The following is a 62328-nucleotide window of genomic DNA, read 5'->3' as shown; positions in this document are numbered from 1 at the left end:
TTTATCGTCTCATTTAGTGCGTGCTGCATACAGTACCCCGAGTTTATTGTCTCATTTAGTGCGTGCTGCATACAGTACCTGGAGTTTATCGTCTCATTTAGTGCGTGCTGCATACAGGGCCCCGAGTTTATCGTCTCATTTAGTGCGTGCTGCATACAGGGCCCCGAGTTTATCGTCTCATTTAGTGCGTGCTGCATACAGGGCCCCGAGTTTATCGTCTCATTTAGTGCGTGCTGCATACAGGGCCCCAAGTTTATCATCTCATCTGAATGACTAGCAGCCAAACCATATCCTGGTCCATGCGACTCCAACCTGATCAGGCGACTGACTACTAGGCCACCACTTCATTCAAATAACAATTATATTGTACACTGAATCTAACAAATGTCAAACGGACAACATGCATACATTTGATTAAACTTGAGTAACGACAGAGTGCTTTCATTTTTTCTTTTCTTTTCTTTCTTTTTATTTTTTAACAACATATTTTTGCATGTGCCCACTGGAAACAGCTCACCCCTCCATACCTCATCCACTTATTTAGTTAGTTATTTTTTGGGGGGGGTCTTCACAATACCCACTTCCAACATATTTTCAAATGGGTGTATTACTCTCTCTGCAAAGGTGATCATGCATCAACTGTAAGTGTTATTATTTAGTTACGACCTATAGTAATGTAAACTTACTACTGTACTCAAGAAGTGTGATTTGCTGTGACTAAATCATTCACTGATTCAATAATATTTCATTTATACTTGAAGGCTTCATCAAGTCACAATGACAGCAGTGACAATAAACTATTTTTAAATGCCACACAAAAATAATAGTCAAGTCCATTGAATTAATGCTATCTATCTGGCTAAAAAAATGAAGCTTACACATTGTATACAAGAAAAGATCAATCATCATGAAAATAAATGACAGCTCACTGTGGGCCGGTTTGATATCTGACAATCATTGTCAGTATGGCAGTTATGTACACTTATATTTCAATAATTTTGTTATGAGAGAACCTTTAAAAAAAAATTCTGCATATTCAGTCTTCAGAAACTGTACATATTTCTCCATTTTGTAAATGTGTGAGGGTCAGAGTTGTAAGGTTTGTTTACCTTGATAATAAGCATCCAAGTTACTGATGTTTTGTTCTTTTGGTAGCCATTGTGTCCCCATATTCCTCATCAACTGAAAAAGAAATCATTGTTGTAAAATTAAATGTCAGACATTATTAATGGGTGTGTCTTTTTCACTGCGTGTGTGCACACTGTGTAAGTATGCCAGAGACTGAGAATGAAAGTGTGTGAGCTGGAATACAACTGCAGTCTATAAAATAAATATTTTGCATTACCAAACATTCCTTATCTCATTAGTAGATGTCCAAATGTATGTTGTGTGTTTAGAAATAACACAATCAGTACCTGCAAGTACACAAATGATTCTTGTTGAACTTTTGGTTCAGTAACACTGAGAGAGCACACTAATTCTATTCTTGTGATACATCAGTATCAATTTGAATTAGATCATACATAGAATTAATCATGGCAATGTCCCAGAGATATGGAATATGTCACTGCCAAGAGCAGCTATATATATATGTGTGTGTGTGTGTGTGTGTGTGTGTGTGTGTGTGTGTGTGTGTCCTTTTTCGATTTTAAATCCAAACATTCCCATTCTCTCAAACAGTGTGATCTACTGTGTACAAGCTGGTCAGGCTCTGTTGTAATGTTTGAACCACCATTCAACTGCACTGTTAAAATAATCATTGGTAATAACTTGTAACAGATGAAATCAGATCCAAATGAAAACAACATGTTTTGCACCAAGATTGCTGTATCCACAAACACACAGTACTAACCAACTCCACTGATGCGGCTGGTGATTTTGCCCATGTCTGTGCAACCTTTTTGGGTTTTTTTAATATTTTATTTTATTTTTTTACATCATGTTGCATGTTGTTCCAGCGTTATGCACTAGATATTCACTCCCTATGTTAAAAAACCTCAGTCATAGTAGGGTTTACACACAAGACCAACCTGACTGTCAGCACTAAAATGGGGTCACCTTAATATACAAAACTGAGACTAAGGTAAACTGAAACCTTTATCTGCATACAGTACATGTCAAGCAACTATGACAACTGAAGTAATATCACATGCACGGACTGTGTTAGTCCTTAAAAATGTCAATGTCGAATTATTTCTCCCTTTCCTCTGATCCATTATTCATTAGTTTGAAAGAAATGTAAAATTTCTGTGCAAGTACATGCTATACTTGGTACTGGATCACCAAAAGCCCAGTCTCAGTTTCAGTTTGTTTTTTTCTCTTTGGCTATACAGTGTCACATAATCAAGCCAAAACCTGTAAAAGCTCAATAATGAGGACTTAGGAAACAAATGATCTAACCACAGTTTTGAAATATAACCAGCTTGTAAAAATGTAGAGCCAGACCAAGGGTATTAATAATTATTCAGTCATAATGAGCAATACATCTTAAACTGAAAAGTTAATGTAGTATTTTGGATAGAGTCAACAGCAATGCAAAGTATTATTAAACACAAATGCAGAAATTGTGCTCTGTTCTATCTTAAAAAGTCACTTTTGTTTTGAGCTGGACGAGTTTATAAATTTTATTTTTTTCCAGCAGGTCCAACACTGTGATTTCCTGTAGATCACTCATGAGGAGTTTATGTGTGTGCAACTGCATGCAGAGTGGTGGTGTGTTTTTTTCACATGGGGAAGGATTACCTTTTCTTATATTCAAACTACCCCTCCTCTCACTGACCCCGCCACAAAGCACCTGACTGTCACATTCATGGTGGTTTCTAAAACAGTCTTCAGTTCAGCTTTCAGTTTCATCAAGTTCAGCTGTTCCAATCAACTGATCCAAGTGATTGTGTCTGATGTTCCGTGTCATTTTAATCCATACTCAATACTAAGTGTCATTCAAAGAACTATGAGAAGCTGTTATCTCCACTGCTGTTGTGAAACAAGCACACATTAATCAGGCTATGGAGGAAGTACTGGCCAACACCGACAGCAGTGGAAGCCAAACTGTACGGCACCCTGGAGGAGCTGCAATGGACGGCAGCCTTCATCGAGGACACCGGGCTGCTCATCTAACGGGAGGCGAACGAGGAAGAAGAAGAAACAGGCTATTTTGAAATCTAATACACATTGTAAACACAACTCATCATTAATTTTGCAAGTTTAACATGACAACTTACCAGTTTTGCTCGTCAACAGCGTTCATGGCAAGCATTATCCTTGCCCATGTTTTTGTCCTCGGGTGTTTGCAGTCTTAGCTGTTCTGTGTTATTCTGTATTCTGTATGCAGCACTTCCAAACATACTGCATTTTAATGAAATAATTTTTTTTCCCTTGTTGATCAGTTTCTTCATCTGCAAGCAGGAAATTACTGGAAAAAAACTATCTGTGCACATGTCTACATGCTGACAGTTTACTGTATTCACATACATAAAAATAGCGCACTAACTTTGTTGCAGCCTTCTTGTACAGTATTAAGGTTTCAAGCATAAGCCCCCAGGACTTACATGCATACAAGAAAATAGAGAGAACCAGTGTATGTAGTAGCTTCAGCTTTGTTCTGAGACTATCTTCTTGTCTCTGTATGGGTTTCAGTCTTGCCAGTGCTGTTACAGTCTGCACTGATCTTGCCTGTATTTTGGCCTAGGACTCTTCTTCATTGATGATGGTACTTGAACTGCCTGACTGTTTCCAGCTGTTGACCGCTCACATTGACACTGGTCTCAATTGGGTCTTTGCTGTTAGTCATGAGTTACGTCTTCTCAGTGCTGGTCTCCATTCTGTACCTGACTGATATTTCATCCAAGTCGTTCACCAGTTCTACTAGTTCTTCCTCACTGCCTGCCAGCCCATCAGTAGCAGCAGTGAATCAGATTTGTGATAGTACGTCCTCCGATGTTGATAGTGCCAGAACGTCCTTCCTGGGCATCAGTGGTTTTACATTCCAGGAAGATGTTGAAGAGTGTAGGAGACAGAAGACAGCCTTGATGGACTCCCAACTGACTTAAGGAACCAGTTGCCAACAGTTCCTTGAACCAGGACTGCACTTTTGGCTTTTGTGTTCAGCCGTTTGATGGTGTTGATCAGCTTGTATTTCTTGTTTGTCCATGGTGGTGCTTTGTGCAGCACCCAGGCAGTGTACAGGGCAAAAGACAGAGGTGTGAGGGAGGAGGTCTGGCCGACACCCACTGCATTACAAGACAAGCCGCACAGGATCCAAGGAAGCACTCCAGAAGACCAACAATAAATTTCAAGGGCGAATCTCGGTGAGAAAACAAAGAAGTTGATGATCATTCTCCTCCATCAGTTCTGCATCAGGCGATGACTGCAGTGCACCAGACTGATGACTAAAATATCCAAAAAATACTTCCCACCACATGACAGATAACTGAAAAGTTAGGAAACAATCACACCAAAACAAAACCAGCCAGTGATGCTTGTTTGCTTTTTTTATTTTATTTTATTTTATTTTTTTCTTCCAATTTCAAGGTGTCAGAGACAGACATATAATGCTATACCACATCTGCTATAAAAAAAAAAAGAAAAAAGAAAAAGAAGTAGCAGATACCTAACTTTTGTATAAACCCAACATGCTGATCAAGTCTTGGAAGCCAGTCCTAAGTCTGTGTAAAACATTCAGATAAAAACAGAATAAAATCATTGGACAAAATAAACAAGTAAATACATTAAAACGCAGTGAAGGGAAACATACACAGAAAGCAACTGAGTGAAATAAAAACAAGAACGAAAACAGGCTATGCTCAGTGAACCCACGCACCGACACATGCGCACACACTAACACAAGAGTGCAAACGCACACACATGAAACACACACACACACACACACACAATGCACATGCAACAATTTACAGTCTCATAGAAACAGTCTCATAGAAACAGACAAAACGAATGTACCCCAGGCCCCATACTACACATAAAAACACACAAATTCACACACACACACACACACAACAATCTGCAGTCTCACAAACATGAAAGCCCAACTCTCAACCAACAAACACAGGTACCCAGGCTCCTCACCATGCATAAAAGCACACTGATTCACACACACACACACTCACACACAAACACAAGCATTCACACACTGTCACACGTATGATGTTGTGTGCAGTTAACAAAAAACAAACTACTGTTGCTTCGTTAGTGAGCTGCAACTCCCGTGTTCACTCGTATTGTACACGAGTGAGCTTTTACATGTATCAGCATTTTTACCCCGCCATGTAAGCAGCCATACTCCTTTTTCAGGGGTGTGCATGCTGGGTATGTTCTTGTTTACCATAACCAAACGAACGCTGACATGGATTACAGGATCTTTAACGTGCGTATTTCATCTTCTGCTTGCACACACACACGAAGGGTGCTCGGGCACTAGCAGGTCTGCACATATATTGAGCTGGGAGATTGGAAAAATCTCCAACCTTTACCCAGCAGTTACCCTTACCAAGAGTCTAACCTGGGACCCTCAGAATAAAAGTCCAACACTTTAACAACTTGGCTATTGCGCCTGTTCACAAAAAAAAAAAAAGAAGAAAAAAACACACCCCCCCCCCCCCCATGCCACCAAAACAACCAAACAAAACAAAACGACAAAAACCCCAAAACATTAAGCGAGTGGTCACAAGCCATAGTATTCCCTGAGCAATGCCAGTGCTGGCCAGACTGTTGAAGACACACAAGCAAACACATGCATTCACACACTGTGACAGTGAACAGAAAAAAAAAAAAAAAAAAAGCAGTCACAAGTGGTCATAGTGTAGCGGTCACAAGTGGTCATAGTGTAGCGGTCACAGTGTAGCACAAGTGGTCATAGTGTAGCAGTCACAAGCGGTCATAGCGTAGTGGTCACAGTGTAGCACAAGTGGTCATAGTGTAGCAGTCACAAGTGGTCATAGTGTAGCGGTCACAAGTGGTCATAGTGTAGCACAAGCGGTCATAGTGTAGCGGTCACAAGTGGTCATAATGTAGCACAAGCGGTCATAGTGTAGCGGTCACAAGTGGTCATAGTGTAGCACAAGCGGTCATAGTGTAGCGGTCACAAGTGGTCGTAGTGTAGCACAAGCGGTCATAGTGTAGCGGTCACAAGTGGTCATAGTGTAGCACAAGCGGTCATAGTGTAGCGGTCACAAGTGGTCATAGTGTAGCACAAGCGGTCATAGTGTAGCGGTCACAAGTGGTCGTAGTGTAGCACAAGCGGTCATAGTGTAGCAGTCACAAGTGGTCATAGTGTAGCACAAGCGGTCATAGTGTAGCGGTCACAAGTGGTCATAGTGTAGCACAAGCGGTCATAGTGTAGCGGTCACAAGTGGTCGTAGTGTAGCAGTCACAATCGGTCATAGTGTAGTGGTCATAGAGTAGCGGTCACAAATGGTAGTATAGTGGTCATAGTGTAGCAGTCATTAGTGGTAGTGTAGTGGTCACAAGCGGTAGTGTAGCGGTCAGTGTAGCAGTCACAAGCGGTAGTGTAGCGGTCACAAGCGGTAGTGTAGCAGTCATAGTGTAGCGGTCATCAGTGGTAGTGTAGCAGTCACAAATGGTAGTGTAGCGGTCATAGTGTAGCGGTCAAAAGCGGTAGTGTAGCGGTCATAAGTGGTAGTGTAGCCATCATTGTGTAGCAGTAATAAGTGGTTGTGTAGCAGTCACAAGCGGTCATAGGGTAGTGGTCATAAATGGTAGTGTAGCGGTCATAGTGTAGCTGTCATAAGTACAAGTGTAGCGGTTACAAGCAGTAGTGTTCCCTGAGGAAGGCCAGGACAGCGGAGGTGCTGGCCAGACTATTGAAGACCCGACGCTCGGCCCGACTCAGGAGCCGGTCCATCATGTAGATCAGGTGGTGGTGGAAACACTGGTACGGGGTGCCTAGCGACAGCGACAGGTCCAGCTGTACACACACACACACACACACACACACACACACACACACACACACACACATCATGTAGATCAGGTGGTGGTGGAAACACTGGTAGGGGGTGCCTAGCGACAGCGACAGATCCAGCTGTACACACACACACACACACACACACACACAGAGCGATATATACAAATACACATACAAACACACACACACACACACACACACACAGTGAGATACACATTAAAACACACACACACACACACACACATACGCATACACTATACACACAAGTACACATGAAAACACACAAAAACACCTTCAGGTGACATTTCAAGGCCTTACTCCACCTCAGCCAATCAGTGCCTTCCCCTCAAATCATATCACACACAGCTAATCAGTGCCTTCCCCTCAAATCATATCACACACAGCTAATCAGTGCCTTCCCCTCAAATCATATCACACACACAGCCAATCAGTGCCTTCCCCTCAAATCAAATCACACACACAGCTAATCAGTGCCTTCCCCTCAAATCATATCACACACACAGCCAATCAGTGCCTTCCCCTCAAATCAAATCACACACACAGCTAATCAGTGCCTTCCCCTCAAATCATATCACACACACAGCCAACCAGTGCCTTCCCCTCAAATCATATCACACACACAGCTAATCAGTGCCTTCCCCTCAAATCATATCACACACAGCTAATCAGTGCCTTCCCCTCAAATCATATCACACACAGCTAATCAGTGCCTTCCCCTCAAATCATATCACACACACAGCCAATCAGTGCCTTCCCCTCAAATCATATCACACACACAGCTAATCAGTGCCTTCCCCTCAAATCATATCACACACACAGCCAATCAGTGCCTTCCCCTCAAATCATATCACACACACAGCTAATCAGTGCCTTCCCCTCAAATCAAATCACACACACAGCCAAGATTTAAATGCTTTCATCTTTGATGACATCCCTGACCTTTTCTGCATCACATAATTCTGGCTTTTTCTGCAGGATAACAATGTAAAGTGTAAAGACCAGGCACCACCCAATTAGGAAGAACACGCTGACAGAACTGCAATTCTATGTTGTGAGGGAAGGCGACAGCAGTATTTAAATATATTGCTCCAAATAATATTCTTGTTCACCATCAGAAACTAGTGTCGGTCCAAATGGAAGCTGTGTGGCATGAAAGAAAACAATACTTGTTAATGTGATTATATTTACTTTGGTTCCTTTTAACTTGCCCGCTTAAGTTTCATGCTCACTTGTTTCTTACTGGGTAGGGCTGTGCTTGACGCCCTTCCCAGGATTTTTTCATGTTCCTATGCGTATGCTGTGTTGTTTCTTTGAATATTTTTTTTTCCCCCTTGCAATGAAAGTTATATTTTCTCAACATCATCACCATGACAATTTTCCTGTAACAAGTTGCATATTACACAATCATGGTAATAATTAGCAAGGGTATTTTCACACACACACACACACACACACACACACACACAAAAAAAAGCCACTTATAATGTGGCACCCTGATTCCCAACTAGCTGCACACATTTGACAGTCAAATGACATAGTTCACAGGAGACATCATAGAGCTACAACTGCCCCATTGTTACCAAGTTAACATATGGTGAGTGTTTTCTAATATTAGTAGACAGAATTCTTCTTTTAACTAATCAATTATGTCAAGTTATCATGATAACAATAGTGCAAATACATATCATTTGTTGGCCACTGCTTCTTTTTGCTAAATAAAATTGAATAAAAAAGTTTAACTCGCTCCGGACGAACAGTTCTCTCCCTTGCTTTTCCCTACAGACGACCCATTTGTTAGGGTTAAGAAAAAAATCACAAAAAATATAAAACATAAAAATAACTGAATGAAACTCACTGTACTTGACCTACTGACCCCTCTCCTCACGTCGTGTGAATGCCCACCCCCCTCCCTCTTCACTGCTCTCAGAAGCTGAGTCACTATCTGTAACTTCTTGCTGGTAGCTTTCTTCACTGCAGATACTTTATTCAATGTCTTCATCATCCTCATCGATGTCGAAACCTTCAGTTTGAAGCATTTCAATCACTTCAGCAGCGGTAAAAGCCACTGTTGTGATCTAGTTTGCTCCAAACATTTTCACTTGTATCGCCTGCGACACCATTTTCGATACGTAAGCAGATTAGCTTGTTGTGTAGGGTCCTGAACTGGCTGGCTCGCTGTGGAGTGTGTTGTTATGAAATCTCATGAAGAAACTTTCCATTCGACCCTTGGCACATTCGCAATGCCCGTTGTAGCTGCGATCGTTATGCTACCCCATGAGGAAAACGGGGAAAAATTTTTAATTTTTAACCGCTATAGCGTTCCATCGTCCAGAACGCTATCTTACGTCAGGAACGCTATAGCGATCCATCGTCCAGAGGTAGTTAAAGCAAAGAAAACAATTCCACCTGAAGCAGTCCACATGTATGACAAGTTCATTGTTTCACAATAGTAATATCAACCTGTCAAAGCTTCAGACGTTCCCAGTCTTCATTAAGACTTTCTGGCTGGGAAAAATCATAGCAAAAAACAACAACTCATTTTGACTTACCCAGTCCTTGATGCACTGCACTGGAGTTTCGTCAAACCCTGCGTACATGGCAGGATTGGCCAGCATTCCTCGTGCCGACATCACACCTGGTGAATGATAGAGGACATCACACCTGGTGAATGATAGGGGACATCACACCTGGTGAATGACAGAGGACATCACACCTGGTAAATGGTAGAGGACAACATCACACCTGGTGAATGACAGAGGACATCACACACCTGGTGAATGACACAGGACATCACACACCTGGTGGATGATAGACATCACACCTGGTGAATGACAGAGGACAACATCACACCTGGTGAATGACAGAGGACAACATCACACCTGGTGAATGACAGAGGACATCACACATGGTGAATGACAGAGGACATCACACCTGGTGAATGACAGAGGATATCACACCTGGTGAATGACAGAGGACAACATCACACCTGGTGAATGACACAGGACATCACACCTGGTGAATCACAGAAAGAGGACATCACACCTGGTGAATGACTGGGGACAAATATCATGAACGAGGAATTCTTCTTCTTCATTTGTGCACTGCGACTCCCACTTTCACTCCTATACACCATTGGGATTTTCAGGAAATTTTCTGTCTAAAATCACGTTTAAGTAAAAATGTCAGACCCCTGCCGGAGTCTGCACTAGTGGGTCATGGTTAAGTATGTGTAATTAAATGTGTTTTTACCCCCACCATATAGGCAGTCATACTCCATTTTTCGGGGAGGCGGGGCAAAGGGGGTGGGGGGGGGGGGGCGGGGGGGGGGGGGGCGTGCATGCTGGATACGTTCTTGTTCCCACAACCCACAAAACACTGACATGGATTACCAGATCTTTAACATGCATGCTTGATATTCTGCATGCGTATACACGTGAAGGGGGTTCAGGCACCAGCGGGTCTGTACATCTGCTGACTTGGGAGATCAGAAAAAATCTCCACTCTTCAACCACCATGAGCAGTGATCAGGAGTGGAACCCAGAACCCAGTCCAACACTTTAACCATTCTGCTACCACACCCGTCTGATCAAGCAGAACGGGACCCCCGTAGACTGGTTTTCCAGTAACAGGCACTGCTGTGTATCAGTCTCCTCCCACTGTCTGTCAAGTTGTTGTCAGCTTCAAAGCAGTCTTCCTCCAAACTTCATTGTACTTGCCTCATTCCCACTATCCACCTCTCTCCTGTCTGTCAAGTTGTTGTCAGCTTCAAAGCAGTCTTCCTCCAAACTTCATTGTACTTGCCTCATTCCCACTATCCACCTCTCTCCTGTCTGTCAAGTTGTTGTCAGCTTCAAAGCAGTCTTCCTCCAAACTTCATTGTACTTGCCTCATTCCCACTATCCACCTCTCTCCTGTCTGTCAAGTTGTTGTCAGCTTCAAAGCAGTCTTCCTCCAAACTTCATTGTACTTGCCTCATTCCCACTATCCACCTCTCTCCTGTCTGTCAAGTTGTTGTCAGCTTCAAAGCAGTCTTCCTCCAAACTTCATTGTACTTGCCTCATTCCCACTATCCACCTCTCTCCTGTCTGTCAAGTTGTTGTCAGCTTCAAAGCAGTCTTCCTCCAAACTTCATTGTACTTGCCTCATTCCCACTATCCACCTCTCTCCTGTCTGTCAAGTTGTTGTCAGCTTCAAAGCAGTCTTCCTCCAAACTTCATTGTACTTGCCTCATTCCCACTATCCACCTCTCTCCTGTCTGTCAAGTTGTTGTCAGCTTCAAAGCAGTCTTCCTCCAAACTTCATTGTACTTGCCTCATTCCCACTATCCACCTCTCTCCTGTCTGTCAAGTTGTTGTCAGCTTCAAAGCAGTCTTCCTCCAAACTTCATTGTACTTGCCTCATTCCCACTGTCCACCTCTCTCCTGTCTGTCAAGTTGTTGTCAGCTTCAAAGCAGTCTTCCTCCAAACTTCATTGTACTTGCCTCATTCCCACTATCCACCTCTCCCCTCAAAGAAGAACAAAGCAGGAGCAGCATGTGCGTGTGTGTGGCTACTTACTGTGTGTGTCTGTATGTGTGCATGTCTATGTATGTGTGTGTGTGTGTACGTACGTATGTGCAAATGTAAATTTGACCCTACATGCATGCGTGTGTGTGTGTGTGTGTGTGTGTGTGTGTGTGTGTGTGTGTGTTTAAGTGTGTGTGTTGGGAGAAGGGGTATGCAAAATCATAAAAAATCCCTTTCAATTAATGAATGATAGAACTTTTGTGAAGTGATCCTATCAGTGTTCATGTACATTCCTTTAAGTACATTCTACTGTGAAATGCTTGACTGATTTTTGATGAAATCTGATCATGTGTTTTAGCAATCTTGATGACTGGATTACATGTGTTTTTCTTGAGAACTATAACCTTCACCGCAAGGAAGAAAAAAGAGATATTGATGTTCAATTTGTTTTGATTTAAATGTGAAGCTGACAAGACATGACGCTGAACCCTAATCAGCTATTCTGCTTTCAGGAATGCAGTCATGTCAGTCTTCCAGAAATTTAATAACAGTCAGTGATCGAAGACCCACTTTCAAACCAATCCATGTGATACCAAAATCTACTGTAATCCAGAAATTTAAGTGGCCAGTGATAGAAGACCCACTCTCAAACCAATCTGTATCATACAATAATCCACCTTAATCATGTACCAAAACCTTTTTTTTTTCCTGCTTACCATCAGCCCCTGTCTTTTCCACGATGGTGGTGACATCAGAGGAGGACTTCACGTCCCCATTCGCCACCACTGGGACACTGACGCTGTCTTTGATGATGCGGATGGCATCGTAGTTGACGGGCTGAGCTCGCTGATCCTTGGTGCGTCCGTGCACCGTGATCCATGACGCCCCACACTTCTCTGCCCTCTGGCACAGCTCCACAGTCTGCCTGTGTGCACAGACACAGATATACACAGACACATACATGCAGACACACACACAGAGGGAAATTAAAATGACTGAAAATTATGCATGCCAAAAATACCCAAATAAAATGTCTCCATGCCGGAAACTGCCCAAAGTCAATGTACTCTGTTCCAGGTTTCTGTCACCTGCAGAATGACTTGCACCGCTACAGATCAATATCAAACATGGCAGGAGGTCCCTGCAAGAGTGTGGCTGTGTTGTAAGAAGCCTTCACATCACTGTCGGAATGGAAAGGATTGTCTGCCTGATCAGGGGAACTAAAATGCTTTTTCTCTATCATTCATCATTCACTGCTCCGAGTGGCTGATATATTTATCATGATCACATTGATTTTAAATAATGCACAATCAAATGAACTGTGTTCAGACATTGGCATCATATTCATACTTTCACAACAGCAAATGGAACTGAATGTATGATATGCGCACTGTAACTAGAATGTATTGACAGACAAAAACCATGATTTTATATATGAGATGCACTCATACATGCCATAGATAATCAGCTCTGGGCTATAAGGCGACCATCAGAATTCAATGCAGCCAGCATCCCAGAAAAGGACTGGGAAAACATTGCCAGGGAAAAAGACAGCAGGAGACCAAGTGCCAAGCAAGGCACCGAGACCACTGAAACTGCAAAAAGGCGAGCAGCAGAGGAAAACGCAGGCAGAGGACAGCACTGGCCGCCCAGAACCCTCCTACCCACAGACTTCACTGCTCTCTGTACAAGAATGTGTTGCTAAAAATCAGCCTGCACGCCCAGAACCCTCCTACCCACAGACTTCACTGCTCTCTCTGTACAAGAATGTGTTGCTAAAAATCAGCCTGCACACCCAGAACCCTCCTACCCACAGACTTCACTGCTCTCTGTGTACAAGAATGTGTTGCTAAAAATCAGCCTGCACACCCAGAACCCTCCTACCCACAGACTTCACTGCTCTCTGTACAAGAATGTGTTGCTAAAAATCAGCCTGCACGCCCAGAACCCTCCTACCCACAGACTTCACTGCTCTCTCTGTACAAGAATGTGTTGCTAAAAATCAGCCTGCACGCCCAGAACCCTCCTACCCACAGACTTCACTGCTCTCTGTGTACAAGAATGTGTTGCTAAAAATCAGCCTGCACACCCAGAACCCTCCTACCCACAGACTTCACTGCTCTCTGTGTACAAGAATGTGTTGCTAAAAATCAGCCTGCACACCCAGAACCCTCCTACCCACAGACTTCACTGCTCTCTGTGTACAAGAATGTGTTGCTAAAAATCAGCCTGCACACCCAGAACCCTCCTACCCACAGACTTCACTGCTCTCTGTGTACAAGAATGTGCTGCTAAAAATCAGCCTGCACACCCAGAACCCTCCTACCCACAGACTTCACTGCTCTCTGTGTACAAGAATGTGTTGCTAAAAATCAGCCTGCACGCCCAGAACCCTCCTACCCACAGACTTCACTGCTCTCTGTGTACAAGAATGTGTTGCTAAAAATCAGCCTGCACACCACAGGGCTTGTCGTCAAGGACCTTTCATTGATCCTTGGCCGATCACATAAGGTGACCATCAGAAAATCCAATGTTCTGAGACAAGCCTGCCTACCTTATGTTGTTATGAATTCTGATCTTGACGGAGACAGTGAAGTCAGGACTGGGCACTCGGTCTCTTGCCTGTCGCACCATGTCCGACAGAAGCTCCGGCTTTCCCAGCAGGCACGCTCCGTAGCCTTCCGCCATGGCCCATCTGGTGAAAAGTACCAGTCGCTTTGTCGCTGACTACATATTCTGTGCAAGTACAACACTGACATTATTCATGAAATAGCTGAAGAAAAAGAAATATGGACAATAACTTGCACAATATCTAAAACAATACCTATCAGAGAAATCAGTTTGTGGAAAAAAGATGTTGCACAATTGAAAAGGAATTATAATCTTTTCTGAGCATTCTACAGACATTAATACCTTAAAACTAACTTCAAAAGTATACATCAGATGCCTTCAATCAAATGCGTAAATTAAAAACAACATCATCAGTTTATTCGGAACTCAACTGTCCTGTGAAAGTAATCCAGATCATGTTATTAACTATCACTTTGAACATGACATGTGTGTCGGTGTGAGCAGAAGTAAAGATAATAATGATAATATTAACATGACATGTGTGTCAGTGTGAGTAGAAGTAAAGATAATAATGATAATATTAACAACAATAATAATAATAATGGCATTTGTATAGAGCATTTCGAATTTAGACTCAATAGTATGAATGTCTTTAACTCTTGGAGTATGTGTGTAAGGTTCAATTTCACGGGCAATTGTTATTATGACAATTACCTCTGAGGACAGCCACAGTTCAGATCCACACCATCAGAATACCTGAGAACAAAGCAATAAACTGATATCAAACAAATGGTTTGGTGCACAACTGAGTGCCATTCTCTTTATTTCACACCTGTTATGATTCCATTGTGTGACTGAATCAATCAGTGAACCAAACATGCAGGGAAGGAAACAGAACAACAGCAGAATACAGAAAACAATCATCTATCAAAAATACTGTATCATAGCAACAAAGCAACAACTACTGCGCACAAGATCAGTAAAAGTGAATATCTATTACCAGCTCACAGTTACAACAAGTATCAATTACCGATTATCAAGGAATATAATCTACATAAAAGAATGTATTCATCACAATATTAGTAAACTTGTATTATGACATTGAAAATCCTCAGCTGACTAATCTAAAGTGATGAGTTAAATCCTTGCATCCAACAAGGGCTGTGCCTCCCCTGCAGTATGTCCTGTTCCTGTCCCCCATTGTGATCCAAGTGTGGTTAATAAAGTCAGGGGGGGGGGGGGAATAATCTGAGTTTGCTGCACAGTTTGCTGCACAGTTTGCTACACAGTTTGCTACACAGTTTGCAGCATTCTGACAGGCTGAATACATTATCAGTCTGCACTGGCAGGACATTCTCTCACATTGCTGGAGCAAGTCAGTTCACGTCTTGAGTAGTTCATCTGGTCTGCCAGCCACACTGGTGAAGCGGTTAGTGTCACAGACTGGTAACTGGGCTGCAGGTTCAAACCTCAGCGAAGGCAAACTTTACTTTGTCATTGTTTTCTAGCCTGTGGTCAGTTACTAATACCCCGAGTTCAGAATGCTTGATAGCAAATGGGAAATACTAGAGGGACAACACAGTTCAGCATCATCCTCTTAACTGACCAACTCTATCTTTTTGGCCTGCCTGGCTGATGCAAGGATTGATTATGAGAGGAAGTGCACAGAACAGCTTGTCATATAATCCCAAACCTAAATCAAAATGGACCTCCACAGCAGCAGCAGTAGCAGCCATTCTTATTCACCATGAAATATAGAATAAATGTAGCAGATTCTGTGGCAGTTCAAGCCTGCTCTCATTGTGACCTTGTTTTTAATCTTCCTTCCATTTTCATGTGCTTGTGTCTTCTGTTGGCACATTAACTAAGACTGTCATCGGAAGGACATGGTGGCAGTCTCCACACCAGAGTTGACACTCACCCAGCTTGGCACTGTAACTAGACAATTATTTTCATCAGTAAGGGGCTCAGCAGGTGGTGAACACTGACTCAGAATAGGTGCTGCTGACCAACCAAAGCGACTTTCAGCAGTGCAGGGTCTACTCTGGTGTGGCTTCCTGTGGAATGCCAGCACTGGGACTGTAACTAATGAACCTGGGTGTAAATATGGAGGCTTGAGGTTGGGAAGCCTGGGCAATGGCTCGGATGATGGGATAGCAAAAAACAACAGGAAAACCTTTGACTATAACATATATATATATATATATATATATATATTGTATGGAGCAACAGTAACTGACGAGGAAATCCAGTTCTCATAGTACTTACGGAGCGACAATCTCTGCAGCATCAGCGAAGTCGTTGGCACAGCCCGCAGCAAACTGCACAATCAGAGGTCTGTCCTCTGATATACAACATCATTATTACTGTGTTTTAAAACACAAATGAATACCATTATTGTATGTGTTTTAAAACTCAAATGAGTACACACATGCATTAACATGTGCATGAGCCAGTGTACATGCTTACAACTAAAAAAATATTGTTCTATATGCTTGTAATGTGCACATGTGTGTATATAATATGCTTATACATTCATACATGTGTATTTCTCTAAGTCTAAGTGTATACAGACGCATGATATGTATGCGCATACATATACATGTATGTATGTGTGAGTGTGGTATGTGCATGACGCACATACAAATACAGCATGCACAAAAAAAAACCCCAAAAACCCCTCTGTGACTGATACAATCATAAGAACATGTATGCATGTCCTGCAATCTTGAAAACTCTGGCCAGTTTTAATCTTTTTTCTTTCATAACCTTTTTTTTTAAGCAGGTCACTCTGTCTCAACTATTTTAGAACTGAATATTACAGTTTATCCTTATCTTGATAAGGTGATAATGAAAACAAAGAACAAATTGAAATACTACAAAGTACAAACCAGCACATGTAGTGAAGTCACTATCCCGAGCCTTCAAAGACTTGACAAAGGAGTCTGAAATGATCATCGGTGTATAAGCCAGGTCACAGTCATATTTTCGCACCAATAAGCGGAATGGCAACCTGAACAAGAAAAATAGACACCTGTGAATCAGAAAGAAGATTCAGCTGAATAAAGGTGTTAATACACAAATAGTTTTAGATATCAATATCATTGGAAGACATAGAAAGAGAAATTATGTGAAATAGCAAGAAATCTGGTGCTATCAGAGAATCTTGCATCATCTATCACTTTGTGTGTGTGTGTGTGTGTGTGTGTGTGTGTGTGTGTGTTGTTGTTGTTGTTGTTGTGATCATAGTGTCAAACTCACAGTACTGTCTGACAGCAGCACACAAAATATATAACTAATGCACACCAATTGATGGTACACATACTTGTGCACATTCAAACAAGACACTGATGCAGGCCCACAAAATTGTGTCTTAACCGTTTAATATGCCAAGACACACAAAAAAAGTATACTTATGACGCAGAATATTACCAGTTCAAAGAATCAGAATAGATGAATACGAAGTTAGTAATTGTGTGAAGTAAAACAGTAACGTGTACCATCATAGGTGTATTTTTGTTCTTCCAAGGTGACGTTGAAAACGAAAACTTTACTCACTTTGAATATCTAACCATTGGAGCGCATACTTTTACAGGTTTCCCTGTATCGAACAGTTCCATGGGTTGGGACCAGTGAAAACTTTCTTTTTGAGCATCAGACATTTATGCGGGTGTCGCTCAGCAAAATATCAACACGATGAAAATTAGACCCAACAGCAGTCCATATCCAGTCGAAGAACGGTCGACCTAAATATTAAGTAGAAATTACCACTGCGTGCCTCTTTTGATCGTATTGTGAAATGTAAGTTTAGTGTACACTATGCTTATTCCAACCAAATGCATCGATGTGCCATGCCTTCTTTGAGCTCTTAAGAGTTATCTCTCTTTCTTCACAAATTTGTTTTTGCTCGGCAAAAGAGTCAAAATGGCAGACGACGACGTGTGGCAACTGATTAACAATGATGGTAAAACGTGTTTTCATTTCCGAAATATATGCTTAGAATGACCATTTCTGTTAGTAATTGCTGTAAGAGGTGCTCATAATTGCATTTAAAGAATGCAACAGCGCTAATGAGACGCTCTTTCCCCGAAAATTGGCTCCCTGTGTCAGTCTTCATCATCCACTGTTTACAATATCGCACGCTTCAGGTTCAGTCATTGTCACAGACGATATATATCCATAAGTCCAGTTCCCTTTTTTCGGACAAATCACCATTTGATGCCTGTCTTTAGTAATTGAAGATGACACCAGCAGTTATGAGTGATTTTGATCAAACTGACTGCAGATCTTAGAGGGGATGGGGTTGGGGGAATGTGAAGATGGGTGTGACCCAGAGTAACATACCGTAAACGAAGGCATTTTGTCAAGTAGTTGAATCTACAGTTTTATGCAGACATTTTCATCTCATAGACAGAAATAGGGGTTTTTGAAATGGGTGCAATATATTGCCGTCACGAACATATCTGCAACTACAAGTACAACCAGATCCACATTCCCCTGGTCATACTTTGGAGTATCACTCAATCAACATCGTCACTTTGCCCAGTATTGTTCTGCTGCTTCTGCAGATTATATTCTGCTAATCTGAAGGCTTATTCCAAAGTATTTCCGATTTTGGTTGTGTTGTTTGGATTTTTTTTTAATGTGCGTTTTATTTAATTTTGTGTGTGTGTGTTATGTTGGTACTGAAAAATGAATAAAAATGTTTGTTTTTTTTAAAAAGAAGAAAAAGTACAACCAGATCCACAAGGGCATGATGATTGTTGATAGGAACAGGCAACACAGGATATGACCAGCCATTCCTTGACTCATAGTGTCACACTCAGTACTCACAGTAAGCACAGATACAGAACAATATGTCAGAATCTGAGAGAGTTCAGACCATATCTCCAGAAGCCTTCGCATAAGTGGTTTGGGAATTACCTGATAAGACACTCTACTGGTCCATCTGTCACTTTTCTTGTGTCTGGTTGAACTGGGATGATAACCTTCTGTTGTTTTTTCAGTAAAAGCCATTGTGACAGCTAGATTTGAGTTTGCATTATGTTCATTTGTGTGCACAGATGTCTTCAAGCAGTTCCTGAGCGAGGACTTTGACGTGAAGGACCATGCCAATAAGGTGATCCAGGGCATGGCCATTGCGGAGCAGCTGGGAAAACTGGCTGAAGGCATCTCCCTTCTGGACAAGGAGATCCATACTCAGGTAATTTGGCCAGTTGGTTTAGTGCACACTATTGTATTAAGCCATTGCAGTATATATATATATATATATATATATATACCATATGGTATTCTTTTATTTATCAAATAGGCTGACAGAATTTTATCACTGGTCTTTAAATCTAAAGTTTTTGTTGTTGATTTTTTAAACTAAGGTTTCTTTGGCAATTTATTTTTCATGGATTTCTTTTCCTTAAAACTGAAACTTTTTGTCATTAAATGACTTTTTTTTTCCACTTCAATTTTCATTTTCACCTTTTAAAAATTTATACATCAGAATGCATTTATAAACTATTAGGTGCATGTTTCTGAACAGATTTATCTAAAGTCTTGAATACTGACAGTTTATGAATGGCGACTTTCGAGTATAGACTGTATAGTGTACACAGTTTTGTGTGGTATACTGAGGAAATTAAAAGTTGACCAGTTTTCAAAGAAATGATCAGTTGGATTTTTGTGTGCTTTATTTATGCCTGCTTTCTTTTTTTTCTTTTTTTTTTCTTCTTTTTTTTTTTAATTTAATTTTTATTATTTCTTTTTTTAGGTTTTGTTGCTGCTGTTAGGCATTAACTTAATTTTTTTCTTTGGAAAGCTATACACAGGTACTGTTACATGATTTGTCAAGTTTAATGTTTTGTAACGGTTTTGCTGATGTTGTATAGCTTTTAATGTCACAGTTTTGTTGATAATGTGTAGCTTTTTATGTTACAGATTGTCAGTCATCATGAAGACTTGTTATCGCAAGCAACCAGTGTGGAAACACTTGAAGGTATCATAATTATGCTCTCTCTCTCTCTCTCACTCTTTCTCTCTCTCTCACTCTCTCTCTCTCACTCTCTCTATTGTTTTACAATTTGCTTTGTCAAATTCACAGAGAATTAAACACTACAAGACATATGCAAGCATACATGTATGTAAAGTCTTGCAGTGTTTGTACAAGCTGTCTTGCAGTGTTTGTACAAGCTTTGGAAGGGAGGAGACTGGTCCAGCTTTACCACCTGAAAATAAAAGTAATTATTAAATATTGTTACATACTTGCCATCAGGTTGTTAAGTTCTTTTTTTGCATGGTGAACTATCTTAGCTTACACTCTGTTGGCATCAATCCCACCATCAGTGACATCAAATCTTCATATGATATATTTGTTTCCTGGCATATTATCTATTTTTTGAAAGAATCTACACAAATAGAAAGTGATGATTTGAAATTTGGGATTTGCAGGACTTCTTTGTTGCTGTTGTTGGTATTCATGTTTTCTTGCTTCCCATTTTGTTTGATTGCTTATTTTTATTGACTTGGTTTATTTTGATATGGTATGTTGATATTTCACTATACAGGAGTATTGCAGATGATGCAGACAAGAATCCAGTCTCTTCTCTCTGCAATGGACAGGTATGTGTTCAGCTGCAAAACTTGTACACTACAGATTTGTTTCCGTTCTAGTTTACAAAGGGATTCTCCTTCTCCTCCTCCTCGTTCCTTCTCCTCCTTTCCTTTTACACAACTAACTTCAGCTTGCTGATTTTTCTTGTCCTGATTGGTGCATGCTGGGTAATTCTGTGTTTCAAGAAACTGTTGAGGATTTTTCTTCTTTCCCCTTAACTCTGACAACTCATCGGGGCAGCACACAGAAGAATTGTTCACCAGATTCGTCCACGTCAGTCTTATTGTGTCAAAGCCTGTATGTCTGCAAATGTTTTTCCGATCCATTCTGCAATCTTGTCAGTGCATCGGTTTCCTGTCTTCCCCTCCATCTCCTTCCAGCAACAGTTCCTTGGAGGATTGGTGTAGGAAGTCCGTTGGATCTTGTTACATAATTATACTTAGGTAGTTTCTTTTCCTAACCCTTTAACCACCAAGCTCGCGTTTATGGACAAGCGTGGTAGAGGACCCATGTCACTGAAAAGTGACCATTCATTGGTCTGTTATCCATGAACCTACTGCTCTTAATGTTTAGTGGTAGGATAGGCCATATTTTCTATACATCGCAGGGGGAATCCTCCACTGTTCTTAGCCACTGTTTTTTCTGTGTTTATACCTCAAGGGAATTTTGTACTCTAAACTGACTGGCAGTGAAAGAGTTAACTGATGTCAGCAGATCTTAATATAATCCAGTGTGCTGCTTGTTCACTGGTGATGTGATCAGTGTATCTGATGTACAGTATCTTATGATAACACCTCATTTCCTTGGTTTACATTCTTTTTCCCTGATCCACCATGATCTTCAATCTTTTCCTTCATGATGTCATGGGCAAGTCAAATCTGGAGGAGTTTAGCCCTCTCCAGGTTTGATTTTCTTGTTGGGTTTACCCTCCACACACGGCAGGTAGTACTGGGTTACATGGTTACCAGTAGCAGAGGAGAACCTCTGACCTGACTTGATGATAGGGATCATATGGTTACCAGTAGCAGAGGAGAACCTCTGACCTGACTTGATGATAGGGATCATATGGTTACCAGTAGCAGAGGAGAACCTCTGACCTGACTTGATGATAGGGATCATATGATCATTTACATGCGTGTTTGATCTTCTGCATGTATATATACACTTTAAGAGGGTTCAGTCACCAGCAAGCCTGAACGCCCAATCATTCTCTTGACCTTGGAGATCACAAAAATCTCCACCTTTAACTCACTTGATGCCAGGACACTAACCACTCACCTGCTGCACCCGACTTTACCTTTATCTATGTTATGGTAAAATCTGTTGTCATTAGTGACAGTGTTTTAGAATTCCTTTCTTTGCATTACAACAGAATGAATGGAAAACTAAGACTAATAAAAAAACCCACCATTATTGGACCTCTGACCCGTAACCAAATCATTATTTATCAGTTGCAATCCACAATAAAAACTATATCATTTTAAACCCTGACCCAGACATGGCTAATAATTTGTTCTGTTGAGTTGGAGGAACCTTAAATCATTGTTTGTAGTTTCTGTGTTTTTTTTATTTGTATACTTTGTGTAGATGTGTAATGTCTGACCTTATTATTGATTAGTACATAATAGAATATTTCTGCTGTTCAGGGTTGGGATTGAGGCGTGGTTACCAAGCAGTAAACCAAATAAACATCTTGGAAGAAATGAAACAGATGATTGACAGAAGAGGTTTTCTCATGAACGATGACTTAAAAGTAAATGTCATTTAGATAGATATATGGTAGTTCTGCGACGGTGATATCATTAAGGCCTTCTTCTTGTTGTTTTTTGAAGGGTTAGTATTGCTGTCTGTCAGTTTACTCTGACTGAAAGATGTTGATTTTATTCCTGGGGCATTTCTGTCTCCATCTTACAGGATCAGAGCAAAAGTATCGGAGCCCTACACCAAAATTCTGGCCAGAACAACACAGCTCCGACATCTGCACGTAGGTTAAGTGTGTGTGTGTGTGTGTGTGTGTGTGTGTGTGTGCATGTGAGATCAAGACTGTAAGTCTGTGTGTGTGTACGCATTTGCACATGCTAATATATGCTTATGTGCATGCATGTGTACCTGTGTGTACGCTTCCATGCATATGTTCATGGTAGCATGCATAAACTTACAATATGTAGATTGGTGTATGTCTCTGTACAGATACATATATATATATGTGTGTGTGTGTGTGTGTGTGTGTGTGTGTACTGTGGTGGAAATGAATCAGGATGGAAAATGACCAGAAAAGTAGACAGAATGACGGTAGTCACAAGGTAGAAGGGGAGGTAGGAAGAAGGCACTGAGCTGGATTTCTTCTTGACTGAAACTTTTGATGAAACATTGAAACAGAATGAGCTGTGTTACATTCGTGTCTGATATCATGGTGATGGTCACTGTCCCCACATCAGGAGACGTGTGACCTGCTGCGCCGGATCATACGAATCATGTACCTGACCAAACGTCTCCGCACGCAGTTACAAGGGGGGGCCAGGGAGATCACAAAAGCCGCTCAGAGTCTGAATGAGCTGGGTGAGCACAGCTTTTTTTTTTTTCACTTCCTGTTTTTTCCGATTATTATTATTATTATTATTATTTTTTTTATAGTTTTTATTTGTTTATTTTTTCTCTAGTGTTTTTTCTCACTGTTAACATTCTGGATATCATGCATACACCATACATGACAAGATACTGTTGTTTCAGACTACTGTAAAAATTGTGCTATTGAGTGCATCATTATATAAGTCTCATCTTCTGAATCTTTAAAAGAATTTGGAATTTATTCACACATAAGCCGCAGTGGTTTATAAGCTGCAAAAGTCACACACACACACACACACACACAGACACACACACACACACACCAAAAAAGTGCAACAATGGCCAGTTCGATCGCCTTCAGTGTGGAAGCTGCATTGTAAGCATTGCATCGTCTTTTTCGTGGGCATAAAGGCCATTTGGAGGGAAAAAACCATGAACAGTTAACACCAGCACACTGTTACAGTGAGTTTTGAATTCACGAAGAGTCAAAACCCGTTTTGAAACCTAATGTGTATTCGTATGTGTCACTGGGGAAAACCCGCAACATCAGAAAAATCCACAAATGAGCCGCATCGTTATTTTAGCCACAGGGGTCATAGGTGAGGGAAAACGTTGTGGCTAATAGTCTGAATTTTACGTTAACATGTGTAGACTTGTTGGGACTGGAGGACACATAATACACCATACATGATGAGATTGTGTCGTTACAGACCACGTGTTTGAAGGAGTATACCTGTCAGGAGTGGAGGTGATTTAGGCCACATACACACCATGCATGATGAGATTGTGTCGTTACAGACAGCGTGTTTGAAGGAGTATACCTGTCAGGAGTGGAGGTGATTTAGGCCACATACACACCATGCATGATGAGATTGTGTCGTTACAGACAGCGTGTTTGAAGGAGTATACCTGTCAGGGGTTGGGGTGATTTAGGCCACATACACACCATGCATGATGAGATTGTGTCGTTACAGACAGCGTGTTTGAAGGAGTATACCTGTCAGGAGTGGAGGTGATTCAGGCCACATACACACCATACATGATGAGATTGTGTCGTTACAGACAGCGTGTTTGAAGGAGTATACCTGTCAGGAGTGGAGGTGATTCAGGCCACATACACACCATGCATGATGAGATTGTGTCGTTACAGACAGCGTGTTTGAAGGAGTATACCTGTCAGGAGTGGAGGTGATTCAGGCCACATACACACCATGCATGATGAGATTGTGTCGTTACAGACAGCGTGTTTGAAGGAGTATACCTGTCAGGAGTGGAGGTGATTCAGGCCACATACACACCATACATGATGAGATTGTGTCGTTACAGACAGCGTGTTTGAAGGAGTATACCTGTCAGGAGTGGAGGTGATTCAGGCCACATACACACCATACATGATGAGATTGTGTCGTTACAGACCACATGTTTGAAGGAGTATACCTGTCAGGAGTGGAGGTGATTCAGGCCACATACACACCATGCATGATGAGATTGTGTCGTTACAGACAGCGTGTTTGAAGGAGTATACCTGTCAGGAGTGGAGGTGATTCAGGCCACATACACACCATACATGATGACATTGTGTCGTTACAGACAGCGTGTTTGAAGGAGTATACCTGTCAGGAGTGGAGGTGATTCAGGCCACATACACACCATACATGATGAGATTGTGTCGTTACAGACCACATGTTTGAAGGAGTATACCTGTCAGGAGTGGAGGTGATTTAGGCCACATACACACCATACATGATGACATTGTGTCGTTACAGACAGCGTGTTTGAAGGAGTATACCTGTCAGGGGTGGAGGTGATTTAGGCCACATACACACCATGCATGATGAGATTGTGTCGTTACAGACAGCGTGTTTGAAGGAGTATACCTGTCAGGGGTTGGGGTGATTTAGGCCACATACACACCATGCATGATGAGATTGTGTCGTTACAGACAGCGTGTTTGAAGGAGTATACCTGTCAGGGGTGGGGGTGATTTAGGCCACATACACACCATGCATGATGAGATTGTGTCGTTACAGACAGCGTGTTTGAAGGAGTATACCTGTCAGGGGTGGGGGTGATTTAGGCCACATACACACCATGCTTGACAAGAATCTGTTGTTTGGGATGATGAGTGTGAAGGAGTGGACCTATAGGGAGTTGAGGTGATTTAGGCCACATGACCAGATTGTGTCGTTGCAGACTACGTGTGTGAAGGAGTGGACCTGTCTGTAACGGAGGCAATAGAGGCCACATATACACCATACATGAGAGATTGTGTCGTTGCAGACTACGTGTGTGAAGGAGTGGACCTGTCTGTAACGGAGGCAATAGAGGCCACATATACACCATACATGGAGAGATTGTGTCGTTGCAGACTACGTGTGTGAAGAAGTGGACCTGTCTGTAACGGAGGCAATAGAGGCCACATATACACCATACATGAGAGATTGTGTCGTTGCAGACTACGTGTGTGAAGAAGTGGACCTGTCTGTAACGGAGGCAATAGAGGCCACATATACACCATACATGGAGAGATTGTGTCGTTGCAGACTACGTGTGTGAAGGAGTGGACCTGTCTGGAGTGGAGGTGATCGAGGCTGACCGCCGCTTCATCAAGCAGGCCCACAAAGATGTGGAGTCCCAGGCACAGAAAATGCTGGAACAGGGCATGGAGACACAGGTCTGTACTGCGGGGATATTTTGATATTTTTTGAGGGAGGAGGGGAGAGAGAGAGAGAGAGAGGGAGGGGGACTGTGTGTGTGTGTGTGTGTGTGTGTGTGAGTGAGTGAGTGTGTGTGTGTGTGAGAGTGTGTGTGTGTGTGTGTGCATTTTACATTGAATGTTTCTCCTGTTGTCTGTTAGGACTTTAGGACAGCTGGAGTCATCCCCCAAAGGCCAACTAGCCCCCAAGGCTGCAGCACAATCATGCCTCCTAGTCTGAGATTTATTAATAGCTCTTGACAAGAGACTTAAGCTGTAAATGAATTCCCATTGCAGTAGAAAAACCATTGATCACACAGCTCTCACATTCCTGTTGACCCAGCCCTAAGTTGATGTCAGTCTGTGTGAAATTTGGGTTGCTCTCCCCAGGAGAGTGTGCCGCAACACTTAGAGCTCTCCCCAGGGAGAGTGTTTCGCAACACTTAGAGCGCCACCCATTTCTTAGTTGTTGTTTTTTTCTGCCTGCAATTTCATTTGTTTTTCCTATCAAAGTGGATTCCTTTACAGAATTTTTTGTTGCCGTGGGTTCTTTTACGTGCACACGAAGCGCAAGCTGCACACGGGACCTCGGTTTTTTTTGTTGTCTCATCTGAATGACTAGCGTCCAGACCACCACTCAAGGTCTGGTGGAGGGGGAGGAGAAAGGACTGGTGACTGTGGGATTTGAACCAGTGCGCTCACATTTCTCTTGCTTCCTGAGCTGACACATTACCACTCGGCGACTGCTCCACATGTTGCAGAACCAGGCCCAGGTGGAATCTCTGATAAGCATAAGCCATGCGGTTTTGAGCCCTGACCCGTCTGTGGTAATGACGATAATGAGAATAGATGGTTTATGGAACGTGTGTGTGTGTGTGTGTGTGTGTGTGTGTATGTGTGTGTATGTGTATGTGTGTGTGTGTGTGTGTGTGTGTATATATGTGTATGTGTGTGTATGTGTGTGTGTGTGTGTGTGTTTGTATGTGTGTGTGTGTGTGTGTGTGTGTGTGTGTGTGTGTGTTGCAGAACCAGACCCAGGTGGCCACCTCCCTACAGGTGTTCCACAACCTGGCGGTGCTGTCCGGAGTGGTGGAGCGGGTGGTCAACACCTGCTACCAGACGCTGCACCGCAACGTGCGCACCTGTCTGGACGTCACCGCTCTGGCACAGCAGCAGGCCTTCACGCCCGCCAGAGGTGAAAGGGGGGATGGGTGGTGGGGGATGGGGGGGCTGGGGGGGGGTGTGTGGGTTGTGTTGGGGGTTGGTGGTGGGTGAAGGGGGATATAGCTATATATATATATATCTCTTTATGTAGATCTCTCTTTCAATATCTCTCGTTATCGTTATTGTTATCCCTATATATCTCTCTGTGTCTCTGTGTATTTTCAGTGGATTTTGATAGTTGATATCTTTCTTGTTAACAGTTCTGTGTTTGTGTGTTCTTCTGATGTAGCCCTAACCCCTACATCCCTCTTTTTTCCTTAAAAAAAAAATTGTTTAATACCCCAGGGTTGGGTGGAAAAAAGCATATCTTTTGCTTATCTCATTACCGTGGTAAAATAAAGTTTGTTTCTTTCGTTCGGTTGTTCGTTCATTCTCTGTCTATCTTTCTGTCAGTCTTTCTTTCTGTCATTCTATCTATATCCCTTCATGTATCTTTCTATCTGTCTATCTATTTATCTATCTATTTCCATTCATATTACTTTATATCTCAATCTCTCTAACTCTCTCTCTTTCTCTCTCATTTTCTCTCCCTTTCTCTCTCCCTTTCTCTCTCTCTCTCTCTATCTATAGAGAGATGTAGATATACATAAATATGTAGATACAGATATACATGAATAGATACATATAGATAGAGATATAGATAGGGAGGTAGAGAGTTAGATAGATAGATAGAGGTACTGGAGGGTTGAAACGGGCTTGCAAGCAAATGGAGTGTGTGTGAGGTGTGCATCGGGGGCTCTGAGTCAGTGAGCGTGTGAGTGTCTCTGTGTCTCTGTGTGTGTGTGTGTGAAGGGGTGTGGCTTATGCATGTGTCTTGAGTATTTGAGTACATGACTTACACAGGTGGTCCTGGCCGAGCGGCCATGCCAGCCCCTGGCAACACGGCGGCCATGAGGGCCAGCCTATGGACCAGCATGGAGAAACTGATGGACAGCATCTACTCTGCCTGTGCCCAGGTCAGACAGAACACTCCACACACATCTCTCCACATGATGCCTGTGCCCAGGTCAGACACAACACTCCACACACATCTCTCCACATGCTGCCTGTGCCCAGGTCAGACACAACACTCCACACACATCTCTCCACATGCTGCCTGTGCCCAGGTCAGACACAACACTCCACACACATCTCTCCACATGCTGCCTGTGCCCAGGTCAGACACAACACTCCACACACAACTCTCCACATGCTGCCTGTGCCCAGGTCAGACACAACATTCCACACACAGCTCTCCACATGCTGCCTGTGCCCAGGTCAGACACAACATTCCACACACAGCTCTCCACATGCTGCCTGTGCCCAGGTCAGACACAACACTCCACACACAGCTCTCCACATGCTGCCTGTGCCCAGGTCAGACACAACACTCCACACACAGCTCTCCACATGCTGCCTGTGCCCAGGTCAGACACAACACTCCACACACAGCTCTCCACATGCTGCCTGTGCCCAGGTCAGACACAACACTCCACACAGCTCTCCCACATGCTGCCTGTGCTCAGGTCAGACACAACACTCCACACACATCTCTCCACATGCTGCCTGTGCCCAGGTCAGACACAACACTCCACACACAGCTCTCCACATGCTGCCTGTGCCCAGGTCAGACACAACACTCCACACACAGCTCTCCACATGCTGCCTGTGCCCAGGTCAGACACAACACTCCACACACAGCTCTCCACATGCTGCCTGTGCCCAGGTCAGACACAACACTCCACACACAGCTCTCCACATGCTGCCTGTGCCCAGGTCAGACACAACACTCCACACACATCTCTCCACATGCTGCCTGTGCCCAGGTCAGACACAACACTCCACACACAGCTCTCCAAATGCTGCCTGTGCCCAGGTCAGACACAACACTCCACACACAGCTCTCCACATGCTGCCTGTGCCCAGGTCAGACACAACACTCCACACACATCTCTCCACATGCTGCCTGTGCCCAGGTCAGACACAACACTCCACACACAGCTGTCCACATGCTGCCTGTGCCCAGGTCAGACAGCACTCCACAGCTCTCCACATGCTGCCTGTGCCCAGGTCAGACACAACACTCCACACACAGCTCTCCACATGCTGCCTGTGCCCAGGTCAGACACAACACTCCACACACAGCTGTCCACATGCTGCCTGTGCCCAGGTCAGACAGCACTCCACAGCTCTCCACATGCTGCCTGTGCCCAGGTCAGACACAACACTCCACACACAGCTCTCCACATGCTGCTGCGATCTTGACCTGTTTTTTGTGTGTACCAATCGAGAATCTGACGGTATACATTACGCCTGTGTGTTAACTCATTCCATTCTACGCATGAGCTTGGGCATGTGTGGCAGAATGGTTAAGACACTTAAGTGTTTAGTCATTCGAGTGAGACGATATACTGAGGTCCCATGTGCGGCACACTTGGTGCACTGAAAAAGAACCCATGGCAAAAAAACAGAAAGAAAGAGTTGTCCTTTGGCAAGATCTGTGAAAGAAATCGACAGTGATAAGTACACAAATATATATACATGCACTCAAGGCCTGACAAGCGTGTTTGGTTATGCTGCTGTCAGGCCTAGCAGATGTGGTGTGGTGCATATGGATTTGTCCGAACGCAGTGACGCCTCCTTGAAAAACTGAAACTGAAACTGAAACTGTGATATGGGCAGGACTATGACTGTATTGGTGCCAAATCTTCATTTCCAGGTGTTCTTTTTTTGTTTTTTTTGTTTCCTTTTTTTTTTTTTTCCTTTTTTTCTTCTCAGGTTCTATGGAATCAATATTTAGTCTTTCAATCCTGATTTGGCACTGTTTGGTCAGCTGGAGTATCAGTATCAGTATCAGTATCAGTAGCTCAAGGAGGCATCACTGTGTTCGGACAAATCCATATACGCTACACCACATCAGTTAAGCAGATGCCTGACCAGCAGTGTAACCCAACGCACTGAGTCAGGCCTTGAGAAAAACAAACAAACAAAAACCCCCAGAAGATAAAGATAGTAGACATCAGACCCTCCTCAGCTGGGGAAGTTGCAAAAGCTGTAGCCGTCACATTACTGAAATGCTTCACCACACAGTTGCCTGACTGAGCAGAACTTTTCATTCATGGAAAGGGAGTTTAACTCTGACAATGAACAAGGAATATATACATGCATTCACAGAGTAAATCTGATAATCAAGGAATATATACATGCATTCACACAGTAAATCTGATAATCAAGGAATATATGCATGCATTCACACAGTAAATCTGATAATCAAGGAATATATGTATGCATGCACTGACACCATCTCACCTCAAATACAGCCAGTTTAGGGGACGGATCACGGAAAAAGAAAAGCCGCTCTTACCAACGTTCATTGGAGTAAGAAATCAAATGGACGACATATGACGTAGACGCACATGTAATGAATTGCAAGGTGTGTGTGAAATTCACAACCAGGTCATTGTGCAACTCCCAGGAAATAGACGCATTTTTCATTTTTTTGACAGGATCAACAAACTTTCAAAAATTGCCCTCATACTTTCCTTTTCAGTGGTTCACTCCTCTCACTCAGTCACTGTGTGCGTGTCTGTGTGCATTTGAGTGCACTGATTTAAAAATAGAACATGTGTGTGTGTGTGTGTGTGTGTGTATCTCTTTCTATCTCTCTTGTGTGTGTGCATGTGTACTCTCTCTCGCTCTCTCAGAGAGATTGTGAGTGAGTGTGTGCATGTGTGTCTATCTCTTTCACTCATTCAGTGTGTTAGTATGTGTGTGTGAACTGATTGTAAGGCAGTGTGTGATGTGTTTGGCAGAAAGAATGGTTTCTTGACCTGCAAACTGGATTTGCTAGAACCACATGAGGGCTCCCTAAAGTGCCTGAGTGGGAGTCCTGTGGGCTCTCTAGGCAAACCAGCTGTAGGAAGCCCTGCACTTACACACACACACACACACACACATGCACACACACACACACACACATGCATACACACACACACACACACACACTCTCTCTCTCTCTCTCTCTCTCTCTCTCTCTCTCTCCGTATCTCTCCTCCAGCCCCCTTTCTTTTCTTTTCTTTTCTTTCCTCTTCCCTGCCCTCCAGCCCCCCAACACCCCCACCCCTTTTCACTGTATTGAGTAAGGGGATGTGACGTTGTGTGTCGCTGACAGGTCCAGCACCTGCAGAAGGTCCTGGCCAAAAAGAGAGACCCCGTCACTCACATCTGCTTCATCGATGAATTGGCCAAGGTGAGACGAGACAAGACAAGGGACAGGACAGGGCAGGGCAGGGCTAGACAAGACAGAACAGGACAGAACTGAACAGAACAGGACTAGACTAGACAAGACAGGACAGGACAGGACAGGACAGGACAGGACAGGACAGGACTAGACTAGACTAGACAAGACAGGACTAGACTAGACAAGACAAGACAGGACTAGACAAGACAAGACAGAGCAGGACAGGACTAGACTAGACCGGACTAGACAAGACAGGACAGAACAGGACAGGACTAGACAAGACAGAACTAGACTAGAGGACAGGACAAGACAGGACAGGACTAGACCGGACATGACTAGACAAGACAAGACAAGACAGGACAAGACAAGACAAGACTAGACTAGACTAGACTAGACTAGACTAGACTATGCTACAATATATGATATTGCTGATGATACTTGGAATAGGTTAGAGGTAACAATTCAGAATGTACTGCTACTGAAGAAGGCTAATGTATGTGATGACCCGCAATAGGGTTGAAATCAAAGGCAATGACTAAGAATACCTGAAGATTACCAGAAGATCCACACTATAAAGAAGAACTCTGATCATTACAGCATCGGCAGGGTAACGTGAACATCGTCCAAGAGTTCTGGGAGAATGTGACCCGGATGCTCACCAGTGAGTTCAGCGATGCAGCAGAAAGTGAGTTGTTATTCCATGAGTTTGGGGTTTCGCCTTCATCAGAATGTTTTTATATGTTGTAGAATGTTTATTTTTTGTTGTTGTTTCGTTTTGGATGTTGTAATCTTTGCTTTTCATAGTTATGGAAACACAAACATACCCAGTATGCACACCCACAAAACAGAATATGGCAGCCTAAATGATAATAGTGAAAAGAGCCATACACACAAAATCCTAATTTTAGATATGAGTGAACGTGTGGGTGCAACCCGTGAAAGGGAAAAACAAAGTCTGTTTTAGTGGAGTGATGGTCTAGGGGTAATGTGAAAGGGAAAAGCAAAGTCTGTTTTAGTGGAGTGATGGTCTAGGGGTAATGTGAAAGGGAAAAACAAAGTCTGTTTTAGTGGAGTGATGGTCTAGGGGTAATGTAAAAAGGAAAAACCAAGTCTGTTTTAGTGGAGTGATGGTCTAGGGGTAACGTGAAAGGGAAAAACAAAGTCTGTTTTAGCGGAGTGATGGTCTAGGGGTAATGTGAAAGGGAAAAACAAAGTCTGTTTTAGTGGAGTGATGGTCTAGGGGTAACGTGAAAGGGAAAAACAAAGTCTGTTTTAGTGGAGTGATGGTCTCGTGGTAACGTGAAAGGGAAAAACAATGTCTGTTTTAGTGGAGTGATGGTCTAGGGGTAACGTGAAAGGGAAAAACAATGTCTGTTTTAGTGGAGTGATGGTCTAGGGGTAACGTGAAAGGGAAAAACCAAGTCTGTTTTAGTGGAGTGATGGTCTAGGGGTAAGGCATCTGCCAAGGAAGCGAGGGAATGTGACGCACAGTTCAAATCACACATTGGGCAGTATTCTCTCCCCCTCCACTGGACCTTGAGTGGTGGTCTGGATGCCAGTCATTTGGATGAGACAATAAATTCAGGTCCTGTGTGTTACTGGCACGCACTTTGAGGTCCTGTGTGTTACTGGCATGCACTTTGAGGTCCTGTGTGTTACTGGCACGCACTTTGAGGTCCTGTGTGTTACTGGCACGCACTTTGAGCACTTTGACGTCCTGTGTGTTACTGGCACGCACTTTGACGTCCTGTGTGTTACTGGCACGCACGTTTAGGTCCTGTGTGTTACTGGCACGCACTTTGAGCACTTTGATTTAAACAAAATTTTTATTCAGTAAATATGTCACACATGTACAGATAGACAGCGGAGCAACAACAAGCTAACAGCTTATATCGTGCTCAGGAATGTGATTAAATACATTTGTTTCGTTTGACGGCTGGTGGACGCTACACAATTGCAATTATGTTAAAATACACATTTTCCAACTGCATATAAGCGACAGTCATTGCAGACATACATTGTTTCCCCCTTTTTTCCCTCTCTTTTTCCTTGAGCCGCCGTGGAGATTAATATATTTAAAGAATTTACAAAGAATATAAACATTTTTAAGACACGTTGTTCACACAACAGAAAGCAGAAAAAGGTAAGAAAAACAAGTTAGTGAATAAGATAAGAAATGAGAGAAGAAAAAGAAAAAGAAAAAAGAAGAAAAAAACAAGAAAAAATATACACATGGAGAGGGAATGACATTACACATAATCGTACTTGATTAGACGGACTAGACAGGAAGTAAGGAAAGATTACATGTCCAATGTAGAAGATATAGTTGGTCACACCTACACACCTAGAACAGTGCATACTTAAAATCTACTGGATTCAGTGATGAATTTGTGTACAGTTTCAAATATCAGCATGTTTATGTTAAGTTGAAAATTAGAATTACCATGCAGGAGAGTATGTATCTGAATATATTCTTGGGGAAGATTTAAGACAGTATTTCTACGAGCCACGCTAAATCGCGGACACGATAGCAAATAGTGCTCAGCTGTTTCTCTACCATTGCCACAATCGCAGAATGGATCATCCACTAAGTGGCGATGAAACATGTCATTTCTAAGATCACTTATCTGAAGACGGAGTCGACAATGAATTATTTGTTCCTTACGTTCACCAAAATAATAATATATAGGTACAATGGAATCGTTAGCAGACAAGTAGCGTTTAAATGCACTTAGAGAGTTACAATTCTTGACATGGTCAGGGAGGGAGTTCCACAGGGTTGTTGTAGAAGGAAAGAAAGATTTCCGATATATTTCAGTATGACATTTTGGAACCGTGCGTTCAAGAGGTCTACGTCTGTGGTATGGGTTCCTTACTGCAACAAGATCAGGTAGAAGGTCTAATAAATAGTCTGGACACATACCACTAATGATTTTATAATATTGTATAAGTTTGTGCCTATCTCTTCTTTCTTTTAGTGTACAAAAGCCAGACTCGTTACGTAAATTTTGGTGATTGGTTCCACGAACAGCTCCAACGTGGTTCTTATTGCTTCCAAATGCAAATCCTCCAGAGAATTTGATAGTGTGGCAGAGCAATTATCCCAGATGATATCAGCGTAATCAAAATGAGGTAATATAAACGATTTATACATTATTTCAAGGGATTTTCTACTAAGTTTATACTTATAACTTTTTAGACAAGAAAGTAACATGGTAACTACGCTAATTATAATTTGAATATGTGCGTCCCATTTGCAGTTGTTCTGGAGTATAATACCAAGATGTTTGTGTTTGTCTGTGCTCAGTAAATGCGAAGAACAAAATGTAAGCGGTAGAACAGCGTTATTGTCTCGTACAAAGTTTAATAATTCTGTTTTCTCTTCGCTGAATTTCACTTTCCAGAGTTTAGCCCATTTGCTTATTTTTTCCAAATCTGAATTCAGTATTTCTGCTCGAGTGTATGGGTTATTCAGTGCTAAAGACATGCTTGTGTCGTCTGCAAAGAGTTTAACTTTAGATTTGATATTGTCTACAATGTCGTTAATGTAAATAAGAAATAAAAGTGGACCCAAAACTGAGCCTTGGGGGACACCTGCACGAATCTTCTTATAATCCGATTTGTCACCTTTAATTATAACAGCTTGATAACGATCTGATAAGTAATCTGTAAACCACTCGAGTAGTTTCCCTCTAATACCATTCACTTTCAGTTTGTAAATAAGTCCTTTGTGCCAAACACGATCAAATGCTTTGGATATATCAAAATATACTGCTTGTGTTGTAACTTTACGATCAAATGAAAGACATAAGTCATCATATATACATAACAGTTGATTCACAGTGGAATCACCAGGGATAAACCCAGACTGTGAGGGGGAAATAATGTTATTTATTACCAGGAAATGGAAAGTATGTTGGTGAATACACCTTTCAAAAACTTTGCCCACACAGCTAAGTAGAGAAATTGGACGATAATTGTTACAAGTATCTTTAGATCCTTTTTTATATAAAGGGTTTACATGAGCAGTTTTCCATACCTGTGCAAACTTAGCTTCGTCAAGACTTCTGTTAAAAAGAGAAGTCAAGGGATCTAAAATAACTGGAAGTGATGCAATCAGTAACATATTATGAATTAGGTCGGGTCCTACTGCTTTATTCTTGTTTAAATTGAGAATAACTTCTTTCACACACATAGTGGTTAATATTATTTCTTTTAGTTCTGGAATGCGGAAAGGTATATTGGGCAGTTCATCATCCTCGCCTTCCAAAGTGGACTGATCAATGAAAAAGTTGTTGAAAACGTCTGCCTTTTCTTTGTTTGTATGATAAATATTACCATTGTATAAAATTGGGGGGATTTCATTCGAGTCTATGCCTTTCTTTTTCAGAAACGATTTAACTAGTTTCCACCATTCCTTCTTACCAAAGTTGGATGAATTTGAAACTTTATGCTCTAATTCTGCAGTATAATTGAGTTTCTGTTGTTTTTCTTTTGCTACGACAAAATTACGAAATCGTCTAAATTCTAGCCAATCTTCTGGTTTATTGCTGTGTTTAGCTATGCTATGGAGATGCTTGTGTTCATCTATTAGAAATCTTATTTCATCTGTCATCCAGGGTACATCGTTAGGGTGGACAGTGATAATTTTAGTTGGCATGCATGTTTTTGCTGTGTCCATTAGAATTTGAGAAAACATCTCAGCACTTTCATCTACAGATCTGTTGTGAATAACATCGTCCCAGTCAACGTGACTCAACAAACTGCAAAATTGTTCCACTTCTAATTTACTGTAATTATAAATTGTTCTTCTAAAAAACTTAAAAACTGGTAAAACTTCAGTAGATTTTATAATGCTGGGACTTTGAGTCATGATCAGATCTAAGCAGGACCTGTGTGCCTCAGTAATTCTTGTTGGTTCACTGATTAGCTGCGTAAGCTGATAACGATTCATGATTGATACTAAGTGAGGTGAAGGTGTACTTAAGATGTCAGTGTTGAAGTCACCCATAATTAAAAATTTTGATGATGTGTTATTGACATTATGTATACTTTCTTCTGTCAAGTCCCAGTAATTTACATTTGAATTGGGTGGTCTATAAAAAGATCCAATTAGCAAACTACATTGGTCCAACTTTGTTTCAACCCAAACAGCTTCTAGATGGTCTATGTGGAGGTCTATCCGTGCTTTACAATATAAGTTGTTTTTAACATAGATGGCGACACCACCATGTGGATCATTAGGTCTGTCACACCTGACCGGTGGATGAAAATTTATCAAGTGAATTGAATCATTATTGTCTGAATCTGCAAGCCACGTTTCCGATATTGTAATAATGTCAAATTTGCTATATTCTGCTTCTAATAGCTCTATTTTGTTTTTAATACTTCTTATGTTGACATGTATGACTAAGAGGTCAGTTTTAGTACTTGGTCCAGGGTTAATCTCCACATCACCTGACAAAAGTAATAGTAAATAGTGAATTATGGTAGTATGGTTAGCCTTTTTCCCGCTGGTTTCAGACATTGCAGGATAACAATCATGGGACAGGATATTCCTATCAAAACGATCTTTAAAGTATTTACACTCGTAACCATGAATGGTAATATGCAACATCAAAGAAACTATGATGTTAAGTGGAGCATGCAGGCATGATAACGCAAGAAATTGCATGATATTAGAATCATTAACAAAAGATAGTTTCCTGTTTGCTGTCGAAGCTCTGACATAATAGCACCCAACCCTAGCGCGGTACGTATTCAGATCAATTGCCATTTAAGTTATTGTACTCTGCAGTACAGAAAACAGGAAGATGGCTAGGGCTGAATCTGGAAGCTCTCCATGTATCTCGAAATAAAAACTAAATAGTTGAAAAAGAGTACAAAAATCCAAAGTTCTACAGTAGCTACGGAAGCTAGAACGACATACAAACACACCAACAGGTAGAATATATAAAGACATGCTTACTGCATGAGCAATGAATATATGTATATAAATGCAAACAACATAACATAACACAAAATTACTCATCATTGAAAAAAGAACAATTTCGACAAAAACAGAGTAAGGTGTACTCCCGAAATATATTAACACAAACCTTCATGGTTTGACACAATCTAGGTAAAATTAACGTAAAAAAACTTGTTTTCACAACATTATTAGAACAGGTGGATGACTGGTGCGAAAGCGCTCTGATTTGTCTCTGCACAAGATTCAGCGCTATATAAATATAATAATCGATTAATTCCCTGGCTGGAAAACGGGTTCACCCTTCTAACGTATCTCCACCACTATTCACCCTTCACCCTCCTTCGCAAACGCACGCACTTCCATCCACGCACGTGCATGAACGAGCACCGCACATACAAATGCAGTACGTACGCTCCGATTCCGCACAAAAGCTTGCGACTGACATGTGAATTAGATAGACCAGTGAACTAATCAAAGAGATTTGCCCCCACACATGGGTCAAACAATCAACAGGTTACATCAGCATGTATTGACAAAAACATTTGGGCGGCGGGAAAAAGCGTATCGATATTAAGTCAGTATCATGACTTACATATGAACACATCTGGACTTCACATTCTATTCCACTCTCAGCTGCGTTACTTTTTATTATATTTTGTATTGTTATTTTGGTTGTTACTATTATTATTATTTTTATTTCTGTATTATATACATACATATACATATATGCATATACATATTTATATATATACATATATACATACATGTATGTATTTTACTTCTTTTCGTCCTGACTTGGTGTATTACATTTGAGGGCAGGCACATGATACGTTACGTACTGCATATCGTAACAAGAATTTGTATATATACATACACCGCAATACATAATTATTACCACAGCATACAAGCATATAAGTACATTAAACACGCACACATGCACTCGCACACACACACACACACACACACACACACACACACACACACCGTGCCCTCCCTCCCCCCCTCCCCCCCCACACACCAACCAAAGGTGATTTTCATAAATACAAAACGAATCACGATTTCCACTCATCTGTTTCATCGCTGATATATTACACAGTTCAATACGCGCACGCGGGCCTTGTTGTGTCTGCAAATGAATCGTGATAATCCATGTTACTGTCTCAATGACGATGACAGGCACAGACTATACTCATGATAATAGACACACTACATATCATATGACACTTGCTGTGAGCAAATATTTCATAAAATCTTTGTTGGTGACTGCATATGCATGTATGTGCTCACATAGGTAGTGCCTATGAGCGTGTTCATTTTTCTGTGTTACACACACACACACACACACACACATATGCGCATGTGTTCCTTTGACTCCCTCCCCCCGCCCCCCCCCCCCCCCCCCCCCCCCCCCCGCCATCCCCCCCCCCTCCACACACACACACGCACACCCCACACCCCGCCCTTTTTCTTTCCTCTGTCACTTAACTGATCTGCTCAAACCAGCTATACAACTGAATTTATGTGACGTCCTGTGTGTTACTGGCACGCACTTTGAGGTCCTGTGTGTTACTGGCACGCACTTTGACGTCCTGTGTGTTACTGGCATGCACTTTGAGCACTTTGACGTCCTGTGTGTTACTGGCATGCACTTTGAGCACTTTGACGTCCTGTGTGTTACTGGCATGCACTTTGAGCACTTTGACGTCCTGTGTGTTACTGGCATGCACTTTGACGTCCTGTGTGTTACTGGCACGCACTTTGACGTCCTGTGTGTTACTGGCATGCACTTTGACGTCCTGTGTGTTACTGGCATGCACTTTGACGTCCTGTGTGTTACTGGCATGCACTTTGAGGTCCTGTGTGTTACTGGCACGCACTTTGAGCACTTTGACGTCCTGTGTGTTACTGGCACGCACTTTGAGGTCCTGTGTGTTACTGGCACGCACTTTGAGCACTTTGAGGTCCTGTGTGTTACTGGCACGCACTTTGACGTCCTGTGTGTTACTGGCACGCACTTTGAGGTCCTGTGTGTTACTGGCACGCACTAAGTGCATGTAAAAGAACCCATGGCAACAAAAGCGTTGTCCTTGGCAAAAATCTGTGGAAAAATCCACTATGGTAGAAAAAGAGATACACCTGAGGGCAGGAGTAAAAGAAGGAGAAAAAGGTGTGCTGAACTGTAGCAACCTGATGTCGCTGGGTGGAGCAACCCGGATTTCACACAGTCTGTTGTGACAAAGGGTAATACACTACTACACCGCACTACACTGCTCTACACTACACTACACTACATTACAATGCATTACAATACATTACAATACAATACAGTACAATACAGTACATTAACAGTATAATGCAAAGCAGTGCAATACAATACAATGCAATGCAATACAATGCAATACAATACAATACAATGCAATGCAGTGCAAAGCAGTGCAATGCGATACAGCACAATAAAGTACAATACAATACAACACACCACAACACAATACGATCTGTATTGCAGCATCATCGTTCCTGAAACAAGCGTTTGAGGGGGAGTACCCCAAGCTTCTGCGGCTGTACAGCGACCTGTGGCGCCGCCTGCAGCAGTTTTCTCTGACCATGTCCGTGTCGGCCAGCGTGGGCACCTCAGATCTGGTGCCTCCAGAAAACATGGAAAAGGATGAGGACATCTTCGGACCAAGCGACAAAGCCAGCGTCACTTATGAGTGAGTTGATATTCCTTCCTTCCTTCCGTATAGTGATGTGATGAGCCTCTCACTGTGAAACACGTGCTCCTTGACTGTTGGGATCTGCATGACGTTAGACGCAGACATTACACAGCGGTTTCTTTGAAGACTTTGTTTCGTGATGTCCCTCCGTGGGCGCTGATGGACTTCTTAAAAGAAGTGAACATTTTTAACCAGATTTGAAGGTTTTAAACTATGGAAGTTTTTTTTTTACTTTGGAGTGGAAAGTTTGAAGTGGTGACTCGTTTTAATTGGGTTTTTTTAAATTTTTTATCCTTGTAGTAGTTATTAACGCAGCGATAGCCTTGAGATGGCCTTAGTGGTCGGCGAGGCTCTAAGCACCATAATTTCATTTCATTTCATTTCCGTATAGTGACCACAATCACATTTGATTATTCTGTCACTGTATGGGGGATCTGCAGGAAAAGGCACTGACTTAAAAAAAATTATTAAAAAAAAGAAGATAAAAAAGCACCTTTATTTTGCAGTATCTAGGCTGGACCACTCCGGCTGGTGAAGCGCTCCCAGGGTATAAAACCCTGACCGGCACAGCTCCAGCCCGTCAGCATGTGTTCTAGAGGCATTGGTCAAGCTCTTGAAACTTAAAAAAAAAAAAAAAAGAAAAGAAAAAAAAAAGAAGAAAGTGTGTAAGATTTTGTGTGTGTGTGTGAGAGAGTTGGGGGGAAACTTGATTGTGCTGTAACACATGAGTTTTGTTGTGTTCATGTTTTGATATTGTTTACCAGCGTAAATTATTGAGAGTGAGCGTTATGTACACGTGCACGTAGGAGAAAACACATGCGTTCACATACATGAGAGTGTTTGTTTTTGGGGGGGGAGGTGGGGGGGGGGGGGGGGGGGGTGTTCCCCTTGGCACAAAATCTTCCAACTAGTTTTCATTGTTGAAATTGAATAGTGTATCTGAACATACATTTTGGGAAAAAAAACCCAAAACAGATGATATGAAACATGTATACCAATATATTTTTTTAAATATATTAAAATCAGAGCAGTACTATTCATAGCATTTACATGCAATGGTAACAAAGATATACATACCAGAACGTTTTACAATTTTTTTATCAGAGTAGTACTGTTTCCAGTATTCACGTACTGTGAAACAAAAGATGCATATCAGTACTTGAAAGAAAAATAATTTATAATCAGAGTAGTACTGTTGCTAGAAATCATTTACTCTGACAAAAAAAGGTATGTGCATAGCAGTACTGGTTTTGTTTTGTTTATCAGAATAGTGGTATTTTTATTAGGATGTCTTGCTGTAGTGCATATTCTTGAAGCTGTGTGCCCTTTACCTGTACTGTTCATAGCATTTACACACTGTGACAACGATGCCGTCAACAACAAAAACAAGACCTTGTTTCAGCTCAGTAGCATTTTTCTTCTTCTTCTTCCTCTGCGTTCGTGGGCTGCAACTCCCATGTTCTCTCGATTGTACACGAATGGGCTTTTTCATGTATGACCTTTTTTTATCCCGCCATGTAGGCAGAGGTAGCTGAATAGCATTGGCACACTGTGACAACACATTGATTTTCAGTTTCCCAAGGAGGTGTGAGTGTTGGGAGAAATCCATTCACGGTGCACCACGTCTGCTTGGTAGCTGGGCAGATACTTGACCAGCAGCATAACTCAGCACGCTTAGTCAGGCCTTGAGTGCATGCATATGTGTAAATGTGTACCTATCAGAGTGTGTACCTATCAGAGCGTGTACCTATCAGAGTGTGTACCTATCAGAGCGTGTACCTATCAGAGCGTGTACCTATCAGAGTGTGTACCTATCAGAGCGTGTACCTATCAGAGTGTGCCATGGGCTCTTTTATGACAACAACAGCAACAAAACAAGACCTTGTTTCAGCTCGGAGAAGGCGCTGCGCGACACGCTGAGCGAGTTTGAGACGGCCTACCTGTCACGGTCCCTGTCGCGGTTGTTTGACCCCATCAACCTGGTGTTCACCTCCAGCACCTGTGACCCCCCGACCCCTGAGGAGGTGGAGAACATTGTCAAGACCATCAGCAGGTCAGCAGTGCAGTGGAGTGGCAGTGGAGTAGGGTATTGTATTGTATTGTGTTGTATTGACAGAACTTGGATTCAAATCCAGGCTGAAGACCCACCTTTTCCCCTCCTGAATAATTCTCAACAGCTCATCCCTTTCCAGTATGAACTAAAATGACCATTAGTGAGTGAGTGACTTTGAGAGTTTCAGAATTTGTTGGTTGTGTTTTTGATTGTGCACGATTTATGATTGTGTGCTATGACTTGTGTGCGTGCATGCGTGTGTGCTTGTGTTTGTTGTGGTTGTGTGTGGGGGGAGGGGATGAATGATTTTTAATAATGATTGGTATTTTTTTTTGTGTTCAATTTTTCCTGTTTGATATTCATGTGTGTGTTCTATATGTAAACGCCTAAGGTTTATTTTCAAGATTAGGCGTAAATGCTCATAATAATAATGATAATAATACTACCTTTTCTAAAATTCATTTGTGTGAACAAAGTGAGCCTATGTTGTAACCTGGTGTTTGGTGTGTGTGTGTGTGTGTGTGTGTGTGTGGTAAACTTTAACATTGTCATTTTCTCTGGAATTACTTTTGTCAGTTGACTCAAAATCTGGCATAAAAATAAGAAAAAATTCATTTCTTTTCACTCGTTTCGATTATGATGACAATGCAGCTCTGGTATGAGCGCAATCAAAAATTTTTTAAAAAGATAAAAAAAAAATAAAAAGAAGCCAAAATATTTGCACCAAAAAAATTACCGTTTATATTTTTGATTTACAAAATCTGGCTGTTATTTTTTTGTGCATCAAACATTGTTCTACGCTTAAGTTATTTATGTTTTGTGTTTTTTTTCCTGCTTGCTGATGTGTGTTATGCCGTTACCACAGTGAACTGAACGTGTCAAGTGTTGACATACTTGTTGATGTGTGTTATGACGTTACCACAGTGAACTGAACGTGTCAAGTGTTGACATACTTGTTGATGTGTGTTATGACGTTGTTACCACAGTGAACTTAACATGTCAAGTGTTGATATACTTGTTGATGTGGTGTGTGATGACGTTGTTACCACAGTGAACTTAACATGTCAAGTGTTGACATACTTGCTGTTGATGTGGTGTGTTATGACGTTGTTACCACAGTGAACTGAACATGTCAAGTGTTGACATACTTGTTGATGTGGTGTGTTATGACGTTGTTACCACAGTGAACTGAACGTGTCAAGTGTTGACATACTTGTTGATGTGTGTTATGACGTTGTTACCACAGTGAACTGAACGTGTCAAGTGTTGACATACTTGTTGATGTGTGTTATGACGTTGTTACCACAGTGAACTGAACGTGTCAAGTGTTGACATGCTTGTTGATGTGGTGTGTTATGACGTTGTTACCACAGTGAACTGAACGTGTCAAGTGTTGACATACTTGTTGATGTGGTGTGTTATGACGTTGTTACCACAGTGAACTGAACGTGTCAAGTGTTGACATACTTGTTGATGTGGTGTGTTATGACATTGTTACCACAGTGAACTGAACGTGTCAAGTGTTGACATACTTGTTGATGTGGTGTGTTATGACGTTGTTAGCACAGTGAACTGAACGTGTCAAGTGTTGACATACTTGTTGATGTGGTGTGTTATGACATTGTTACCACAGTGAACTGAACGTGTCAAGTGTTGACATACTTGTTGATGTGGTGTGTTATGACGTTGTTACCACAGTGAACTGAACGTGTCAAGCATTGACATACTTGTTGATGTGGTGTGTTATGATGTTGTTACCACAGTGAACTGAACGTGTCAAGTGTTGACATACTTGTTGATGTGGTGTGTTATGACGTTGTTAGCACAGTGAACTGAACGTATCAAGTGTTGACATGCTTGTTGATGTGGTGTGTTATGATGTTGTTACCACAGTGAACTGAACGTGTCAAGCATTGACATACTTGTTGATGTGGTGTGTTATGATGTTGTTACCACACTGAACTGAACGTGTCAAGTGTTGACATACTTGTTGATGTGTGTTATGACGTTGTTACCACAGTGAACTGAACGTGTCAAGCATTGACATACTTGTTGATGTGGTGTGTTATGACGTTGTTACGACAGTGAACTGAACGTGTCAAGTGTTGACATGCTTGTTGATGTGGTGTGTTATGACGTTGTTACCACAGTGAACTGAACGTGTCAAGTGTTGACATACTTGTTGATGTGGTGTGTTATGACGTTACCACAGTGAACTGAACGTGTCAAGCATTGACATACTTGTTGATGTGGTGTGTTATGATGTTGTTACCACAGTGAACTGAACGTGTCAAGTGTTGACATACTTGTTGATGTGGTGTGTGATGACGTTGTTAGCACAGTGAACTGAACGTGTCAAGTGTTGACATGCTTGTTGATGTGGTGTGTTATGACGTTGTTACCACAGTGAACTGAACGTGTCAAGTGTTGACATACTTGTTGATGTGGTGTGTTATGATGTTGTTACCACAGTGAACTGAACGTGTCAAGTGTTGACATACTTGTTGATGTGGTGTGTTATGACATTGTTACCACAGTGAACTGAACGTGTCAAGTGTTGACATACTTGTTGATGTGGTGTGTTATGACGTTGTTAGCACAGTGAACTGAACGTGTCAAGTGTTGACATACTTGTTGATGTGGTGTGTTATGACATTGTTACCACAGTGAACTGAACGTGTCAAGTGTTGACATACTTGTTGATGTGGTGTGTTATGACGTTGTTACCACAGTGAACTGAACGTGTCAAGTGTTGACATACTTGTTGATGTGGTGTGTTATGATGTTGTTACCACAGTGAACTGAACGTGTCAAGTGTTGACATACTTGTTGATGTGGTGTGTTATGACGTTGTTAGCACAGTGAACTGAACGTATCAAGTGTTGACATGCTTGTTGATGTGGTGTGTTATGATGTTGTTACCACAGTGAACTGAACGTGTCAAGCATTGACATACTTGTTGATGTGGTGTGTTATGATGTTGTTACCACACTGAACTGAACGTGTCAAGTGTTGACATACTTGTTGATGTGTGTTATGACGTTGTTACCACAGTGAACTGAACGTGTCAAGCATTGACATACTTGTTGATGTGGTGTGTTATGACGTTGTTACGACAGTGAACTGAACGTGTCAAGTGTTGACATGCTTGTTGATGTGGTGTGTTATGACGTTGTTACCACAGTGAACTGAACGTGTCAAGTGTTGACATACTTGTTGATGTGGTGTGTTATGACGTTACCACAGTGAACTGAACGTGTCAAGCATTGACATACTTGTTGATGTGGTGTGTTATGATGTTGTTACCACAGTGAACTGAACGTGTCAAGTGTTGACATACTTGTTGATGTGGTGTGTTACGACGTTGTTAGCACAGTGAACTGAACGTGTCAAGTGTTGACATACTTGTTGATGTGTGTTATGACGTTGTTACCACAGTGAACTGAACGTGTCAAGTGTTGACATGCTTGTTGATGTGGTGTGTTATGACGTTGTTACCACAGTGAACTGAACGTGTCAAGTGTTGACATACTTGTTGATGTGGTGTGTTATGACGTTGTTACCACAGTGAACTGAATGTGTCAAGCGTTGACATACTTGCTGTTGATGTGGTGTGTTATGACGTTGTTACCACAGTGAACTGAACGTGTCAAGTGTTGACATACTTGTTGATGTGGTGTGTTATGACGTTGTTACCACAGTGAACTGAACGTGTCAAGCGTTGACATGAAGCTGAGCATCACAATCGCCAAGAACGTGGCCAAAACCATCCAGCTCTTCTGCGTCAAGAGTGAGCAGTTGGTGAGTCGCTTTGGGGGATCTGCACAGCCAGTGGGTGCTGCTGTGGTGGTGGTGGTGGTTGTGTGTGTGTGTGTATGTGTGTGTGAATACACAGATGTCTGTCCAATGCCTGTGTATTCCGTACATAGCTGTTTTGGCTGTGTCATGTTTGTATAATGTTTTTTTGTTATTGTTGTTGGTGGTTTGTTTCAACCTTAACTGAAATTAAGCCTGTTGACAGGTTCATCCCCTGAAATAATGTTCCTTCCTATAATTGCTCCTGGTTTCAGTTGATGTACTCGGTTTTGTTTTTTTGTTGTTTTTTGTTTTTTTGTGGGAAAATTCTTGAAGTTTTACAAACCCGGACTCTGCTGTCCTCTTCTCAGTGCTTACTGAAAACAAGTTTCGCAAAATTTTTTTCTGGTTTTATGTTCAGCATTATGTGTTTGTCTATGTTCCAAAAATATTTGACACAATAATTACTGACAACATCAAATGATTATATTGTCATATTATATTTCTTTTTATTTGTATTTCTTTTTATCACAGCAGATTTCTCTGTGTGAAATTCGGGCTGCTCTCTCCAGGGAGAGCACGTCACTACACTACAGCGCCACCCATTTTTTTGGTATTTTTTCCTGCTTGCAGTTTTATTTGTTTTCCTATTGAAGTGGATTTTTCTACAGAATTTTGCCAGGAACAACCCTTTAGTTGCCATGGCCATGATGGGTTCTTTTACGTGTGCTAAGTGCATGCTGCACACGGGACCTCAGTTTATCGTCTCAGCCGAATGACCAGCGTCCAGACCACCACTCAAGGTCCAGTGGAGGGGGAGAAAATATCGGCGACTGAGCCGTGATTCGAACCAGTGTGTTCAGATTCTCTTGCTTCCTAGGTGGATGAGTTACCTCTCGGCCATCACTCCACTTAGCCAAAGATGTAAGGAAATCTCAGAGATATTTCCAGTAAACGAATAAGCAGTGAACAGATCTGTGAACCTTGTGTAGATTAAGTGGTGATTAAGATTGAGTGGTGGTCTGGACGCTAGTCATTCAGATGAGACGATAAACCGAGGTCCCGTGTGCAGCATGCACTTAGTGCAAGTAAAAGAACCCACGGCAACAAAAGGGTTACCCCTGGCAAAATTCTGTAGAAAAATCCACATCGATAGGAAAAACAAATGAAACTGCACACAGGAAAAATTACAAAAAAATGGGTGGCGCTCTCAGTGTAGTGACACGCTCTCCCTGCGGAGAGCAGCCCCAATTTCCCACAGAGAAATGTGTTGTGACGAAAACGAGAAATACAATTCCCTTACTGGGAGACAGCAGCCTGACAAGAGGGTCTTGTTTGAGGAGAACAGCCTGAATTTCATACAGAATAATCTGTTGTCAATGTTAGAGTAAAGCAAGTACAGTTGTACAAAGTATATGCTACTTTTTCTTTCTTTTTTTTCTTCTTTTAATCTGCATGTCTTCTGGGCTAAGGAAAGTAACAGTTACATTTAATACTAGCATCTGGACCTGGTTTTGCCTATCGATGATTGAATGCAGGTGACAATTTTCTTGTAATACAATATTGTTTGTTTCAGAGTTCCAACCTTAACCTATGAGTTATGTAATTCGTGATTGGTTGAACTTTACAAGGATTAAACATCACTGCATGTATATGTGTGTGTGTGTGTGTGTGTGTGTGTGTTGAATGCGTCTGTTGGTGCATGCGCATGCTCGCACGTGCGTGTGAGAGTGTGTGTGTGTGTGTGTGTGTGTGTGTGTGTGTATAAACGTGAATGTGTGTGTGTGTGTGTGTATGCATGTGAATGTGTGGGTGTGCGTGTGCATGAGAATGTGTGTCTGCGTGTACATGCGAATGTGCGTGCGTGCGTGCGTGTGTGTGTGCATGTCCACAGCTGTGTACAGACGGGGAAGCCAGCCAGGTGATAGGACCAGCCTCTGCCGGCCAGAACCGCAACTCGGCCGCTGTCAACACGCTCTTCCACTTCCACCAGGCTGTCGTCAAGGTATGACACATGTTCTCTCTGCTGTCTTCTTGTCACTGTCTGTGTCAAGGTATGACACATGTTCTATCTGCTGTCTTCTTGTCACTGTCTGTGTCAAGGTATGACACATTCTCTCCACTGTCTTCTTGTCACTGTCTGTGTCAAGGTATGACACATGTTCTATCTGCTGTCTTCTTGTCACTGTCTGTGTCAAGGTATGACACGTTCTCTCTGCTGTCTTCTTGTCACTGTCTGTGTCAAGGTATGACACACGTTCTCTCCGCTGTCTTCTTGTCACTGTCTGTGTCAAGGTATGACACATGTTCTATCTGCTGTCTTCTTGTCACTGTCTGTGTCAAGGTATGACACACGTTCTCTCCGCTGTCTTCTTGTCACTGTCTGTGTCAAGGTATGACACATGTTCTATCTGCTGTCTTCTTGTCACTGTCTGTGTCAAGGTATGACACATGTTCTATCTGCTGTCTTCTTGTCACTGTCTGTGTCAAGGTATGACACACGTTCTCTCCGCTGTCTTCTTGTCACTGTCTGTGTCAAAGTGTGGCACTGTCCTCTGCTCTCTCTTCTAGGTTTTTAATTTTCAAAATTTACGCTGATGTGGTGTAGCATGTATGGATCAGTCTGTACACTTTGATGTCTCCTTGAAACTGAAATTGAAAGTCTCGTTATTGCTGTTTGTTTCTCTCTGTCTAACCCTAACCCTAACTCTCCCCTCTGTCAGGCATCTGCTTGGCAGATGTGGTGTAGCGTATATGGATTTGCCTGAACGCAGTGATGCCTCCTTGAGCTACTGAAAACTGAAACTCTCTCTCTGTCTCTCACACTGTCTCTTTATCACACACACACTCATGCACACACACACACACACACACACACACACACACACATACACACAAACACACATACATACACACACACGCACGCACGCACCAGATACTTGTTTTCACAGGGAACAAAAAATGCCAGAAGGTGGTGCAGTGTATGTCAGGTATCATGTACATGTGCATATACTGAAGTTGAGAAAAAATTTTTTTTACCATGGGTGTGTGTATATACTTCACAAAAATATATACTTGTGTACTTATCATCAGAACTTTTTTCAAAGCCAGAAAATTGTGCTGAATTGGCTTGTTTAATAGAGGCTGTGAATGGATTCTTTTCCTGTTGATGATGTTGAAGTGTTCAGCATACTGTGTTTTCCTGTTGATGATGTCAAGTTCAGCACACTGTGTTTTCCTGTTGATGATGTTAAGTTCAACACACTGTGTTTTCCTGTTGATGATGTTAAGTTCAGCATACTGTGTTTTCCTGTTGATGATGTTAAAGTGTTCAGCATACTGTGTTTTCCTGTTGATGATGTTAAGTTCAACACACTGTGTTTTCCTGTTGATGATGTTAAGTTCAGCATACTGTGTTTTCCTGTTGATGATGTTAAGTTCAGCATACTGTGTTTTCCTGTTGATGATGTTAAGTTCAACACACTGTGTTTTCCTGTTGATGATGTTAAAGTGTTCAGCATACTGTGTTTTCCTGTTGATGATGTTAAGTTCAGCATACTGTGTTTTCCTGTTGATGATGTTAAGTTCAGCATACTGTGTTTTCCTGTTGATGATGTTAAAGTGTTCAGCATACTGTGTTTTCCTGTTGATGATGTTAAGTTCAACACACTGTGTTTTCCTGTTGATGATGTTAAGTTCAGCATACTGTGTTTTCCTGTTGATGATGTTAAGTTCAGCATACTGTGTTTTCCTGTTGATGATGTTAAAGTGTTCAGCATACTGTGTTTTCAGGTTCTTTCAGGGTTGACAAACTTTCCTGAGGAGGCCAGATCTTGTGTGGAATCATCACTTGAGGTCAGCTCTATATTCTCTTGTGTGTTTTTGTTTTATTCTTTTTTTTTCCGATATAGATATATATATATATAGATGTAGATAGACAGATGGATAGATTATAGATATATACAGACAGACAACCAGACAGACAAGACAGATAGATAGAATAGATAGGTAGATAGACACAGACATAGACATATAGGTGATATATATCTACATCTATCTGTCCATCCATCTATTTGTCTATCTATTCAGACAGACAGATAGATACATAGATAGACAGACAGATAGATAGATAGATAGAGATACATAGATAGACAGATAGCTAACTAGAGATAAATAGATAGACAGATAGCTAGATAGAGATACATAGACAGACAGCTAGCTAGCTAGACAGAGATACATAGATAGACAGATAGCTAGATAGAGATACAAAGATAGACAGACAGACAGATAGCTAGCTAGACAGAGATACATAGATAGACATACAGATAGCTAGATAGAGATACATAGATAGACAGACAGCTAGATAGAGATACATAGATAGACAGCTAGATAGAGATACATAGACATACAGATAGCTACATAGAGATACATAGATAGACAGCTAGATAGAGATACATAGATAGACAGACAGCTAGACAGAGATACATAGATAGACAGCTAGATAGAGATACATAGACAGACAGCTAGATAGAGATACATAGATAGACAGACAGCTAGATAGAGATACATAGACAGACAGCTAGACAGAGATACATAGATAGATAGACAGCTAGATAGAGATAGATAGACAGACAGCTAGATAGAGATACATAGATAGACAGACAGCTAGATAGAGATACATAGACAGACAGACAGCTAGACAGAGATACATAGATAGACAGACAGCTAGACAGAGATACATAGATAGACAGCTAGACAGAGATACATAGATAGACAGACAGCTAGATAGAGATACATAGATAGACAGACAGCTAGATAGATAGAGATACATAGATAGACAGACAGCTAGATAGAGATACATAGACAGACAGCTAGATAGAGATACATAGATAGACAGCTAGACAGAGATACATAGATAGACAGACAGCTAGATAGAGATACATAGATAGACAGACAGCTAGATAGATAGAGATACATAGATAGACAGACAGCTAGATAGAGATACATAGACAGACAGCTAGATAGAGATACATAGATAGACAGCTAGATAGAGATACATAGATAGACAGACAGCTAGATAGAGATACATAGACAGACAGCTAGATAGAGATACATAGATAGACAGACAGCTAGATAGAGATACATAGATAGACAGACAGCTAGATAGAGATACATAGATAGACAGCTAGATAGAGATACATAGATAGACAGCTAGATAGAGATACATAGATAGACAGCTAGATAGAGATACATAGACAGACAGCTAGATAGAGATACATAGATAGACAGACAGCTAGATAGAGATACATAGACAGACAGCTAGATAGATAGACATATTTTTAAAAAAGTTTATTTATTTCCTTCATTTCCCCCTCATGTTGTGTGCCAGCCCTGTTCCCTGGCAAAAACCCAGCCAAACTCTGCAGCACACGTGCAGTGGTAAACAAGTCTTTTGAAGTCTAAGATGCAGTTGCTGTTCAGTTAAACTTAGATCAACCTGATTATCGGGTTATGTTTGAACTACGCTGCTGTTCTGCATCTGTACCCTGGCCTCCTCTGTTGGTTTACCTTTGTCTGTCTCCCAGTGTGTGTGTGTCTCTCTCTCTCTCTCTCTCTCTCTCTCTCTCTCACAGACATAGACATAAACACACACACACAGACAGATGCACGCACACGCATATTCATCAGTCGGCCACAACTATGGAGAAAGAGTTGAATTCACTGAAGAGTTTTTGTGATTTTTGTTGTTGTTGTTGTTGTTGGTCTCCACTTTTAATCTTTGCTATATTTTTTTGCTGATGGGTACATGTGTACAGGTGTATGGTTTGAGCTGGTCAGTCATCAGTACAGCCTGGCTGTGTGTGGCTGTGGGATTATTTGGGATTATTTGTATTGTATTGTATTTGTATTTCTTTATTTTATCACAACAGATTTCTCTGTGTGAAAGTCAGGCTGCTCTCCCCAGGGAGAGCGCATCGCTACACTGCAGCGCCACCCATTTTTTGGTCATTTTTCTTGCGTGCTGTTTGATTTGTTTTCCCTATCAGAGTGGATTTTTCTGCAGAATTTTGCCAGGAACAACCCTTTTGTTGCCGTGGGTTCTTTTACGTGCGCAAAGTGCATGCTGCACACGGGACCTCGGTTTATCATCTCATCCGAATGACTAGCGTCCAGCCCACCACTCAAGGTCTAGTGGAGGGGTAGAAAATATTGGCAGCTGGACCGTGAACATGCTCAGATTCTCTTGCTTCCTAGGTGGACGTGTTACCTCTAGGCCATCGTTTACCAGCACATTGAGTCTGCAGTAATTTAGAGAAATGCGTCAACACAAATGCCATTCACTATTGTTATTAATGTTGCAGTTGTTTGCATTATCATTATCATTATTTATATTATCATCATCATTATTGTTATTGTTATTGCTGTTATCATTATAAATATTATTATTAATTATTATTATTATTATTATCATTGTATGAAAGTCAGTCATGACTGACTATGACTGTTAGAACAGCAGAGGAGGCAACTGCTGTCCGGACTATCTGGGCTAGAATTTGATTATAATGGAGAGTGTCTTGCCCAAGTTACATCCCCACTCTCTCCGCCAAGAGGGTTTTAGGACAGTCGGCGTTGGGATGGTTCCCAACAAACATCTAGCCCCCAAGGCTGCAGCACTAAGAGCCAGTGCAGTCTTGCCTCCTGGTTTGAGAGTCACAGACCTTCACAAAAGACTAAGTTGTAAATGATTCTCCATTGCAGTAAAGCTGACAAGATGGCGTGGAGAGCCTTGGCCAAAGGAATGGTTCAGCGTTTATAGCTTTTAGAGGCGTTTGATTGGCTAAGAGCGGACTGGGCAAGACGGGTCATCTTTTCACTGTTAGCCGCACGAAATTTGGCCATGCAGAGCAAACCGATAGGCCTGTTTGCATCAGTTTGACATGGTAAGAATATGTATCACCAAACATGGAGTATAATACAAAGTCCTCCTCTTAAGTCAGTCTGTGATATAAGCCATGTGTTGGGCCTAGTTGTTCTTGTTGTTATCATTATGATCATCTTTATATTTGAATGATTGCAGAAGGTGGGCCAGTTGATGGGCACAGCCATCAGCCCTCTGCTGTCCTCACTCAGCGATGCTCTGGAGGCCATCATCCTCACCATGCACCAGGAGGACTTTTCCGGGTCAGTCACTTATTTTATTCTTCTTCTCCTTTTTTACTTATTCTTCTTCATGTTTGGTTAACTCTCTCTGGGCAACAGAACGTGACAGCGGTTTTGACTATTGAAAAATTGTCCACGTTTTCCCTATGAGGTAGTATAACAATCGCAGCTACACGGGGCATTGTGAATGTGTCAAGGGTTGAATGGAAAGTTTCATCTTGAGATTCCGTGACAACACACTGGCTGGTGAGTGATTGACTTGGGCGCCTCACATCACAAGCTAATCTGCATAGTTATCGAAAATGGCATTGCAGGCGAAATGTTTTGGAGCAAAATAGATCACAATGGCTGCTTTTTACCACTGCTGGAGTGATTGAAATGCTTCAAACTGAAGGTTCCGACATCAAGGATGATGATGAAGACATTGATGAAAGTATCTGCAGTAACTTAACAACCATCTTGCTAAAAGAATAACTTTCCAACTCTAAAACATATAGGTGTTAAAGAAAAAAAAAAGAAATTAAAAGTCATACTTATAACAACAACCCAGTTGGACTATTTAACAAAGATTTGGAAGGAAAAAAATCAAAGGACCTGGCAGTGTGTGTGTGTGTGTGTGTATACATGTGTGTGTGTGTGTGTGTGTACATGTGTGTGTGTGTGTGTGTGTGTATACATGTGTGTGTGTGTGTGTACATGTGTGTGTGTGTGTATACATGTGTGTGTGTGTGTGTGTGTGTGTGTGTGTGTGTACATGTGTGTGTGTGTGTGTGTGTGTGTGTGTGTATACATGTGTGTGTGTGTGTGTATACATGTGTGTGTGTGTGTGTATACATGTGTATGTGTGTGTGTGTATACATGTGTGTGTGTGTGTGTGTGTGTGTGTGTATACATGTGTGTGTGTGTGTATACATGTGTGTGTGTGTGTGTGTGTGTATACGTGTGTGTGTGTGTGTATACGTGTGTGTGTGTGTGTATACATGTGTGTGTGTGTGTGTGTGTGTGTGTGTGTATACATGTGTGTGTGTGTGTGTGTGTGTATACATGTGTGTGTGTGTGTGTGTGTGGACCACAGGCCGGCGCCCTCAGGGAACCAGGAGGCGGCCCCCTGCTCTCTGTTCATGAAGGAACTGCAGGGCTTTGTTTCACGCTGCCAGGCCGACTACTTCTCCCAGTTCCACTGCAGAGACTTCATCATGGACCAGTGAGTGTTGGCAGCATGTGTGTGTGTGTGTGTGTGTGTGTGTTGGTGTTGTGTTGGAGGGAGGGGGAGAGGGTGTGTGTGTGTTGGTGTTGTGTTGGAGGGAGGGGGGAGAGTGTGTGTGTGTGTTTGTGTTTGTTTGTGTGGGAGAGAGGGGGGTGTTTGTGTGTGTGTGTGTGAGGGAGTGGTGAGGGTGCGTGAGTGTGTGTGTGTGAGGGAGGGGTGTGTTTGTGTGTGTGTATGGGAGGGAGGGGGGTGTTTGTTGGTGGGGGGGTGGGGGTGTGGGGGGGAGGAGGGAGGGGGTGTTTGTGTGTGTGTGTGTGTGTGTGTGTGTGTTGTTGGTTTAATGTTAATTAATCAGGCAATAAAATGGCTACTATATATATTTGTGTGAGTGTGTAGGGTGGGGGAGTGCGTGTGTGGGAAGTGGGTGGGTGGAGGTATGGGACGTGTTTATATGTGTGTGTATGTCTCTGTGTGTGGGGGTGGGGGTGGGGAGGAGGGCGGGGAGGAGTGCGTGTGTGGTTGAGTGGGTGGATGGGAGCATGGACGTGTTTGTGTGTGGGTGGAATGGGGGGGGGGGTGTTGTTCAAAATGAAATGTTTAACAATAAATGGCTGCTGTACTCTGTGTGTGTGTTGAGCTTGTTGTGCATGCGTGGACATGTGTGTGTGTGTGTGTGTGTGTGTGTTAAAAGACGTGAGTATGCACTGACAGGTGTGTGAACCACAGTGATATAAGAAAGCACTTTCTGTGACCTTCATCTTTCAGTACTGGGAGATAAGTTGTACTTCCAGCCACGTTTGATACAATCATGTTATTGGAAATGTTTTTTTCTGTAACTGAGCTGATGACAAGTACTTGTCTGATTTTCCTTGGGAAAGGGGAATTAATAAAAGCCGATTTGCTAGGGAGGAATAAGGTTAACCCCCAGAGGGCCATGTATGTATTGTGTGGTGACGTCACTGATCCATAATGAAAAAAGGGAAATGACTGTGGAAGGCTGAACATTTGGATATCTGGTCTGAAGTGGTATATCTCCAGATCATTTTGTTTTTTTTGAAGTTGTTGGTTGGTTGTTCTGAATATTGATTTAGGACTTGAAACACAGCTGGTTGTTCTGGATAATATGATTTGAAACACCACTTTCTACTGTTTGTGCATTTGTTTGTTTATCCCCCACCCCCACCCCCCCGCCTCATGGCACTCAAATGGCTAATACTTGCAAGAAATTTGAATCAAAAACATTTTTATTTATTTATTTTTTCTCAGCCTGCTCCCGGTGGCGCGTCGCTGCGTGGAGCTGTTCGTGCGTCATGCCAGCCTGATCCGGCCGCTGGGGGAGGGGGGGAAGCTGAGGCTGGCGGCGGACTTTGCCCAGATGGAGATGGCCATCTCCCCCTTCTGCCGCCGTGTGGCTGATCTGGGCCGGGACTACCGCATCCTGCGGGCCTTCAGGTCAGCGTTTCGTTTCTCTCTGACAGGCGCAACAGCCGAATGGTTAAAGCGTTGGACTTTGCAAGAAAAAAAAATCTATCCTAACCATTTCTTTTTTTTTTTCTAATTTTTTTTCTATAATCAGAATAAGGTTTGCAGATAAAAACAAATTCTTAATTTGGAAATATAGACAGACCACTGCTCAGACTATTCAGCCTGAAAATCCTATGGGCAGAACAGTAAATGTTGTCTGACATGTTGATGTGGACTCCATAAGGTGTGATAAAGCTTATACTTTTACACAGCAGAACAGTAAATGTTCCGTGACATGTTGTGGACTCCATAAGGTGTGACAAAGCTTATACTTTTACACAGCAGAACAGTAAATGTTGCGTGACATGTTGTGGACTCCATAAGGTGTGACAAAGCTTATACTTTTACACAGCCCATCTCACCACACAATTTTCAGTGTTCCAGAATTATTTCAGAAGGGAACTTGCCAGTTTTCTTTAGCATCATTTTTGCTTTAGCATGATTGTTATCAATTGTTATTAATCTTATAAGTTATTATTATTATCATTATTATTATTATTGTTGTTATCATTATTATTGTTGTATTATTATTATTATTATTGTTATTATTATTCTTCTTATAAGTATTATTATCAGTAGTAGTAGTATTAATAATATTATTATCAGTATTATCATCATTATTATTGTTATTGTTATTACCACCATTATTATTATCATTATTATTCTCTGAAGGTATCTGGATGTGCTGTGTTATTATTATTATTCTATGAAGGTATCTGGATGTGCTGTGTTATTGTTATCATTATCATCATTATTATTCCATGAAGGTATCTGGATGTGCTGTGTTATTGTTATCATTATCATCATTATTATTCTATGAAGGTATCTGGATGTGCTGTGTTATTGTTATCATTATTCTCTGAAGGTATCTGGATGTGCTGTGTTATTGTTATCATTATCATCATCATTATTATTCCATGAAGGTATCTGGATGTGCTGTGTTATTGTTATCATTATCATTATTCTATGAAGGTATCTGGATGTGCTGTATTATTGTTATCATTATCATCATTATTATTCCATGAAGGTATCTTGATGTGCTGTGTGCAGACCCCTGTTGTTCCAGACGGTGGAGCACGTTTCCCAGAGTCCCGCGCTAGGGGAGATCATCCCTTACAGCTGTGTGCTGCATTTCCTCTTTGCCCGAGCGCCCACAGAGCTCAGGTCTCCCCACCAGGTAAGTGGACAGGATTTTCTATGGCCCACTGTGTGCGTTGATGATGGTGATATGGGTACACCTATACAGCTCCCATCCTCTGTCGGTGACCAAGCTCCAAGCGCTTTACAAACACACACAGTCAGCTGCACAACAGGCTGCCTACCTGGGCAGAGCAGCCGACTGACAGCTGCCATTGGGCGCTCATCATTCGTTTCCTGCGTCATTCAGTCAGATTTCAGTCACGTACACATAAATACACAGTCATGTAGACATGTAATATTGTGCGTGTGTGTGTGTGTGTGTGTGTGTGTGTGTGCATGTGTGCGTGTCGGTTGTACTCTTTGATTGCTGCACAAAAGAACATGTCTATAAAGCTTTTGCTAACATTTGGAGCTGTAGCTTTCTCACAGAGCGAAACTTAGGCATCTGTTCTTGAATGCTGTATGCAAGGCCATGTCCATACAGATTAGATTTGTTTTCTTGGTGTGTGGGGGGGGGGGGGGGGGGGCAGGGTATGTATGCTTGTTGGTTGAGGGTGTGGCCTTGGTGTCTGTGATACTGCATAATGTTGCATATGTGTGGTGTATATCTCTGTGTATGTGTCTGTGATACTGCATAATGTTGCATATGTGTGGTGCATATCTCTGTGTATGTGTCTGTGATACTGCATAATGTTGCATATGTGTGGTGCATATCTCTGTGTATGTGTCTGTGATACTGCATAATGTTGCATATGTGTGGTGCATATCTCTGTGTATGTGTATTTGCATGCCTGAATGTGTGGGTGCATGTAGGTTTGCAGAGCATGGTATGTTTTTGTTTTGTGTGTAGTTCACATTGACTGGTCAATCTGCGCACCCACAGAGCCCAACCCACACTCCTCCAGTATGACCAGATGGTCCTCGTCGATCCTGACGGACGAACCACACACAGTTCACATTAATCAGTCTGCATGCTTTCATGCTTTGTCACCTTCATGAAACTGAAACTCTCTCTGTGTGTATGTGTACAGGTGTCAGACTGGTCAGTGAGCCGTTACTCTGCCTGGCTGGACGATCACACTTCAGAAGCTGACCGCCTTCAGTTTATCAAGTCAGTGCTGCTTTCTTTCTGTTTGCTTTGGGATTTTTCCATCTTCCAAAAATAAATCAGTAAATACATAAGTAAATGAATAAATGACTGCATGAATAAAAACAAATAAGGACATAAATAAATAAACCAACAAGTAAAAAGATGATAAAGATATCAATAAAGAAATGAATTCATAATTTTTTTTGGAAGTAAATGGAATCAAGTACTGATTAGCAGTAAGCCCGTTAGTAGCATTTCCCTCAAAAGAAACCAATTGAGGGACAAAGAGGGAGAGAGCGGTAAGGTGTTGTGTGGGTTGGAGGGAGGAGGGGATGGTCACAAAAAAAAAGACAGGGAGGTTTTGGGAAGGGGTGGGGGTGGCACTGGATGATAGGCCCTAGAAAAGTGAAGTTGTCCTTTGCTCAAACGAGCGTGGGACATTTTGGGTTTTGTTTGAACTTCTTTAACATAATTGTAATTTTCATCACAGTAAACGAGAAAAGACATTTTAGGTTTCACCTGAATTGCTGGAATGTGAATTTAATTTTCATCAGATTAATAAAGAGCTTGACAAGGAGAGCAACAGTGTAAGACAGAGAGATAGAGAGAGATCAGCAGTTAAATGGTGCACACAACCATGCATGATACCATATTGTTTTCTGTACCCCCAGAACAAGTAATCTAACCCTTTGCCTTTATCAACATATTGTTTTCTGTACCCCCAGAACAAGTAATCTGACCCTTTGCCTTTATCAACAGGGTGTTTTTCTGTACCCCCAGAACAAGTAATCTGACCCTTTGCCTTTATCAACATATTGTTTTCTGTACCCCCAGAACAAGTAATCTAACCCTTTGCCTTTATCAACAGGGTGTTTTCTGTACCCCCAAAACAAGTAATCTGACCCTTTGCCTTTATCAACATATTGTTTTCTGTACCCCCAAAACAAGTAATCTGACCCTTTGCCTTATCAACAGGGGTGCTTTGGAAGCTTACGCCAAACTGGTGCGTCAGCGAGGGAGCAAAGAGTACGCTCCTGTCTACCCCATCATGCTGGATTTGCTGCAGAAAGGACTGCATTGATTGGTCTGCAGCTTCACGAAAGGGTTTCAACGATTGGTGAAAGGCTGCATGAAAGACAGAGAAAGCTTACGTAAGGACTTCACTGATTGGTGGACTCCTCCTCCAGAACTGAAGGGCAGCATTGATTGGCTGGTTTCTGCATAGTATCTTGCACAGAAAAAGGCTTTTTTTTTTTTTCTTTTTAGTTGGGTAAAACATTCCAGCATAAAGGCTTTTTGCTGATTGGCTATTTCTTCAGAGAAGAGGTCAGTGATTGGCTAAATGGCCTTCAAGGGGAAGGAAGTCAACCACAGACCACTCTTCATATCCATTTCTCTCTCCTTTTTTTTTTTTTTCTCTGCAGACTCTAAAGTATGCATTTCAGGTGCTTAATTTGTTGGTTTTTTTGTTCCTTAATCAGTTCCTTAATATATATATATATATATATATATATATATGTGTATATATATATATATGTGTATATATATAATATCCAAACAAGCATGTGTTCATACACATGCTCTTTTTCTCTCTCTCTCACACCCCCCCCCCCCCCATACTAACACCTAACCCAGGTTCCTGTTTCATTTTCTTTTCCCTGCACCAAACACATGCATACGCATGTTGATTATTGTATGTACTGTGACACCTTGATCTCCAGTTGTGACATCTATCACTATAAATAAAAATGTATATTAAAAGTATATATATATATATATTTTTTTTTTTTTACCCCATAGCTCCAAATCTGGAAATATAAACTTGTAAATATAATACATTTTTTGGGGGACTTGTCTCTTAGATTTTGTTGGGGGTGGGGGGGGGGGGAAGGGAAAAAAAAGAAAGAAAAGATTCTGTGATGGTGATATTTGTTGTCTGCAAACTGTGCAATTTTGAGGGTTTTGTATGTGCTTCCTGAAGAATATTTCAAGTTTTCTTTTGGAGACTGAAGCTCTTATTGCACATCAACATGCCTGTTTGTGCAAGATGCTTAATAAAATGAATTGGAGGGGTGGTGGGGGGGGTAGTGTTTCAACCACTGCTTACCAAAGGTGTTTCACTTTCAGGCGTGATGCATACAGCATCCCAGCCCATACTGATTTTTTTTTTTTCTTCTTCAATTTCTAGTACAAAAAGGAAGATTTGGAAAAGAAAAGGTCAAAAGCCACTTGTGAAGTTGGATGATTTCTTGGATACAGCTCTCTGAACTCAGAGCAAAATCACATCCCTTTTTTTTTTTTCTCCTTTTTGTCTGTCTCTTTTTTTCTTGCTGCACCATCATCTTGCACTTTTTCACACCGTTCATCCAAGTTCTCCCCAGTTCTCCCCACTCAGGGGCTCCCCCTCACACACACACACAGCCACACCCAGTTTGTCTGCCACAGTGTCAGCACCATGCAGTGCATAGGGAATTATCTATGTTAGCTTGCAAGGAGGCCACACACCAGAGGAGACCGTGCACTGCACTTTGTACCTACGTTCCTCTCAGTCGCTGAATGGCTGAAGAGGGGTAGTGACTGGGAAGTGAGCTGCTAACTATGCAAGAGGTTTTTTGTTTTTTTCCTTTTGAAAGAATGGGTGGTTTTGTTTCTTACATGGAATTTCAACTCTTGTTTTATGGACTCGTATATTGTGTGTGATTTATTTACTGGAAAACAGAGGGATTCGTTTTGGTTGATGATGAACCACATCATGAGTTGTCCACTTTGATTTGTGTAGAATCTCTGTGCTTGTTTGTGTGTTCATCTGTGTAGGTGTATGTGGTGTGCATGTGTGCTACTTTTTCTGAGCAGTATGTGTGTGTGTGTGTATGTATGAGTGCATGTGCGTGTGTGTGCGCATGTATATGTGTGTTTGAATACAGCACAGTGCTGTATTTATTGCAAGAAAATTTGCGATTATAAGTGTGAATCTGAGTATGCTGTGAATGCAACAGCATATACATTTGTGGGTTCTTGCTGAAGTAAATAGCAAGGTGAGCATACAGAGTTTGTCTGTTCTTTTCCTGTGTGTGTGCTTGTGTGTGTGTGTGCGTGCGTGCGTGCGTGCGTGCATGCGTGCGTGCGTGTGAAAAGTAAATAGCGAGTGAACGTATAACATGATCTGCTACTTTTCCTCTGTGGGTAGTGTGTGTATGTGTGTTTGTATTTGTGTGTGCGTGCATGTGGTGTATGTGTGTGTGCGCATTCCTGTATGTGTGTGAGAAAGAGACAGGCAGGTACAGCAATACTACTGCCCGTGCACTCACACGTTACAGATCTGACACAGAAAACTGATCACAATTAATTTTCATCCTGGCAAATCAGTGAATAGTCACCACACCACTCGGTGAGTGCAGAACCCGTCAGAGGAAATCGTTCAAGTGAAATTGACACACGGATTAAACCACTGGTGTGTCGAAGCTAATCTCGTAATCTCATTTCAGCGTGGACAATCCCCACCAATCCCCTTACTTGTCAGTGTGTGTGGTTGTTGCTGCACCAGTGGTTCACACTGGCACTGCTACAGGTATGATTAGATGCTGGCAGAATAAAGGAAGGGGTGTTTTCTTCTGGCAGCGTTGTATAATAATTATTGTTATTGTTGTTTTGTTCTGACTAACTAGTCGGCAGAAAGATAATAGGTGAACGCTTTGTGATTGCCATTTTGCAGTCTCCAAACAAACAGCTAAGGCATCTTATCACATTGGGAATTAACACGCACACACACACACACACACACACACACACACGAAAGAGAGAGAGAGAAGAAAAAAGAAAAGAACATATTTCCTGTCTCAGTGTCTGGCTTTTTATCCAATCGCCATTCCCCCCCCCTCTCTCTCTCTCTCTCGAACTGCCTGTCTGTCAGTCTCTCTTTTCACTTTCTAATTCCCAGACTTGTCAAAAATCTTTTTCTTGGGGAGGAAAGCTCCCTTTGGGTCAAACCGATCGGTTGGTTTAATCGTATTTGGGCCACAGGCCCATATGCAACCAATAAATAAATGAAAGTAAATAATGGCGGGGTGGGGGTAATGACAACGGATTCTTCTTCTTCTTTGCGTTCGACAGCTACGCATTCAGGGTCGAAGTCCGAGGGATGCCACAAACTCGGACGTCCGGTGAAGATCGGCTACCGTCCCCCGGAGCTTGGTGTTGAAGTCCGCACCCCCAGGCCAGGACTGCTGCCGCATCTTCTCATACAGGGGGCAGTCTTGGAGAATATGGGATGGGGTCTGGTCAGCCTGGCCGCAATCACATGGGGATGTGGCTGCCACTCCAATCCT

General features: G+C 42.0%; 2 protein-coding genes across 2 annotated transcripts; one reads left to right on the top strand and one right to left on the bottom strand.

Moving 5' to 3' along the window:
* Positions 1-6104: 6104 nt before the first annotated feature.
* LOC143299783 (tRNA-dihydrouridine(20a/20b) synthase [NAD(P)+]-like) lies at positions 6105-17883 on the bottom strand. Its single transcript, XM_076613194.1, has 8 exons — positions 17597-17883; positions 16930-17051; positions 16307-16382; positions 14753-14794; positions 14022-14162; positions 12184-12392; positions 9511-9596; positions 6105-6940 (listed from the first exon to the last, which is right to left on the bottom strand). The coding sequence occupies exons 1-8, from the start codon at positions 17698-17700 to the stop codon at positions 6779-6781; spliced, it is 942 nt and encodes a 313-aa protein (XP_076469309.1). The 5' UTR covers positions 17701-17883; the 3' UTR covers positions 6105-6778.
* Positions 17884-17956: 73 nt separating this feature from the next.
* LOC143299781 (conserved oligomeric Golgi complex subunit 5-like) lies at positions 17957-61043 on the top strand. The gene is made up of 22 exons (XM_076613192.1): positions 17957-18002; positions 19102-19241; positions 19970-20027; positions 20596-20650; positions 22557-22626; positions 23081-23201; positions 25754-25884; positions 26932-27100; positions 27973-28085; positions 31280-31357; positions 31946-32033; positions 39826-40030; positions 41925-42086; positions 45788-45887; positions 47776-47886; positions 49674-49736; positions 52960-53063; positions 54118-54246; positions 55516-55701; positions 56824-56950; positions 57945-58024; positions 58979-61043. Exons 1-22 carry the CDS (start codon positions 17963-17965, stop codon positions 59082-59084), a joined length of 2436 nt encoding a protein of 811 aa, XP_076469307.1. The 5' UTR covers positions 17957-17962; the 3' UTR covers positions 59085-61043.
* The last annotated feature ends 1285 nt before the right edge of the window (positions 61044-62328 follow it).

Source organism: Babylonia areolata, chromosome 25 (genome assembly GCF_041734735.1).
Source record: "Babylonia areolata isolate BAREFJ2019XMU chromosome 25, ASM4173473v1, whole genome shotgun sequence".
Taxonomy (NCBI): domain Eukaryota; kingdom Metazoa; phylum Mollusca; class Gastropoda; order Neogastropoda; family Buccinidae; genus Babylonia; species Babylonia areolata.
Note: the sequence above shows the minus strand (reverse complement) of the source record. Positions and strands in the feature narration are given on the sequence as shown.

Excerpts from the sequence above, each read along its gene's own strand:
- LOC143299783 (XM_076613194.1), bottom strand. The coding sequence starts at position 17,700 with ATGTCTGATGCTCAAAAAGAAAGTTTTCACTGGTCCCAACCCATGGAA. Across the intron at positions 17,052-17,596 it reads CCAATGGTTAGATATTCAAA|GTTGCCATTCCGCTTATTGG; the intron begins GTGAGTAAAGTT and ends TTTCTTGTTCAG. Across the intron at positions 16,383-16,929 it reads TGACTTCACTACATGTGCTG|AGGACAGACCTCTGATTGTG; the intron begins GTTTGTACTTTG and ends GTTGTATATCAG.
- LOC143299781 (XM_076613192.1), top strand. The coding sequence starts at position 17,963 with ATGGCAGACGACGACGTGTGGCAACTGATTAACAATGATG. Across the intron at positions 19,242-19,969 it reads ACAAGGAGATCCATACTCAG|ATTGTCAGTCATCATGAAGA; the intron begins GTAATTTGGCCA and ends TTTATGTTACAG. Across the intron at positions 45,888-47,775 it reads GCGTCAAGAGTGAGCAGTTG|CTGTGTACAGACGGGGAAGC; the intron begins GTGAGTCGCTTT and ends GCATGTCCACAG.